Consider the following 71,378-nt stretch of genomic DNA (forward strand, 5'->3'; position numbering starts at 1 on the left):
TAATTTGGGATGTTTATCACGCACACTCACATTTCATTTTGATTTGCTGAATGATCTCAATCAGTTCCATTTCTGTCGGCATGTATCCCATAGTTCTCATGCAGTCCGCAACATCTTTATAGTGCAGGTATCCGTCCTGATCATAATCAAACTCTTTAAACGCTACATGCAGCTCTGAAAAGAAAAATATAGCAAATATCACACCTCCAATTATAGAGTGAGACTAAACAGCTGGGTGAATTCTGCTTACGTCTCTATCCATCCTATGTTGCTGACAGACTATTTTTTGAGTGTAACCTAAAATACACATATGTGTACAGTACATACCATCTAATTCCTCTGGGAGTAAATCTCTGTCCTGGGAAAGGAGAGAACAGAGAGTGAGAAAGACAGAGGGATGGAGGGAGGAGAAAGAGAGCAAAATGACAATGAGAAAAAGGTTGTGACATAAAAACAGCTAAATATGGAAATGATTAGCATGAGAGCTTACAGTCCTCAGAGACATCCATTTTTAATCACTATTAACTAAGGTTTATGATAGCACGCTTATCAGAGCTGCTCAGTAGCACAATGACGCATTGGGTGTATGGGGAGGGGGCTTGTATAATTGGATTACACCATAACATGCCCTACCATGCCTCACGTCAACACTAACACAAACAACTCCAGAGAGATGCACAGAAAAAATAAAACCATTTTCTCAACATAAACTGTGAACATGGTTAAGGGTCAAAATGCATTGGAGAGGAAATGATTACAAAGGTTAGAGAAAAATAGTTGGAAGAAATCTGCAGTGTTGCTATATTTATAAATGGTTATCCAAACACGCCAATGCATGCATGATTTAACATAAATACCAACAAATACAAATATATCCCCTGGCACATTTAAAATGCACACACATGCATTACCTGTTATTACGCCACACGCCATTCATTCTGTTTTTCATATTACATATTATTAAATTATATGTCATTCTGTCTATTGCATGTCAGTGTTGACTGCTTGTTTCAGCAAAGAGTCTTCAGTGGGTTTCTGCCTAAAGCTAATATAACAATTGCGAAATGTTTACAAAATCTTGAAACACAGTTCAACCTGACAAGTTTTTTTTTTGTTTTGACTGCCATTTCTTCAGCTTTGTGACCAACAAATTCCCCCAAAACAATTCTGACCTCCAAAAGTCCCCTAACAGCAATAATACTGCATTACTCCTAGTTGACCAGCAGAGGTGTGCTTCAGCCGTTATGTAACTTCGTAAATTGCTTCAGGCTATTTATCCTTATAAATATGCTAACACAGGGTCCGCTGTCTATCTGGTTATTTCATTCACCCCTCCATCCCACTGATCCACAAAGCCAAAGCTGTCAAATGCGGCTTTAGGCTACATCTATACATTCGTACATTTTCTATTTTGTATTAGATTAGGCCTATACCTTTAGTCATGTTTTTCTCACAGACTCTAACCATTCTCTCTCTCTCTCTCTCTCTCTCTCTCTCTCTCTCTCTCTCTCTCTCTCTCTCTCTCTCTATTTAGCTCTTCTTGGCTTACTTTACTTGCTGGCTCTCTCTGTTCTCAGTTTCTAGACATTCCTGTGAAAATACAATCCAGTGTCTCAGAGTTCAAATAGCTGTGATTCAATACACGGAGACAGAGCCATCATCATTTTGAACAGCAGAAGCTGTTAGTTTGGGACTGGGCCGTAGTGTACCTAAATAATTTGACTTGGCACTTGTTATGGAGATAATTGAAAAGAATGCTACTGTGAAACATGGCAATACTTTTTTTGACTCACTAATTTGTCAGGACAGCATGAAATCTGTATGTGTGAAAATGTCTTGCCCACCTGTCCAAATAGAGCATTGAGGTATTGTGTGTATGCAGCTGCGATGGCTGAATTCTGGTTGAAGGATCTCTGCCCTGGGTTACCAGGCGAGTCCTTGTTACCTGAGTTTTTGGAATCTTTGGAGGAGTTGCGAAGAGCAGAGCGTAGAGTTGATGCATCTGATGAGGACTGAGGACCAGAGGAGGGGCTAAAAGAAAAAACTGTAAGTGTCAGTGCCACATGTCATTAAAGGAAACAAAAGTAATGATTAAACTCCTTCCTTACCTTTCCTTAGTAGATGCTTTACTCCTCTGAGACATACTAATAGATAAAAAGAAGAACGAAGGGAAAGCTACACTGTGACATCATGTAGCAATTTGAACTCTTTCTAAAGCATGACAGGGAGATTGTTGATAAACCCTATCCTTTTATTTTTTTATCCTTTTTGTAATAAGTAATCAGACTCTGGCTTATTTGATTTTGCATTTATATATTTTTTTGATATAATGTGAATGTTTCTCACTATATGGCATTAATAAAAAAAAAGGCATGACAGGGAGTAAAGAATCTCATTCAGTTTTTACATAAATTGTAGCGCTGTACTGTATATCCGTGTTTTTTTTATTTTTGTTTGATAATGTTCAGTGACAGAAACACAAAAAATGCTCATAATACTTAATTTGCGGGTGATGGTCAAGTTTAACAGTTTTCTGACCATTTGTTAAAGGTCCAGTGTGTGATTTTTTTGGAGGATCTAGACAGAAATGCAATATAATATACATAACTATGTCTTCAGATGTGTATAAATACCTTACATAATGAAGCGTTATGTTTTTATTACCTTAGAATGAGCTATTTCTATCTACATACACCGTGGGTCCCCTTGTATGGAATTCGCCATGTTGTTTCTACAGTAGCCCTAAACGGACAAACTGCTCTCGAGCGCTTTTCCTACAATGTGGCAACATGTTTGTCCGAAAGGGAGCGGTGGAGTGTGCCATTGGTTGCAATTCACAACCTCACCACTAGATGCCGCTAAAATCTCAACATTGCTCCTTGAAATTTTTTTGTTTTGTTTTGTATTTTTAGAAGATTTACAGTCTCTTTGTGTCCTCTGAGTGGAAAGAACTGTCGCACCTTTTTTACCAAGATAAGTTTGGGCAGATGCCAGTTTCGAGTTGGGAGAATGCCCATTGAGTTGTTTCTTGGCAATACAATAGTCAGAAAGGTCATAGGCTGGAATTGCAATGACCGTTGAAATGCCAACAGTTTGATGCTGTTGTTCTCTCTTTGTTGAAAGGAGTGCATTTCAATAGGACACACACCATAATCACACGCTTGTGCCAGAATCAAGAGGCCAGGCCGTTCCTTCATGCAATGAATTAGATTACAATGGAGGCCGACAGGCACGCCAGACTGCTTATAAATTACAATCAACACTTTAATATGCCCAAGCAAGCCACCAAATCTCTGTCTCTACTCTGCCTATCAAACAAGTCATTACAACCAAAATTGTCAATGGCTTCTTACAAGAAGCAAGCATGGATTTCAAATAAGCCAATCGCTGACATGAAAACATTTACTCCTTGGTCCTGAGCATTTTGATTCTATATAAATTTGTTGTCTTTTATACAAGCATTTGAAAAAATTGCTTTCACAGGAACACTACATTACAGTATATGTCTCGGTTGTGTCTCCCATACAGCAATGAGATGAAAGTCCTCTGTTTTAGTCCTCTGTTTCTTAGATAGCAGCATATACCATATAATGTAGATTATTACAAGTATCTCTTCAGAAAATTAACAATGGTTTTATTATAGTAAAAGTATGGTAGAATTATGTTTTTTTGCAGATTGGTTACCATTTGTATTGCCATACCATTTACTGTAGGCCTACCAAAAATACCACTGCGTCATTGGTAATTGTATCGAGATCTAAATTTGTGGTTATACTACAAAAAAACACTGGTTAATAAAAATAGTCATAAAATGGATAATTATCATAAAGGATATTAAAAGCATGCAACACACACGCGAAAGTCTGCGCGATTTAACCTGTGGGTGAGCGAGTGTTTCTACGCAAGCTGAGCGTCACGATCGCGATGTAAACAGTGGAATCGACCGTGACGTGGAAAGCAGTAAAGCACACTCTCGAGTTGGCCGATTGTTTTCACTGACAACTTTTCAGATGTATTGAAAACACACGGTGAGTCTTCACTTCAGAAATCGCAGGTACGGTGTGCGGTGCGATGCGGCAGAGAATGTATACCGAAATCATCATTTGCAAATGCCGAACGTGTGATTCACACGTAATTTTACAGGTATGAGTTAAACATTGTTTAACTATAGTAGGCCTACCTTAACCATGGTTTTTAGTTTTATTTACTTACTGCAAGTTTACTATGGTCTCAATAGAATAACTATTTAACCATGGTAGTTTTAGTGAAACTACGGTATCACAAATTGTGATCTAGCTGTGATTACTACAATTTTAGTGCACTAAAAACATGTTATGAAACAAGCAAAAAGGGTACTGTACACTAGAGGGCGCACACATCCTTTTGCACACATCTCACACGTCATTTGAATACCTCCTAAAAAGTGCAAAACTTCCCAGGAACATTTGGTTTAATAACCATAGTTCTGCTTTAATTTATAATTTATTTACAATGGTCTTACACCACAATAACCATAGTTTAGCCATAATGGTGACACTTACACTTACTATTGTTAAAACCATTTTTCTAGGAGAGAAGTACATCAGCCATTTCAGTATTTTCCAAACATCTTTTCTGGGACTAAAGACAAAGTTTACTTCAATGTCTTCAGAGTTTTAAAAGAGCAAACCCTTTTACCAAAGCACTTTTCCTCTGGGCTATTTCTAATAATATTTGGTAAATTGGTAAATGTAGGCAGATTAAATATGATGAAGCTGAACATTCTAGTTTAAAAAGGAGTGGGTCACGATTATTCATATTGGAAGAAATTCTCTCAAAGACGCAGTGCATATGTTCCACCGGCTCTGGGTAATTTGGTGAATCTATTTTCAGAGCTCTAGTGACACTCAGAACCTGCATGCTAATCTACCAGAGTTATTAAACTAAGTGACCAATCGCTGTCAATCAGCACGTTAACACAAGCAATTTCAGCTTCTAATTGAAATAATTGAAATAAGTGTGGGGATAATTACAGAATAAACTAATAGAATAGTGTAAGAGCCAAAGCTGTGCAAGGTCAGAATTGAGTATGCCTCTATATTTTCTCTTATTACGATAAAAAAAATTTTTTATTTTGATGAGAGTCATGATGCACTGAACAGTAATTATTTTAAAATGACTTGTGCAATGAAATTTGATTGGTTAGCTGACAAAGCCTGAACAGTGACATAGCCGAACATTCCAGCACACAGTACATTTTTATGACTACCTTTCAGAAATGGCCTTCCAAAAACGAATGCATCTGATAGATGCAGATAAGATCAAATATGGACCTTGAAAGACCATGAAAGACTGAATCAGGTTGAGATGTTTATCCTAGCCAAGGGCATCACATTTTCAAATGGCTTTGTCTTGCTGTCTGAGATGAGTGTTGAATTGAAATCATTAAAGCACAGAGTTTTGTTGATGGCATGATGTTGGTGGCATTTAAACTTTGAAAGTGTTTGTTAACTTTTACATTTCTAAAAATATCTTGTAAGAGACAAGAGCTGTCGCTCTGGAAAGTTGTCACAAAGTAACACACAAACAAATTGTAAGGGTTTAAGTCATACTGTAGTGCAGTTACACAGATGTGTGTTTTTGATTTAGAATTATAGAATTATTTTAGTATGTCAGTGTCATTTCTGTATCACTAGCCTATATTTTTGTCATAGCTCATGGGTAAATAAAGTTAAACCCCACACTGCATAAATTAAGACATACAGTAGGTTTTAACCAAAAGGTTAAAATGCGCTCTAGGATGACAGTTTGTTTTTATAAATGTCAGGTCAAAGTATGTTGTCTTGTTTCTTTAAAGGGGTCATATGACACGGCTAAAACGAATATTATCATTTGTTTTAGATGTAATGCAATGTGTATACACAATTTAAGATTAAAAAACGCAGTATTTTCCACATACCGTGCATGTTTGTATCTCCTCTTTGCCCCGCCTCTCTGAAACGTGCAGATTTTATACAAAGCTCATCGCTCTGAAAAGCGAGGTGTGCTATGATTGGCCAGTTAACCAGTGCGTAGTGATTGGTCGAATACTGCAAGCGTGTGACAGAAATGTAACGCCTCTTACCATATGTGGAACATCAGGTTCCAAAGCAATTGTACTGACTTGCGTATACATTTGGGCGGTCTTAGTCAAATCATACCACGAGCTGACGTAGATTTGTGGTGGTGTGGTTACACGAGGTGTTTCAAGCAGGTCTGGGTGAGCATTCGCTTTTAGATAGAATGCATCTTTTGTTCCGACACTTTAATATTTGCAATTTCAGTGTCTAATTATACATGCATGGGCAACTTATAACACACCAAATACACAGAAAAACACGTATTCGTGCCATATGACCCCTTTAATATTCATGTGTATAGTTATAATATACACATTTAATTATTACCATCTTTGCTGGTGTTTTGTACATTTTTGTTACATTTTGTAAAAGTTGTATTGTTTAAATTTAGCTTTTACTGCCATTTATTGGCAAGTTCCATTGTGACAACTTACCCCATATATTATGACAACAACATGTCCTGCTATTAGGCCAAAGAGTGGAAATGTTCAAAAGCTTTTCTGCAGCCCTTTATTTTCTTTAAACATTATCCTTATACTGTAGTTTCATCCTTGTACTCTTTATACCAAAGGGACAGTTCACCGCCAAAATAAAAATTAAGTCATCATTTACTCACCTTCAGGTTGTTCCAAATCTGAGAGAGATTGGAAGAAAGCTTGTAACCAAACAGTTCTTGGCCACCATTGACTACCATAGTAAGAAAATTTGCTTTATACATTTCTTTGTTCTGTTGAACACATAAGAAGATATTTTGAAGAACGTAGGAATGCAAACAATTCTGGGGCACTGTAATATTTCCTACTATGGTAGTCAATGGTGGACAAGAACTGTTTGATTACAAGCATTCTTCACAATATCTTTCTCTGTGTTCATTGGAAAAAAGAAATATATACAGATTGGAACAACTTGAGGGTGAGTAAATAAAGACAGAATTTTCATTTTTGGGTGAACTCTACCTCATTTTTGAATCCCTTATGCAGAGTAAGCGTAATGTTTTTAATTGTTGAGACACACAGGTTATATAATAATGTAATTTTCAACGAACACAATTCTTTAGCTTGCAGTGCCTAGTCTTTCTTCCTTCCACTTGGTGGTTGAGTGGGGTGTAATGGAAGGTGTAAGGAGATCTGTGTTTGTGTGTGCAAGCGCACCAGAGATGTAAACAACAGTTAGTTAAAGTCCCTCGTTCAGCCTTGTCTAGTGATTTTCTCCTCATGAGATGCATCTCCAGGCCTTTGGCACTAGATCGATCACAGATTGCAAGAACTTTCCTGGGTTACTTCTGAAAACAGGCTACAGAACAATACCCATGGAGCGCTCAGACCGCCGCTATCGATCCCCGTTACCGATTTTGTGTCATGGCGCTGCGACAAGGCCGCCCCCCTCCTTTGCCATTACGGCCGCGGAACGATGGGATTTATCTCGCTCTCCTGGCAACCCCTGACAATTCACTGTATTTAGGGTCACTTTTGTTCATGCGAGCATTACATCTATAGCCGTTTGCATTCTTAGGTTCAATTTCTCTGTAGCTGTCATTCATGTCTTTCAACATCGCTGTAATTAGTTCCTGCGTATGTTTCGGTAATTACGGCCCCAACGCTTTCTGTCTGTCTCTGTGGTCTACACAGCAAAGCTTTTGAGAAAGATTAGAGCTGATTGCCAGTGTGGCTGTCACTGTGTGACTGATATGTTATCGTTGAACATGGTTTGTTGTGGTTGACATTTGATGTGAATTAGGCCCTGTAGTATCCACAAAGTAATCCACAAGTTATGCAAAAAACCTCTAAAGTTGTAACGCAATTCCATGCAAATGTCAACCTTAAGATAAAAAATTCAAGTCTTTACCATACTAATAGGTCAGATAGGTTGGTGGTCCGTTTTTAAAGCATAGTTTTCCACAGTCAGGTAAGTGAATTGTCACATTCACAACGGTCCATATCCCTCATAAATTGACACATGATAATTCAAATAAAATAATTGCGCTGGTATTATTGCTCTGGTTTATACATTTGAATCCACAGAAATCCTACAAAGTATGTTGTCTCTCAAAAACATGCTTCTTTGTCACATCACAACACGTGAATTTTTATCTTTTATAATAGAACTCATACATAGACTGATATGTCTGGACTCTATCAACAGTGGTTTAGTAAATATAAACAGATGATTCATACATTCGATAAATACATTCTTTAGAATGTATAATTCCAGTTTTGACTGAAAATGTCACATCCATAACACTGGAGTTGCCCATTTGTATCATCCCCTTACCTTCAATAAAAGGAGAGCAGAATGTGTAGCGTCCAAAACCGCAAATCAAATAAAATCAATTCAATTCCTCGTCCTCAGAGAATTTGTCTCTTGAGCGTACACGATGACCCTTCCGTCTCTTTTGATAATCCAGGTGATAATCTGTCTAAATAGGATTAGCATGCGAAATGTACACGTTGGTTATGTTTTGGATTGAGCGTGTAAGTGTTTCTGTGAATGTGACCGTCTGATTGCTGTATATACGTTTCACAAATATCAACATGACTCATTCAAACTTGAGTGTATTTTGAACGGGTCAATAGATTAAATAGTTTATGAATGTAACTGCAGCTCTAAATTGTGACATAATTAATATCTGATGATAAGGTTCTAATAAAGGGTTGTCATGAAGAACAAGATTTGAAGAAAGAAGGACCACTTTATTGCACAGACTTTTAATTAAATAATGAAAAGTTTCATAATTCAATCATAAAGTTGTTACAGTGTTAAAAATATAGCTAAATATACAGATGGTGTGAGAACAAACGTCTCCGTCACACTGTTTTTTGGCTTCAAGGCTTGGATAACACTTAAAAACTTGGTTCTAGTTCCTAAAACTCAGCCTGATTATATATAGAGTCAGTGTTAATGTAACCTGCGTAATTGTGCCAGATGGTTTTTAATACATTCACAACATTTCGAGAGGTCATAAATTCACATTATTATTCATGCTTACACAATGCCAACAATCGGCAGCAAGTTTATTCGCTTCTGTTAGCAGTACTGTTTTATATTGAAAGTTGTTGACCCCTCGCTAGGATCCGCCCCCTTGGTTACTGTTGCTCAGACAGACAAGCTTTACTAAACGCCCTTTAGGAATGAATTTTGTGACATTGTGAAACATTTTTATTTAATTCTTCTTTACAGAAATTGTATAAGTATGCAATAACTGGGTTGAACACTGCAGAAACCCAAACAAAACAAAGGCAAATGCTTTTAACAGTCATCTACCAGTTATTACTGATAGCTGTTAAAATTATGTTATCAACAGAATGTTTCCATTATATATGAATTAATTCATAAATGATTTGTTTGTGTAAACGGCACTGAACAAAATCTGTCAACCATGGCATCTGCTTCTTAGGCCAATAGTTGAAGTGTTTCAAGCGTGTTTATCCTCTCTGGATACTTTGTGTCAATGTATAAAACCATTTTTTGCAGTAAACTTCCCACTTCCTGAAAGTTACACAACCACTCACCACTTCTATAGACTAGCATTAAGGTTTTAAGAGTCAATTATCATGAGAAAACAATTTATTGTGTGTAAAATAGCCTTCACTAAAAATCTCTCTGTGGGAACACAAACGTGTCGCTTGCGGACAAAATATTGTCCGTGAACTGTCAGAGAGACAACTGAGACAAAAGAGCAAGAGTCATTATTGATATTTGCTTGGCTACTGTCCTTCTTTTTGTTGTCCTGCGTGGCATTTGTCAAAGAAAAGTGAGGTGACCGCCTATTGCCTGTTTTTCATCCTTTCTCCTAATCGCTGCCTGCCAGGGACTAATGTTGAGGTGAGCGGGCCCGGAGAGATGCTGTCATAGTCTGTTACCCACATTTATGCTTACTGAGCTCTCAAAAGGCCTGATTTTGCATGGCACATTTCTCTTACGAAAATTTTTGCTCCTAGAACAAAGCGCAAGTCGAGCAATAACATTATTCTAGTGTGAACTCCCAATAGACGTGGGCCATTTAAACCCGAGCAACAAAACTAGAGTCAGCGTATTGATTTACAGTATATAAACTGCAATATATACTTTATTTTTGCAAGTGCCTGAAATTCTCTGAATGTGCATATTATGAAGTTTTCAGAAAGTGCTTTTGTGTGGATTCATTCTTTAAAAATACACAAAGGCAAGAAAAAGCAACTGCGACCCTACACAGGAGCATCACAGCGTGTGATACTGTTTAAATTTCAGCGTTCAGTGGGTAACCATGTGTTCATCCATGTGGCAGAGAGTAACACGAGGCGTGTTTTTGAACAGGCTCTGTTATAGATTAGATTTCAGGGGTGATGATGCGGAACGCTTGAGGTGACTAATGATGCTGCATGAGCAGGTAATGGCAGCATTCAGCTTCATTTAACAGGGCTTTAATATCGCTAGGAACACCAAAGAAATAAGACGCCTCATGCTGGCATGTACGCCAGGTACAGCTCACACACACTCAGGGAGATGGGCAAATAGATCCAACATACACTGACACACACACAGACTCGTACCTTACTTTAACTTTTTTCCAGTTGTCTGTACCATAAGAGTTCTGATACCGTGGAACAGGGATGGTATCATGATATATTATATACAGCCACGGAAAAAACAAAATAACAGAAAAGATGCTCTGTATTTCATATTCACTTTTAAGCAATACAACAGTAATATTTGTACATGTCTTTAGGAAAAGTTAAAAAAATATTATTTTTTGCGATAGCTTCATTTATATGTGTCTTGTCATGCTGTCAGTCTTATACATTGCTGTTGGAGGACTTTGTCTCTCCTGAGGTTTGATTTTGTTGAAATTCAACAGACACTGGACTGGAATGACCACAAGAAATGGTGATTAATTTAAAAACTGTAATTATAATTTAAAAATAATATAATTTATATATACCATAACTGAGTTTCATATGCACCATTTTTTACATGATGCTTCATGGTATCTGGAAATGCATCACGTCCAAAATAGATGCAAAATAGTGCAGTATAAAAAACTGTGTCTAAAATGCCATGGCAGAAACCACGCTTTCTTTCAAAAGTTTTTTGTTAGTGGTCTCCTATGTGACCAACCAAATTTAAATTCAGGATGTTGTTTTCTTTCACACGCCTTCAGACTTCCTCTCATTCTCTGCACCCACACTTACGTGTAACTGTCCTTTCAGTTGTTCAGGTCATTTTTCAGAGTGCATTTTCATAGCATTGATGTATTTCTCCATTTTTCATATCTTTATATGTGCAATTTTACACACGCATTTGCAACTTTTATCCTCGTAATACAGTCATCTTCAGTTCTGGAAAGCTGTTTTGTCATCCTACCCTGAGGGCCATTTTTGGCATACTCCATTTCTCTGTTTATTCCTACCGGTACACTGAATTGGGCTAGCACCTATATAAATGAAGCTTCAGCGCTAGTTCTGACTCAAGAAGACTCAATCTTACGTCACTTACTACATATAGACCTAACCAATCATCACCTAACACTTGGAGTATAAAAGATCGCCACTTACCCTTTGTTTGCGTTCGCAGTTGAAGTAGCCGATATTCACCCCCATCCTCCCCACCACCACCAGGATGGTCCCTGTCCATTAACCCCAGGGGAGTTGGCTGCGCCCTTGCCTTCATCATCAGGCAGGAAGTGCAGGAATTCTTGACCCTCTGGATGCGAGCTATGGACGGGGCCTACGCCAAAGAACTATATATTTTACCATATTCGCACCTTGTTGCTTATCAGTTGTCAATAAATGTTCATTATCAAGTTTTCTTGCCTCCCGAGTCTTTCTGGTAGAACTAGATTGTATATCTATGCACAATACACACATCTTGCCCTCACTCCCTGTCTCTCTTGCATATATATATATATATATATATATATATATATATAATGGCATGCTATCAATCACAAATGTCGCGTGCACCTGCAAAACTAACCTATTATCAGTCATGTCAACATCACACGCTCACAAAAGAACAAACAAAGCCGCATTATGGAGAAGTAGGAGAGAAATAAGAATAATAATCCGAGAAAGCAAGAGAAGGACAAAAGGTGGAAGAGTCTGTGATGTATTGAGAGAGAAAAGGCAGAAAAGGGGTGAGGCTAAAGATGGAGCGAGATGGAGAATTGGGTCATTTGGAAATGGAGAATCGGCTGAGTTAGCACCAAACTGTGAGGGTTGTGGTTGGCTGGTCCCCAGCTCAGGATTATCCCTGGAGAGGGACTAATTTAAACCCCCTGAGAGAAGAGCTCACGTAGAGACCGTAGGAAAGAGTACGCCTTGTGATAAATACTGCATAACAGCACTATGCTACGTGAACGAACAGCGAAGAAAGAAACTTGCCACTCAGTGATTTATTTTCTCATTCCTAAAAAGGCACAGAGTGGGAGCAAAATGTCGTCCGCCTTCTGAATCCATGAATCAACACTGAGATGGAAAGCCTCCGAGCAGTCTCCCATTACCGGATTTGAGCTGCGTTCATTATAGATTAATCCGTATTTTACGATTTATTCTGGGTACTCTGTTTTAGGTTTCTTGGTTTTGGGAGAGTGGGCGTGACCTACAGGCAAGGTCACAGTTCATTTACAACAGTGGATTTTAGGTGCTCTTGCATCATTTCTTCAAAAACTTCAAGGTTTGAAACGGAAGTTGCGTTTGACTTCTTTTCTGTATAGTGACGTATATCCGAGTGAAACGGCTTCTGAAATTTGAAAAAATGTAGGGCGGGGCTTTATTTAGCCTTTCCCTTTTTCATTGGTTTGTTGTAAGTTGGGCCTGGCGGGGAGGGCCTAAAAATACCTGGCCATTGGACAGTAAGTATAGTCCTACCTCTTTTTTGTTGCTTACGTCATGTGGTGACGTAATTATTTTTGTTATTGCTGAGAGGGGAGAGGAGCTTAATGTTTTTGATTAAAGATTACGAGTGCAAATGAATTTTGAAAAAATAATGGTGTGCACGGATATATCATTTATAATAATCACTGCAACACTGTGTAAAACACTTAGAATTTTTGTATTTGATTTCGTGGTGACTTTAATTTTAACCATGTTGCGGAGATGAAGGTCATAAAAACTACAAGGCAAATGATAAAAGAATACTTTTAGATGAAGTATACTGTAACATCACACAGCTGTACAAAAAACTGGTACTGTGCCTTTAAAACAACTCTTTATTGACTTGACCATTTCATGTCATCCTCCCTTTAGAGATTTTCAAGATGTGGCTAAAGCATCATCAACAAACCCCTTATGATTCAGTTTGGTATGCTGTCGATGAGTTCTGGCCAACCCACACAGTGCGTTCTGCTTTTCAGAGAGTTGCGCGTTAGGTGACTTTAAACTAGCCTGTCTCCCCCACAGCTGAACAGAAAAGTCATGTGTCTGTTGGACTGAGGTGAGACGAGAGAATTTGGCACAGCAGAGCTCACACCGGCTGTCAGAACTACAGATGAGACTGGCAGAGAGCTAATAGGACCTGTCTCTCTGTTATAAAAGAAAGAAAGAGCAAAATGGAGATGAGAACATACAGAGTCTTAAATGGGCAGCAAATGTCTGCAGAATGCCTGTTATCAGTTTGTGAAGGTGAACGATGACACGTGGAATCCTCTGAGACGAGAAATGGAAATTAAATGGGGCCGTGGGCGTAAACTAAGCAATGCACCATTTCGCACATCTATGCAAAATTGTGCTGTCAAGAAAAAACTATTTCCCATATTCTGCTTTTTATTATAAACCCTTGTCCAAATATTTTATCTTTAAAACAACGGGGTCATGTCTTAGCTGCTCAAAAATAGAATCGTTCATTCCAGAATTCTTGGAAACATCTCCAATTCTGATTCAATTTCAGATCAATTTTCACTATCCTTAAGGGAAAAAAATCAGAGGAGTGAGATTGCAATAAAAGTGCAATATAAAGTCATTTTAATTTGAGATGACGAGTTGATCGATTTCATCCTTTAAAATGTCAGTCCTGTTATGGCGTTTAGCAATGACTCTGTTGAGTACATGATAATGCAAATATGTTGTGTTTGTGTACTGGTGTAATGATGCAACATACAGAAAGAATTGTGATTCTGATGAATCTAAGCGAGTCAACTCAATGAGTCAACTCTGTCTGTTCCCAATGCCTCAGTATTGAATATTCAATCATTTTTTTAGAATCGACTCCAGCTTCACTAAGAATGATGCCGAAAGCAAGTGTTTAACAGAGTCATGCAAAGTTAATTGTACAACATCCGTCAATTTCCATCTGTGTGAGATCACAATCTATGTATGTAAATCCAGGTGAATTTTTCGGTTTCTCATGCTCTCTCATGTCCTTGCCTTTGTGATGGAAGATGACATCTTATTTGTACCGGTGTATCAGATAATGAATATTATTTTTCTATTGGGTAAGAAGAAAGAGCAGTTTTACCATCACTGTTTGTGCATTTGTGACTAGCATCCTTATTTACCTGCATTCTCTAAATGTAGAATATGCAAAATAAACAACCGGATATGTTTAATTGATAGACGTTCTTTTTATTTTCAATAATCCTTCATCGTGTGGTTTTCTTATGTCAGAAAGCAAAAATAGACATTCATACGTAACCTTAATTCCGCGGTCTATGATTTTGTACATTTGTATGTGCATTTCTCAATGCAGTGTGGGGATTTGTGTTATGAGTCATTCTTCAGCATTAATTATAAGCTTGGGATTTTACAGGCAAGATTTCATTCTTTTTTGCTTTCAGAAAGATGAATGTTCTCATGTCTGTGTTACAGTTCCCCTGCCATGAGTCTGGACACAAGCCACCGCACAATTACGCTAAGGTTGACCTTCATGTGACAGGGTGACCTTCAGCTCATGTCTTATATCTTAAAAGGAACACGGAGCCTTTTGCTAATTGCTAATTCTTTTTTCAGACACTTTGCTAATTCTGCATTAGCGGTTCACAAATGAGCACTTATGGCAAAAGTCAAAACTGAAGGGTTTGGAAAATACTCCGTTCACTAGCTGTCAACTCTTTGTAGAATAACTAGAGGGTTTTTTTTTTTGCACAGCTGCTAAGCGTCGTGCTTTTTTGTCTGCCTTTCCCTTCAGTGAATTTATCATGATTTCTTAAGGGGTTTATGAAACCTGCCCGAGTTTGTTTTTTGCACTTCATCAAGACTCCAAACCAAGCCAAGATATATCACATCTGAGCCAAAATTCACACTCTCTATCTTCACTTGGGGAACATCCAAGCCGATTGTGAAGATGTTGAATTATGGTTGTTTTTCATATACTCGGGTAATTTTAGATTTCAAATCATGTACGTTATACTTGAAATATATTGAAGGATATATTTTAAAACTCATCTGGAAGCAAAGGAAAGCAGTTTAAGTGCAACTGTCAGAACTGTTCAGTGAAAAATATTTTTAACAAACTCCCCAAGCAACCCTCCAGGGTCCTTTTTGTCCTTTTGGATGCTCATGAATCAATGTAAATCACATCTCACTTTCTTTGTATAAAAACATATTCTGCAAAATATCTAACAAAGTACAGTTTGAAACAACATACAGTAAGTTCATTTGAACTATTCTTTTAAATTGTATTGTGTGGTTTATTGCCGTAAAAATGATAAACTAAAACGCTTTGCTTCATGTGAAGACTAGCTCTACATTTTGACAACACGAACGTTTTAGAAAAGCTGGAATGTTTTTCATGACGCAAAGCTTTTTGACAGAACTCCTGAGGAGGCAAAACTATAAAATATGAGTATGTCTCCAGCACATCTCAGCACCAACTGCTCGCGTACAAACTCCCATGATGCTTGTTTTTGGAGCAATTATTTCCATAGGCAGTTGAAGCAAAGCTTTGATGACTGAGGTCTTTGTAGAGTTTTTCTTTTAGAATGGAGCAGAAATGTTTTTTTTCCGCCTGACTAAAGATTTCTCTTGCTCTTTTTTCACTGGCAAACGCAACCATGAGAGGCACAATTTCCAACAGAAACGAATCAAAATGTTAAATGAATGTCTTTAAGATAATATTATTTACGTACGATTTCAAAATAAAATAAATAAAGATGAAACTGGATGTGCTTCTGGGCCAGCGTTTACATCTTGCAAAGTGGTCTATATTAGAGAGTTCTTAACTTTAAACCCACTATAGCGTTTTGCTATCATTTTTTGTTAAAGGCACATTGAAAGTGCATGCATTTAGAGCAGTGGTTCTCAAACCTTTTTGTTGTAAGGACCCCTTTGTATAGAATGCATTGCTTTGCGGCCCCCCAAATAAAGACTTATAATCTTAAACTTAGAACAAAAACATATTCAGTTATACAATGCTGGAACATCAATTACTTTGGTTGGTGATCTTATTTGTTATGTTTGATTGCATAAAATCTATGATAAATTTCTATATTTCATGAAATGCCACAAAATCTGTGGCCCCCCCGGATCCATCGTCGGGCCACGACCCCCAGTTTGAGAACCACTGATTTAGAGTATAGTGGGCAATATTGGTCTTTTCAACACTTTTAGTTTCTTTTTAGTCCAGTCTTAAAGGTATGTGCCTCTACTCAAATAGACTTTCATTAATAAACCCAGCTGAAGAAATCTTCACTGGCGAAAGACCATTAACTAGCCCCCCTTTTATCATTCTGACTCTCCTCGGTACGTTTATTCTGTTTCTCGCGTGCGTCTCTTCTGTGCCTCTCTACACCAGCACTCATTGTTAAACCGCGGCAGTATACCGCATGAGTGACGGATCTGTGAGTGCGGACCGCCAAGCGCTCGGAGAATTTAAAGACCACGTCACAGCAGAGAGTGTAGTGAGAGAGAGAGAAAGAGAGAGAGAGAGAGAGAGAGAGAGAGAGAGAGAGAGAGAGAGAGAGGGAGAGAGGGAGACAGAACGCACGAGGATATATTGATACAAAGCGACGGTGGTTCTCCTTAGTGTGTGTGAGAGAAACCATGTGTAAAGGAGATGGAGCACTGGAACAGATGAAGATTGTCATTGGGTGAGTCTACGTGTGCGTCTGTGTGTTGGAATGCTCTTATCTTTACGTCCGCTTGATAGGTTTGCGTATTACCTTGACCACCTGTTAGTGCGTGTACGCGTGCATGTGTATACGTACGTTTGTCAGTCATTCACAACATGTATCTTTTTCTGTTTGTACCAGTGAACGTATGTTGTGTGTCAGGTGTGTATCCTCCTGAGTGTTACCTTGAATTAAACACATCATTGAATTAAACACATCATGTGTGTTCATGCGTGTGTGTGATGGTTTTATTTCTTGTACTGGCTCTGTGTAGTTGGACTTCTGTTGAACTCTGCATATGTGCATGAGCAATGATGTGTCTGTGTTCACTGATGTGCATGTGTGTGTGTTTGCGATTCAGCTTGACAGGATTTGTGTGCATGTGGTGTTGTATCGTATCAGAATCACTGTGTATAATGTGTGTTTGAAAGCATTTGAGGATTGACTGCGTCTGACTCTTGCCCCATAAAATATCGATGTGTTCTGTGCGTGCGTGCGTGTGTTACGTTGTGTGTGAACATAACTGAGGATTGTGACGTGTTGTTGTGATGTAAGATGTAAGATTTTTTAGTGTAATGCTTCTTTTTGTCACATTTTATGAGAGGCAAAGTAAAATAGTTTGATTAGTAAAATAGTTAGTGTTTGTTTGGGTCAAAATATTTTGAACTCCTGAAAGTCGTAATCTCACTTTTCTGTTTTTTGGCTTGTTAGAGCGTCTAGCTCATGAAACAAGCCTCTAAAAACGAACTACAGAAAAAGATGTGAAAAGCAGATGTTGAAAGAGAATGTGTGAGACAGTGCGCACAGTGTATGGAACCCACTATATCTAGGTCCTGAGGGAGGTGGTGTAATCAAAACAGCGTCGCATTACTGGTAATGAAAGATATTATCGGCAAAAAGTCTGTCGCATGTCTTAATCTGTCTGGATCGGGGCTTTGGGGCATTCTTGTGTTTCACTTGTGTCACATCAAACGTTTTATTTTACTTTTGCTGAGAACAAATATCGGCGCCACAGATATGTCTGGAGGAATTTCTTTGTAACGTTAGCAGACTGAGCAGCAGTGTGGTAAAACTCTCATGAGATTCACAAACTTGGGTCACAAAAATCTATATTATTGTGTGAAATAAAGACAGTGTGTGTAATGCTTGCCGCCGGTTTCAAACTTACAGACCCAGTGCTATTGTTATTGGGTGGTTGCCAAGGTGTTGCTAAGATGGTAGTTGTTTTTAGTTCATTGCTAAGGGTGCTGGGTGTTTTCTAGATGTTTGCTTAGTGGCTCACATCAAAATAACCAACCACTCTAGGAGCCTCTAGGTATCCCGAGATGGGGGTCTTTACGGTAATAACGTTGTCCTCCAATGTAAGTCTATGGGATTTTTTTGTTGTTGTTTTATTATTATGATTTGTATTATTAATACGTTTTGATTGGCTAGAAATAAAGTGGCATATTTACAGTTGGTTTGAGTTTTGTGCTGAAGTTTATTACTTAGGTTTATGAGGTTTTGAAGAAACCCAGACTGGACTTTTGAGCAATACTAGTATTGATGTTAGCGACCTAAAGGTTGAGGATCTTTAGACAGAAATGCAATATAATATAAATAACTATGTGTTCAGAGGTGTATAAAGTCAAAGTCTGCTTTATTGTCAATTCTGCCACATGTACAGTACATACATATAGAGGATTGAAATTGCGTTACTCTCAGACCCATGGTGCATACAAATAACACTACACAGAATAAAAAAATATATATAAAAATACAGATTATTATATATATATGTAAAATACAACTACAAAGACCTTACATAATGAAGCGTTATGTTTTTATTACCCTTAGAATGAGCTATTTCTGTCTACATACCGCTGGACATGGAATTCACCAGGTTGTTTCTACAGTAGCCCTAAACGGACAAACTGCTCTACAGAGCGCGTTTCGTAAATACTTTATTTCCTTCGGCAAAGAAGCAAAACGTGATAACATGCTAGTTTTGTGTCAGCCACCGTAGTGCTTCGAAAGACAGGGGTGAGCGGTGGAGTGAGCCGTTGGTTGCCTTTTCCAACCTCGCCAGTAGATGCTGCTAAATTTCATACACTGGACCTTTAAAACAGAGCAATCACTGAATCAGTTGTTTCTATTTATGGTAATACAAACTTACCAAAACACTAAACGAACAAATAAAAATACAAAAAGTGAAACAAAACTTTTAAATTCAAATGTTTTTAGTATCCTTCTTTAGGTTGAAACAATCTCTTTCTCTTCCTCCACAGTCTTTTCCAGCGATCCCGATGAGTGTCTCCAAACCACCTCCTCCCCACTCCCACTTCCCCCCTAGCAACCCGTCCTCTCACCTCCCCTTGCCTCCCACCTCCACCTCTTCCCCCTCTCCCTCCCCCCCTCCCTCCGCTGCTGGGCCCCCCACCCCCGCCATGCCTCTTCCCTCCCCGGTAAAGATCTCCATGCAGGAGCACTTTGCCATCAACGTGTGTCCCGGTCCCATACTCCCCATTCCTCAGATCTCCGACTTCTTCCCTCGCTTCCATGACTTTCCCATCACCCCCCCTCCACCACGGGAAAAAAAGATTCTAAAGGACAAAGACAAGGACGTCGATGCAGACGGAGAGAAAGACCGCAAGAGGGAGAGAGAGCAAGAGGAGAACGGACAGTTTGCAGACTCGGATGACGATGACAGTGAGTTTGCCTTGGCACTAGTAGTCATGCGTAACCAAAGGTCTGGTGCGTTTGAGCTGTTTGAATGACGTATAAATCAATCGATCACAGTTTGTTTGGTTTTTAAATGACATTTTAGGGCACAGGGTGTATCAGAGATCATTTATGTTGGAATAATAATGGATGATGTGGCACTCTGTTTGTGATTGACTTGCCAGTCAGCCAATCAGATTAACACTTTTCAAATTGGATGCGATATGCATCAGATTGATGAAGGGTTTGTGGGTGGTGTATGAACTTTTTTTGGCAAAAAAAAAAGAAAAAGAAGAAAAACGTGTGTTAGATCCAATATAAATTTTTGAGAGGACAAATTAGAAATTGGACCTGTTTTGTTGCTGTAGTAAAAAAAATCAGTGGTGCAAGACTTTCTTCGGAGTAAAAATATGATTTTTTGGTTGCTTGTGATGTTTGAGAATCACTTGCCTAAGTAATCATTTTTCAACGCTTTTATCCAACGCATATGACAGTCTGTTTATTACATTGTCAATTCAACTGGAACGACCCGGGGTTAAGTGCTTTGCTCAAGGACACATCAATAATAGAATGTGGATTAGGCCTCGTGAGATTCGAACCCGCAACCTTTTTCATTACCAGCCCACATCTTTAACTGGTAGACCACACAACCCGTTTTTCTGCTCGGTCACTTTCATCCTCTACTTAAGAATGTGCATCTCTATTACACAACATCCCACATATATGAATTCTTCCTTATTTGCGATGTCTTTGATTTGACTGATTTTATTCACCAGTAGGCAGCCAATGAGCCGTGAGCACTTCCCTTTGGCCTGGACTTGCGCCTCATAGTGTTCAGTATCGATTTCTTCGTGTGGTGTTTGCTGGATTGATGCGTGTAATGACTGGGGTACGCGATCAGAGTGTTAAATACTTCATTAGTCTCTGTAATGGTGCATAAACACTACAAGCCCTCTGTATGTGCTGAGCCCTGATTAGGTCTTAACAGGCAAGATTCCCATCTAAGTCATTTGCATTGTTATCGGCTGCTAATTTTGCTAATGTGTGTGTAAGTTATTCTTTTGTTTTTTGTCTTTTTTTATGCAGCCTACCTGGGAACTCTGGAGTTTAACCTGCTGTTTGACCAAGAAAATAACTGCTTACACTGCACAATCCACAAGGCCAAAGTAGGTTCACACAGACACGCACAGATACGAAAACATGAGTGAATATTACGTAAATAATTAAGTCAGAAACCGCCACAATTAGTCCATAGCCTTGTGTTCTCTTTAAAATGTTCTTTTCAGTCTTTCTTCTCAAAAATAACCCCAAAATATTGTTGACTTGTGTCCTTGGGTTTATTATCGATTTTTTGTCTAATGAAATGTGTTGTAGAATGAGAATGTCCCCTCCGTCTAATTCCATCTATCTATTGCAAATAATGGTTTAGCTAAGCTGAGATGGAAACGAAAGGCTTTTAGATATAAAACAAAAGACATGCGAGATGTCGATGTCCCATTTCCTGTTTCAATAGGAAATGTGTCAACACAGGAAATTAAACTGTGTTTGTTGAAACGCATTAAAACTGCCTTGCAGTAGCTTGCAAATCTTGGTTAGTTGGGCTGTGAAGTAAACTAAAGTCGATTATCTAATTTCAAGTAATACTGAACACAAGAAAGGAAGCATTGCTCATTTAATCATTTAGTGGGGTCTCTAAATACACCAGACATGTATAATTTGCAAAATGAGAAATTGTAACACTCTATAATAGTTTGATTCCGTTGTTATAAAACCCGTTTTGTTAAAGTTGAGTGAACATTTGAAGAACATATGAATATGTTTGCCTTTAAACCAGCTGTTGGGACCTTAAAGGGATAGTTCACCCAAAAATGAAAATTCTGTCACCATTTACGCACCCTCAAGTTGTTCCAAACCTGCATAAATTACTTTGTTTTGTTGAACACAACACAAAGAAAGATATTTTGAAGAATTTAGGAAAGTGAACAGTTCTGGAGCACCTTTGACTACCATTTTTATACAATGGTAGTCAATGATGTCCCAGAAATGTCAGTTGCTGACATTTGTCCAAATATCTTTATTTGTGTTTAACAGAACAAAGACATTTATACAGATTTGGAACATCTTGAGGGTGAGTAAGTGATGAATTTTTATTTTTGGGTGAACTATCCCTTTAAACCCAAAAGTGTGTCTCCCTAAGGATATGATCTATCATCCTTCCACTCCATCCCGACATATATGTGCATCACATGTGACATGAACTTGTGTTGTTGTGTGTTTGTTTATGACCACAGGGACTAAAGGCCATGGACTCTAATGGTCTGGCTGATCCATATGTGAAACTCCACCTCCTGCCTGGAGCAAGCAAGGTCGTTGCATCCTTCTCACACGCACGCACACACACACATGCAACAACGCACACAGCATGGTTGAACTCTCTGCACCATCAGCACAAGTTGCTTATAATCTCCTGACACACACAAACGTCAACACGCAGGAGTGATATGCGCATACATGGCGTGCAGGGCTGCCCATGAGCGCTGAAGCTATGGAAAGCATGTGACTGAACTGGTAGATTTAGTGATTGGTGCTAAATTATTCTCTCTTTAAATTTCCTCAATTTTACTGCATGTAATAAATTCAGCGCTGTAATACGTTCAAAGGAGGGCAGGCGGAGACAGGAGCAGCCGAGATGAAGCATCCTGTTCTCCTCCTCCAGTGGTTTCACATCATTTTTTATTTTTCCCATCCCCGCTCTCGCTCCCGTCCAAATCTCTGCCGCTATCTCTCTGTCTATCGGCACATGACCCACTTTGACCTTGGAATACCAACACAGCATCGAGTGCTGGAAGTGAGGGAGGGATGGAAAAGAGAGAGAGATAGATGAGAGGGGACAGCAGCAGGTGGTTGTCATGGAAACAGCACAGATTGTTACACCGCTCACGTCAACCGGAGAGCGTATATACGAGAGAGAATTAGAAATGGTGAGAAACGTCACGTCTTGCGTGTGCTCCCACGCGCCAGCCTGGTAAATATCGACCGGGTGGGTTAAGGACACCTCCGGGCTTTCAAAAGGTGTGCGAGCCAGAAGTGATTCGAGTGTGCGCTGTACGCCCACCCTCACACGCGTACACGTGGGCGTACATGCGGGCGTTGAAGAGCTCCTGTTACCAAACTCTCTTTCCTGTTGTCCTTCCACACGCGTCACGTTTACAGGCGTCTTTTATGCAGGAGGAAGTATGTTGCTAGATTGCGTGCAGTTTTTATTGAAATCCCATAAAAAGTGCAGGAATTCAGAATAAAGAGGCAAGGGGGATCATGCGGATGGTGAGTGGCCCCTTCTTTGTCAAGTGCGCGTGTGTGTGTCATCATCACACAGCATGGAAAATGAGATATCTGAGTCACAGACACTTTTCCAAGCTGCTGCTCTGGGAATCTCACTGCCTTGGGCCAGATGGAGGAGAGAGAGAGGGAAAGGTAGGAGAAAGAGGAGTTAAAGATGAAATATTTAGAAGAATATGCAATAGCGCTGATTTGGCAGCAGACGAAGTGAAACCAAACAGGTGAAACCATATGCTGTTGCAAGCAAAAACGCTACGTGAGAGGAAGCCGAGGAAAGAAGTCACAAAGCTGGCGAGTGTTATTAGCTGTTTTTTGTTGATTTGATGCCATACCAGATACACAAATTAGTACAGGGTTTAACACATTCTTTTTTCAGGCATTAAATAATGCGGCACCTTCCAGTACAATGACGAGCACAAACCTTAGTAAATCACGTTGCCTGATTCATTTAAATACTCTCCTCCCATAAAGTTTGTGTCTGAAGAGGAAACTCCTACAAATGCATATGCAATAAGTTCAGTCGCTAATTTTCACTGCGTGTTTAATAAATACAGACAGTAGTTTTTTTACACCAAAAGAGGCATTTGCACTGACGCAAGCGGTTTATTAATCTGGCCCTAAGAATGAAGCTTTTACAAGTTGTACAAAATCTTTGTAGTTTGTAGTATTCCTGTAGCTCAACTGGTAGAGTAACAGCAAGGTAATGGGTTCAATCCCCAGGGTGCTGTTCAAGAAAATGCATACAGTAATGGCCAAAAGTGATGTCCTCTTACAAATAAAGGTGCTTATTAACAATGCCCTAGAAGGAATTATTTTTTGGCTGTTTAGAACCTTTCTATTGCGCAAAAGGGTCCTTTTAGTGAAAATGCTTTTTTTTAAGAGCCTTCAACTAAAAAGTTATTTGTAGCAATGCCATAGAAGAACAATTTCTGGTTCCTCAAAGAACTCTTACAATCTTTATTGTTAAATTTGACTTTCCGTGACCCCAGTGGTTTGATTATTCCATTAAAGCGGATGTAACATGCTATTTCATGCATCTGACTTCTTTACACTGTTAAACGTGCTGGATTCTCAAGCTTAACATGGTCAACTTGTCAAAAAACGAGTTGAATGTATTACGTAGTATTTCTGTGCTCGATTCACTCCTCCAGGGTAAGTACAGGTTTCGTTCACTTTTTTTCAAACATGGATTCCCGTTTCGTAACAAGGGTTCTTAGTCCCTTCTTGGACAATTCTCCCGGAAAAGCAAGCCCAAGCATCATCCAGCGAGCAAAAGGGCACGCCCATGTGCGAGCGTGAGAGAAAGAGCATGCCCACGCGTCAACCAGCCAGCATGAAAAAGAGCACGCCCATCCATGCTGCTTCGCTCGGCTGACGGAAGTTTAGCTCACTGCATTTCGTTGATGAATGTTATATAAACGGTGGATATAACGCTGGATTTGGAGATTGTTTGAAAATGATAGATGGCGCGGCATTCGTGCATAATGTAAACACAAACGTATAGTGAATCAACAGTTATGCAGGGATAATGCGATGATGTATTGTGTGCCCGTGCTGTTGTTCCGACCTCCCCTGCATGTCTCCAGGAGTTCGTCTTTTTCTGGAAATAATGGTACAGCTGTATCTGTCTTTTATAGATTTGATAAAACTAAATACTCCTCGAAGATACAAAGTATGCAATACTACTGTATAGGTATTCAAGATTAATATGAGATTGGCAGAAACTGCGTATGTTACCTCATCTTTAATATATAGCATATTAGTTTCGTGTTGTAAAAATGAATATGAACTTGTTTTCTTTACCATATCAGGGTGTCCGCGGGGTCTTAAAAAGTATTAAAAGTTGATAAATAAATATAGAGAAAATTAAGACCATTAAAAGTATTAAAAAGTCTTAAATGCCATTTTCCAAGGTATTAAATTTTGTATCGTTTTTTCATATTTGTCCAAAGAAGGGATGCACCGAATGTTCGGCAACCGAAAATAGCAACAAAAAAAAGCATGATGTATGATATGATCAACCCGCGCAGAGAGAGAGAGAGAGAGAGAGAGAGAGAGAGAGAGAGGCGCGTGCTTTATTAATGCGGCAAACATGTCGGCAGTGTGTGGAGCCTTTTTAAGTGTCAGAGAAAGACACAGCACGGAACTTGACGCGCCGGAGTAAATTTCTGAATGATAGCGTCTTTACCGGACGGTAACTTGTACTTCAGACTGGAGCGGGCGGTCTGACAGTAGCCCCGCCGCTCGCGACATCCTTTGACATCATACAGTGGTCGCGTCGCGTGCACACAATTGCCTGTACTAAACAACTTGTCAAAGTATATTCTGTGTATCCCGGCACGAGTCCACCTTCTAGAACGATCAGCTTTTGTGGGCGGAGTTTGGAGAAGAGACGTGAACTGAAATGGTTGTCATAATACGCATATACCCGGCGTATTCAAGTTCTGAAAACATTGCATCCTTTTTGTTGTTGAGCAGTTAGTTGGTTTCAATTTTCTGCAAATAAAAAACAATATTTATATTTGGATTTGTGGAGATATATTGTATCAGTTAACAGAATTTATTTTATTTTATAGTACTATAAATAGTATGTTCAGAATAAACGAAATGAATGAAAAATGAGAGTTTTGGAGTGGTAAGAAGGCAAGGTATAAAAAGGAAAAAGAAAATCGCTTAATGTTTTTAATTGTCAGACTACAACATATATGTGTTTGATATGGTACAAAAACCTATATCAATACAACAGAATACCAGGGAATATTGGTTTTTCTTTAATAATGCAAGAAATTAATCAAAATCGCAATAGCTTACAGGAAATGAAGCATGCAAGGACTACAGTAAGTGCTGTATTTTCCTTGTTTTGGATTAAAGTCATTCTCCTAAACATTGACTCAATAAGCTTTGCGCATGTGCAACGTGTAATTTTCTTGCCTCTTCAAATGTTAAACTTCAAACTCAAACTTCAGTTACACCTATGTAAAGCACTCCGACTACACAACATGCATACATCTTTCATAATAAGGACATCGGTTTTTCTGGTTGGCCATCACTTTTAGCCACTAATTTACTGAACTTTTTTAGAGCTCTAAATACCATGGTATGTACAGTAAATAATCATTCAGTTCCATGGCATTACCATCTGCTGTTTTGTCAATTACTGTACAGTAAACCTCTTATGGTTGTTTCAGGTAACGGTATGTAGCTTTTCTCCCAGTGAGACCCACTAGCTGCTTTTACTATTTTAATTCATTGTGATATGTATATTTTCCCAATGTCTGCTGCAATTACTGTGTGCTTTTCATGTGCTGAGCAACCTCAGGGGGAGAGAGAGGATAGCCAAGCTTGGCTGGTTCCAGCTTCGAATGCAGCAGTGCAGAGAGCAAAACCAAGCGAGAGAGAGAGCAGGGAAGATGGAATGAAATATGCAGAGAAGCAACATGCTCTTCAGGCGATGAATGACGTGGACTTGCTCTGTCAGGAGAGCGAGAGCCAGAGAGAGAGCCTGTGGTTTGGGAGATTGTGTTTGGGTCTTCACAGCAAGAGCGTTTTTTGATTTAACACTCATTTGTTAAACAAGCTTGTGGAGGGTAATTGCCCAGTTTGGGGAGAGAGAGATGTGTGAGGGTATTTGATGTGTGTGTGAGTATGTAACCAAGGATAGTAACACAAACATATTAGGGTAATGTATTTTAGCATTTATGTATTTACATTTATGCGTTTGGCAGACGCTTTTATCCAAAGTGATGTACATTGCATTGTATTATACATTTGTTTCTGACTATGTGCAATCCCCTGGGATCAAACCCATGACCTTGGTGTTGCTAGCGTCATGCTCTAACCACTATTTAACAGACGCCTTTAAGTGATATACAGTGCATTCAAACTATACATTTTTATCAATATGTGTGTTCCCCGGAATTCAAACCCACAATATATTTTTCTGAAAAAAGAAAACCTACTATAAAAATATGTTTTGGGGGTTTCAGGATTTAGGAAGGCAAAACAGAAGGGGTGATGCTGAGCTGTGTGTGTGTTAGAGAGAGAGTCGGGGGAAGCCTCTCGTCCTCTTTTCTCCTCTGTAAAGTAGGTGAGCAGATGTCTGCTCTTCACCTGAGGGAGAAGAGATAAATGATGTTTTCACCCCTGTCTGTTCTGACTGACTCTCTCTCTTCATCCCTCTCTTGTCTGCCGCTCTCTGTCTATCTGTTTATGTAGTTATCTAGGTGGCTGAACACATTTCTCATCTTCAGTTTCAGTCTTTTAATATAAGTTTGGCCATTGTTTATTGACGTGACTCGGGATCCATAATTTACTTTTTGCCACACCTGCCAATGTCAGAGTAATTTATCGACTGTAATTGAGCGTTTCTTCAAGTATAAACACTTTAATGTCCCAGGGGTTGGCTTTTGTTAAAGCTGGCAGATTTGAGGCTTTATTGTTTTTGTTGTATGAAGGCCTTGGAATTTTGCCTTTTCTTGTTTTTCTCTCTGTGGTGTTTCTGTAACTCAACTAGTAGTGCGTTGCAAAGATTGTGGGTTTGATTCACAAGAAACACAAATGGGTAGTTGACAGACTAATATGCAAATTTGTCCTATGGGGTGACGGCAAAAAACTAACAATGAAGATAAATCTCTCTTATGATATTTAATATGAAAAATATTAATAATAATAATATAAAATAATGTAATATTAACATTTCCAAATTTTGCTATCACACCATAGGACACATACTGATTAAAAATGTAGCTTGAATTTACTGTAAGTTGCTTTAGATAAGAACAAAAATGTATTTTGGCTTTGTTTATCATTTTTGGGACGATAGTAGCAATTGAAACAATCTGTTTGTGGTATGGTTGTGCTCTGGGCAAACTCCATGCAGAGAGCAGAGATAGCTGCGAATCAAAGCCCCCATGTTAACAAAACAGATCAAACAGAATGAAATTACATTAAACACAGGATACACATTTTCATTTTTCACAGTTTCATTTGCAGAACATTGAACAGACACTTGATATTCAAGTGTTCAAAGTATGTAACCATAGGTACATAGAGCACAAGACAACATATTTTAGATAGACCTACAATTGATTGCTGGACTGAAATTCCTGAGAGCAGAGATTAATAAAACAGATGTTAAGAGGACTAAAGGCAACGGGCTGTCAGACAGACGGTGAAGCTGGTGATGAAGGAGGGTGTTAAGAGCAGCTTGACTTATACTTAAAAAAAGTCCTTTCGCAATGCCAAAGAAGAACCATTTTTGCCTGAATATTTCAATAAAGAACAAAGAACACCTGAAGAATCTTTATGTTTCACAAAAAACTATTTGTAGTGGAAATTTTGAAACTTTAGATTATAAAAAAGAAAGAGAATTGGTTCTTAAAGGAGCCTAAATGGCATGAACCTACACTCACCTAAAGGATTATTAGGAACACCTGTTCAATTTCTCATTAATGCAATTATCTAATCAACCAATCACATGGCAGTTGCTTCAATGCATTTAGGGGTGTGGTCCTGGTCAAGACAATCTCCTGAACTCCAAACTGAATGTCAGAATGGGAAAGAAAGGTGATTTAAGCAATTTTGAGCGTGGCATGGTTGTTGGTGCCAGACGGGCCGGTCTGAGTATTTCACAATCTGCTCAGTTACTGGGATTTTCACGCACAACCATTTCTAGGGTTTACAAAGAATGGTGTGAAAAGGGAAAAACATCCAGTATGCGGCAGTCCTGTGGGCGAAAATGCCTTGTTGATGCTAGAGGTCAGAGGAGAATGGGCCGACTGATTCAAGCTGATAGAAGAGCAACTTTGACTGAAATAACCACTCGTTACAACCGAGGTATGCAGCAAAGCATTTGTGAAGCCACAACACGCACAACCTTGAGGCAGATGGGCTACAACAGCAGAAGACCCCACCGGGTACCACTCATCTCCACTACAAATAGGAAAAAGAGGCTACAATTTGCACGAGCTCACCAAAATTGGACAGTTGAAGACTGGAAAAATGTTGCCTGGTCTGATGAGTCTCGATTTCTGTTGAGACATTCAAATGGTAGAGTCAGAATTTGGCGTAAACAGAATGAGAACATGGATCCATCATGCCTTGTTACCACTGTGCAGGCTGGTGGTGGTGGTGTAATGGTGTGGGGGATGTTTTCTTGGCACACTTTAGGCCCCTTAGTGCCAATTGGGCATCGTTTAAATGCCACGGCCTACCTGAGCATTGTTTCTGACCATGTCCATCCCTTTATGACCACCATGTACCCATCCTCTAATGGCTACTTCCAGCAGGATAATGCACCATGTCACAAAGCTCGAATCATTTCAAATTGGTTTCTTGAACATGACAATGAGTTCACTGTACTAGAATGGCCCCCACAGTCACCAGATCTCAACCCGATAGAACATCTTTGGGATGTGGTGGAACGGGAGCTTCGTGCCCTGGATGTGCATCCCACAAATCTCCATCAACTGCAAGATGCTATCCTATCAATATGGGCCAACATTTCTAAAGAATGCTTTCAGCACCTTGTTGAATCAATGCCACGTAGAATTAAGGCAGTTCTGAAGGCGAAAGGGGGTCAAACACCGTATTAGTATGGTGTTCCTAATAATCCTTTAGGTGAGTGTATGACATCGCTGTGAAGAACCTTTTGTTGGAGTAATGGTTTTTTTAAGAGTGAATGGATTGCACCATGTTGGAATTATACCAGCAACCTTCCAGCCAGTCGGCATGAAACAGAAGTAACAATCATATTTTTTTCCATATAGGGAGCCGCAGAGATGATGTGTTTTTGTAGACCAAGTTAGCGCTGAATTGGTTCCCTCGACTGAAAGCCTATTTTCCCATAGACTTTTGGAAGATCGCAAAAAATTATCTCTGTGATTAACAAAGGTTTATGATGTTTACACGTTTTGTCTATCGAGATCATCTTTACAAATTAACACAACATTTGTTACTTTTCAAGCCGAAATACAATTGGCAGAAGTAAAAAGCTGACATGATGCTATAAACAGACTACACTATGGTTGTTCGATATCAACGTCACCACCAACCAAGCCTCCGACAACTCCTTCAAACTTTATTAAAAATGTGTTCCCTGGTAAGTAACTACTCCGTGAATGAATCTGCATCTACGCTTTTAGAGATTTGTGTCCATTTTGCATTATTTGTGAGCTTTATATGCGCAATGACGTCTAACGTCCCCGCCAAAGGAAGTAGTCGCTTTTAGCAACTTGTTAGCAACTGCCGTTTTTAAGACACAATAACGCTTTAATAAAATCACGAATTGGGTATATCAATCATATAATAATACGTAAAAATATTTAGAGGTTTTGTTAACCACAGACCTTATTTCAGGCCCTAAGTCCTAAAAGGATAACTTGCTTCCGGGTTGTGCATACAAAAATACGTCATCTCTGCGGCTCTCTATTGTGACGTAGAGTGAAGCGGCTTATGAAATTAGAGAAAATGTAGGGCGGGACTTGATTACCCACGTCGAGAACTGATTGGATCGTTGGAAGATGGGCATTGCTAACACAATATAGGAAAATTTGAATGCGAGTTTGCAGTCAATCGTGACAGGAAGTGACGAGAAGTTGTTTTGAGGGCACAGGAATAAAAAATAATAAAGAGGTGCACAGATAAGTCACTTATAAAAAAATAGTACAATATTCCATAAAAAATATGATTTTTCAATTGTCATGTTATGCCGTCTTTAAGCGTTAACCACTTCAACACCAATCACTGCATAAATTTGCAGGAAACTAATACCTTTGAGCGACATTTGATTATTCCTTGAACTGCATAGAGCTGTGGTTATTTCTGTACAGATGAAGTTTGGAGGTGTTGGTAACTGTATCCCATGCTCTGAGGTGGTGACATAAATGTGTAAGAGCGTTATTTTAGGGCTCGTCTGAGTTTAGACTTGAGTTTTGTGATTTAAGATGCACTGGGGGTGCTGTGGTTTATTGGTTAATTCTCAGATTGGTAAATGCAAGGTTGCTTGACCATCAGTATTGCGTTCTTGAGCAAAGCTCTATAATGCCGTTTATTTCATTTCTATATCAACCAACCTTTTATTTTCTTTCTCTCACAGGCAAACAAACTCCGCACGAAGACTTTAAAGAACACGCTGAATCCAGTGTGGAACGAAACGCTTGTCTATCACGGCATCACTGCTGCTGATATGACCACCAAAACCCTCAGGTACCGCCTTTATTTCCCTTGATCTAGTGCACTTCATATCACACACGGTTATTTTGGGCTTACACTGTGAAACTTGTATCCAAATTCACCTTTAGAACATATGGCTCTCTGTAGCTCCGCTAACATGCCTTTGGTGCGGACCACAAATCCCATGAGACTCTTTGCTGGCTAATTAATCACAGTGAGACAATGAAAACACGTGCTTGCAATAATGATCAGCACATTTGCCCTATTTGTGTGTGTTCATTTGTGGTGCTTCAAGCATTAAGGTGCCTCCTCCAGAGGCACATTATTACGGTGAGCATGAGATCACCATGAGTCAATGGGGGCCAATGTTGTTTGGTTACCAGCATTCTTCAAAATATCTTCTTTTGCGTTTCCCAAGACCCTTTTCTTTATAAGAAGATAAAAAGGAGGAGCAGGGATACTCTGATGTACAGTATATATTTTATTTTGCAAATACGTCTTTTTGAACATTGGAGGGTTTTTTTGTTTTGTATATAAATGTCTTACGAAAACCAGTCTGACCTTAAGACGATGACTCATGTTAGCAGCGTTATTTTGTTAGAATGAAGTGACAAATGTGTGCCACATACGTAATCCCCCTCAAGTAATTCATCCAGGCGGCAACAATGCGGAGCACGCACTTGTACTCCGAGCGTGGGCTCTTCACATATACACATGTGTATATGTGAAGAGAGAAAAGGGTGTGTGGACCTCTCTGTGGTGCAATAACATAATAGCCTTTGGGTAACAAACACTCCCGGGTCTAACCTTCAGTTGTGAGGTAAGCTACGATATGAGCCTGAAAAGAGAGAGAGCAATCGAGACTATTTCTCCTCAGCTCCAATAGAAAAACCTTCTGATGCACGGCCAGAGATATAAACCTAGCAGGAGTTCTCGGATGAGAATACGAGAGAGATAAAGAAAGCCGCTCGTTCTCCTTGTTCCACTTTTTGCCTGACACCGTGAAAAATTCGAGTTTCATGCTGAAAGGGTTTTTAGCTCAAGCCCGATTATCCTCAGCGCCTGAGATGGACCTTCAGTCAGAACGTGCTTCTGCGGCGCTCTGAGAAAAGTGTGGGGTTCGTGAAATGGTTTCACACAGAAGCGTTTCAAAGATTAATAAAACAATTAGACGCATAAATTCTGACACAAGTAACGGCAGAAATGTTTCTCGTGGGGTACAAACTTCGTAATCCCTGAGGATGAGTTTGATTTGATGATTTTTTTCCACTCCGTTGCGCTCTGTGACCATCATCCCGAAGAGCAGGTTGTTGGAGCCCAGAGAGTTGATGGGGTATGTCACCACGGGCAGCGTCAGCACCTTGTCACACTTGCTCTATCTGGGGTGTGACAGCTGGCCAGTCTCAAACCGACTGCAGTCGCTTGCTGAAAGAAGGAGAGGGATGGATATATTAGGTACACAAAAGTGCAAAGTACAACAGTCGTGCAGTTGAAAGAGTAGCCGACCCAAAATTAGAACGAACTTACAAATTATCCAGAACGTTTGCAGAGCAAGCGATTCTTTACTTCTCTCCATTTACCATATTGGCCCGTGTCAACAAAGACCTTTCTTTGTTTTTACGCGAATATCATTTTACACATGAAATCAATGACTGCCAGTGGCAGGCGTTTGCCAGGGAACATTTTCGGAAGAATACCCTTGTTATTAATAGTGCCGGTGAAAAGCATTCGATGTCATTATGAGAGACGTCAGCATAACAGATGCCACAGAAACGTACAGTATGTGTGTGAAGCATATGACGTGTGTTTTTAGTAATAATGGGTTCTTCAGTCGTAGCCAGGAGCTAAATTGACACACTTTTTGTTAAAAATTACAGTTGGTTTTGTATTACATCCGGGGTGGCCAGTACAAAGCTAGTGACTGCTTAAAATGTACCGTTGCATTTTGCTGATCAAAAACATAGTTTGGGCACATGGGGAGTTAGCCCCTACTGGTACAGAAGATGTCTAAATTATTATATAATTTCTCAATTAATGGGGTAATTCGCCCCAAAATTAAATCTCTGTCATCATTTACTCACCCAGAAGTTGTTCCAAATCTGTATACATTTCATTGTTCTGTTGAACACGAAGATATTTGGAAAAGTGTTTGTAATCAAACAGTTCTGGAGCGCTATTGACAAACATAGTAGAAGACTACTATGGTAGTCAGTGATACCCCAAAACTGTTTGGTTTCTGACGTTCTTCAAAATATCTTCTTATGTTCAACAGAACAAAGAAATTTACACAGGTGTGGAACAAATTCAGGGTGAGTAAATCTTGGCAAAATTTTCATTTTTGCATGAGCTTTCCCTTTAAGAACCATTTAGAAGTTGCCACATTACCTGTTTAAAAATGTTTTGCAAGCCACACATAAATTGCATGTATAATCAGACATAGTTTTAAGGTCCCAAAAACAGTTTTCTGTCTGGAATGGACTAGTTGCAGCGAGTTGTTGGTTTTGAAAAATGATGGCTCAGGGGATTGGCTCATAAAAATATTTCCACAACTGAATGCCCAAGAAGCAAGTTGTCTGTTTGTTCATGGAGAGCATTCTCCAGGGGCCTTATTGCTAAAACTTAAAGGAATAGTTCACTCTTTCATTTTTTATTCATCCTCATGTCATTCCCAGCCTTTATTGCTTGTATCTTCTACAGAACACACACAAAAGAACATATTTATTAGGAAACATCATCGGTTCTAATTTACATCCGTTGTATGGGCACAAAAGCACTGAGACATTTCTCAAAACATATTTTGTGTTCCACAGAAGAAACAGCCATGTACGGGTTTTAATTGACACGAGAGTGTATAAATTCTGACAGAATGTTTATTTTTGGGTGACATATTCTTTAATCCACAACAAGGGCATTTTATCTCTCAGAAGCCTGCAAATAGAGTGTACTAAAGGTGTAGAGTATGTTTGGTGTGTTAATTGTGTTTGTGTGGGATTTCTGGCTTGTGTACCATCTCACAGCATGTGTGATCTGTGGTGAAAGTGTTTTTTCACAAGTTACAGACCCATGACTCATTTTGTCACAATATGATATTGACTAAAACAGCGGCTGCCCATCTTTCTGATGTGTTATATGTACAGATGACTTTTGTGCAAGAACTCAAAGACTGAAAATAACCAATTAAAAAAAATAGTGGTTTAAAAATGATCACCGAAACAGTGTGTGTGTGTGTACACACTTGGCTGAAAGCGGATGAGTAATCGAGCCCTATAAGGAAGCAAGAAGCCTACAAGATCATGATGTCAATGTCATATGTTTGTGTGCTCTCTTTCTCTTCCTATCTCTCTTTCTCTTCCTATCTCTCTCGCTCTTTGACACCCACAATAACACTTCAATTTTTTCTCTCCCACATTCGCGTATTTGTCTCCTATTCCTTATTGGTTTGTCTCCCTCATCTATTCTTTCTTCACTCTTTTTTCACTTTGTCACTGTTGCTGACGTAAAACCCATCTGTCTGATCTTGCGTTGTTCACTTAAGTCTTTTTATTAATGGCTTTTAGTTTGTGTTAATGTGTTGGCTGTCAAGTCATGTACTGTATGTGATAGTATACTGTAATAGAAAATGTAAAAAATCTATTTTTACTTGATATACTATATATTTTTTGACGAATGTTGTAAACATTCTTATTTTTGTTGGTCTACTATCCCTCTCTCTCTGTAGCCCTGCCATACACTATACACGTGCTGTCTGCCGAGAAGAGAAAGGCTTAGAGTTAAAGAGTTTTGAGTGTCATATCTCTGTCTCTTGCAGGCTGTGTGTGTGTGATATGGATCGTTTAGGACGGAATGAGTTCATAGGTGAAGTCCGGGTGGCTCTTAAGAAACTGAAGGAGGGAGAAAGCAAGAAATACAACATGGGCCTGGAGAGAATCGCACAGGTCTGTGTGTCATAGTGACTGTTGTGAGGTTACATCTACTGGAATTTGTACTATGTATAATTTATTGTTTGGGTATTTGGTGTATTATTAATAACCCTTCTATGGCCCTGCAGACCCGGGAGGGTAACAGCCAGGCAGTGGATTCTGGAGCTCCTGTTGCAGAAGAAGAGGTAAAAATCCAATACTTTCCATTTCAGATTTGAGTTCTTTGCAGACTCTCTAATTATACTGAAACTATACCGAAATATAGATTAACCACATACTTTAGGCCAAACCGACATATACAGTTGTGCTCATGGGTTTACATGGCACATTCAAAATGTTTAGCATGTTAAAAGAGATTTTGTTTTTATGTCGGTACATTCCATGAGACAAAACCATACAGTATCTTATTTGACATTATCCTGTTCAGACTTTTGCTATAAACACTCTTGTTTGTAACTCTAGCTTTAAGTCTTTCAGTCGTCTTCAGGGGCTAAACTACAGCAAAGTGATGTTTTTATAATCCCTATTGATGGTATGATCATTATCCATTTCAATTTAAGTGTGCTTTATTGGCATGACAAAAATTTGACATTTGTATTGACAAATAACAAGTAGTGCAAATGTGTATACAAAGAAAAATTAAAAAGTATGATGTACGTAGAGCAAACTTCAAGTGAAATCGTAAAACATATAGAAAATAGAAAAATATAGAAATATTAACCGAATGTTAACCGAGGTTTACAGAGGCAAGATATGTAACAGAATTAAGTCAAGTTTATTTTTATAGCGCTTTTTATCATTTGAATTGTATCACAGCTATACAAGTAAAAAAAACGTGTAAAAAAAACCACATGTTAAATACAAATAGATGATGTAATCTAAGAAGTAATATAAAATAGAGGACAAAATCAAATGTATGTATACATATACAGACAAATGCAAGTATAGGGTTGCATTGGACGCATTTGCCTGGTCCAAAGTTAACTTCCGGCCTGTGTTTGGTTATCAGTCTGGCTAGTAATACAACAATTTATTTTATAAAATGTATATTAATATAAATTTATATTCATATTTTATTGTATAATAATTCAATTAAAACTACTCCATTTAAACTACTACAGTTATTGATTCTTCTCCCGGAAATTAAGTTTGGGCAACATAACTTTTGTTTATATTGTTGCCGCTGAAACCGTCTTTAATAATAATTTTAAAATAATAATAATTACTATAATTTAGTAATATAATGTACTGTAATGTCAAGTAATATCAAACTCTTCTTTTTCTAGCGCGGTCGTATCCTGGTCTCTTTGATGTACATTACAGAGAAGAGTTCTCTGGTTGTGGGAATTATTCGCTGTGCCCACCTGGCTGCCATGGACTCAAATGGATACTCGGACCCATTCGTCAAGATGTGAGTACACCGTGGTTATTTTTACTTCACTATTTTGTCATGAAAAATTGATGAACTCGAAGAGTCCAACATTTGTGTTTACTGTGCTTAATATTTTTATTGCTTGGGTCCTGTGAAGTTTCTGAACTGTCCTTGGAGAAAAATTATTGGGAATATTTTAGACTGTCTGTCTGTTGATTAATGACATAAATTCTGGTCCACAGCTTTTGTTATGAAACCCTTGAGCTGTTAGTTGTGATTTAGGCCTATAGCCTCACACATGTGGATGTAATGTAATAAAAAGTACCTCAAAGTGTCAATGTTGTTCAAATAGAGACAAATTAGCAGACAAATTCAATCCCCAGAGCTCCTGTAGTGACTCAACATTACACACGATTACTGCTTTCCAGGCTTTTATTTCATTTTCTCATTTACTTCCTCTCACCCAAAACAGATGGTAGGAATTTCAAAGTCCCGAGAAGCAAGTTTTTAATACTCTTTGGAATCGTGGCGGTTATCAGCTTCAAACAAATGAAAGTAAACGTAACTGTGTTATGACTCAATTCATTGGCATCGCCGTCCTCCTTGTTAGCATCATAGATTTCATTTCGGGGTGATTTATTGCTCGCTGTACCTGCGCTTGATCATAATTTGTCCCCCTGTGGATTCTTGCGAAAGTTCAAAGCCCACCCACACGATAAGACAGAAGGAGCTTCTATTTAGAGGCAGAGAATTAATGGGGCAAAGATACGGAGGCAGAGAGTCAGGACGCAAGCAGAAAAGTCATTTGAAAACTCTGAAGTTGTTTTTTATCTTCCTTCCTCAGCCCCGGGTCCTCACATTTGGCTTCCGGCCACAGCAATTGCTCTTTTCTCGATCTTCCTCTCGTGTTTGATAATGCTTATGTAAACCCTGGACCACTCGGCTGGTTCTCGGTCATTCGAATCATGGTTGTATTTAGATGTGTTATGTGATGGAGAGTTTTTCCTCCACTATCTGCTCCTAGAAGATACCATTTTCTTGTTTATCATGCCAGTTACAGGAACTGATGGGCTCACTAGAGCGGGAGAAATCTATTGTTGGAGAGTGGACTGCTTTTATTCAGCAGGATAGACTGCTGAGAGAGAGAGAGAGAGAGAGAGAGAGAGAGAGAGAGAGAGAGAGTGTGTGTGTGTGTGTGTGTGTGTGTGTGGCAGTTAGCAGATGTTTAGGACTACCCTTGTCAATATAGTTCAGGATGAGGTGGATTTTTGACTCACCCTCTCTCATTTTCTCACGTATGACAGCATGTCAGGGTTTTGTTTGGGATTGTGGGATTATCTGTGCATTGTGACCGCTGGACCGGATGTTATTTACAGTATCTGAGGTTGATTCCAGTTATGGCTGGATTTCTCCGGAATTTATTGAAGCAGCAAATGGTCTTTTTATTAGACAGGATTTTCTGCATCAGTAACTCTTAATCTTTATAAAAGCAATAAAGGCTTTCATTGTAATTATTAAACTAACATAACATGACATAATTAGAATACTTCAGCAATAACAGATGCTCAGATAACATTTATGTAAAGTAAAATAGGGGGTGTGGAAAAAATAGCGAAGTTCGGTCTTGTAATAGGGTTGAGCAATTTACAGCCACAGAAAAAATTAAGAGACCATTCCGAATGTTCATTTATTTAGCGATTCTAGATGCACTGTGACCATTCCAGTCCAGCGTCTGTTGAATTTCAACAAAATCAAACCTCAGGGGTGACAAAGTCATCCAACAATGTGTGAAAACAATGTGAAATACTGACAACATGACAAGACACATGAAAACTGATCAAAATCAAGGTTATCACATTTGTGATACATTTATCATTTGTGAACCTTTCCTAAATACATGTACAAGTATTACAGTTGCTTAAAAAAAACATGAACTTGTTTTCTGCAGTATTTGAGGTCTGAAAAAATACAGAGCATCTTTTCTGTTATTTTGACCTGTTTCTCCCATTTAAATTTTCTGCAAATAAATGCAAATAGAATTGTTTGTTTGAAATTTTGGAGAAATAATGTTAATAGTTCACACAATAACACAAAAATTATAATTTTACATAAACACACCTATAAATAGTCAATTCAGAAAAACTGAAAATAATTTTGAAATGGTCTTTTAATTTTTCCTCGGCTATATATTCAAGTTGTTTAAAAAAATATATATATATATATATCTTAGGCCCAGTTGCATAAACTTAGCCGCTAAGTTAAGACTGCATCTTAACAACTAGTCTCACTGACTAGCAATTAGTTAGGACTAAACATCAGTCTTACTTTTCATATTTCAATGGGCCTTTTTCACAAGCCTGTGATGACGTGTTGAATTGCCATAAGCATCGTAAATCCTAAATTGTATTCAAGCAAACATCCTGTAAGTGTCAGAACTGAAAACGCCCTTGTTACTGAAATTACAACTGTTATTGACACCAGGCTCAGCGAACGCCAGGTCCTGGAATGCACCTATCTATGACGTCATTGATAGGTTGAACACCGCCTCCACAGAAAAATATCAACGACTACTTCTCTAGCCCCGCCCACTGGTTCGCGCATGACAGTACTGAAGACAAGTTGCGCGGAACCAGATAGAGCGAGCAAACAATAAACGTGCCGTTAAAGATCGCAAAATATTGTGGAGTCAGTGCCTGGTTGTGGAAGAACACAGTCGCTGCATAACCTTCCTTCGGATTCCGACATTAGTAATGAGCAGTTGAAGTTTATTTTTAAAGAGGTTCCAGCTCACGTGGGTAAAACATTACCACGGATTCCTTTGTGAACAAGGCAGAGGTTGGCGATGGATTTGCGGAGAGACTAAAATTAAAAAGCAGTGCTGTGCCGTCAATATTGGATCCGACAGGAATGGCGCAGCAATCTTATATGAGTACAACATGTACTATGCATCACTATTGCTTTGTTAGAGATCGCTTGATATGTGTAACCTAACATTTCGTCTCTAACCAAATTCACAGAAGGCTCCAACTAAGTTTACTACGCAAACGGCTATCCAATCATAGCAGTGGCCGTTTACTTCCAAGTCTTCATGGCGGAACGCCCATTCAAACCGATCGTTTGTCAAGTCGGCCTCAAAACCCGGGTAGAAAATAGCCTATTATTTATTGATTTTCATGTTTTTGAATGTAAAAACCATGCGAATGTCATAAGTAGACCTCATACAACAGTATAAAATAATAAACAAACCCAGTTCATCACACCTTTAAAGAAAAAAATAGATGACTAACGTCTAAGACTAGTCTAAGCAGTTTATACAACCGGCACTTAGTCTATGTATTTTTAGCCAACCTATACATAATAGAGGGAATATGAGACAGAACTCAAGTAGTGTTTATCTGTCGAGAGGGACTAGCGGTCGATCAATAAGTAGCTATTTCATTGTAGAGGAATGAGAAACCAGCATCCACATCTCTATGTGAGGGGGAAGATAGTTGTTCGCTATTGACGGCAGCTTGTTTATCTCCACTGCGATGTATTGCTTAGGTAACGGGGTGGTTGGTTTTAACAGAAGAGGTTTTATGCAATAGAAGCTTTATACAGTTTGCCTACTTATACTATGCTCTAAAAGTATGTACTTATTTTGGGATGGAAAAGTACAAACATTTAAGTGAGTGGCAAAAAAGTATTGAGAAGCATTACAAGTTAAAGAAAGACTATAGATCAATTTACAAATGGGCTATTTGATGAATATGCGTTTATGTGTTCGTGGGGTGAGGCAAACACTTTTACAAATGACTAAATACAGGGATTCTAGTTTAAAGAAGCTATTTCGAAATAACCATTAAACAACATTTTCATCCCATTTGATTTTCATAATGGGACTTATCTCAGTATAATCTGGCGCGAGATTGGTTTTGCACACGATTGCAATCATTCCCCCGACTATACGCTCATAATGTAGGAACCATTTATTCACTGTAGCATGTAGGTATAATTGCTAAATTAATCCATAACGGTAACAGATCTTATAAATACTTCTTTCTTTCAGATTGTAATTTTATAATCAGTGCAAGTGCATCAGGGGAGGGTGCATTACAGTAATTAAAGAATACAAATACACACTTTTATGCTTTGGCATTAGAGTATTTAAGCCAGTTTATTATTAACACAAAAAGCACATAATGCTCACCTTCCAACATATCTGCGGATATCATAATCTATTTAATAGTCATGAACCAAACCGTGCCTGCCACGTTTGTGCACAGCGAGCCCCTGACAAAAAGTACCGCGAGCTTCCTGAAGAGAAAAATGTGTCAGCAAGAGAACAGAAGAAATGTCTTTGACAAATATATGCGCTTTTATATTCATGGCTGTCACAACCTTTCATGCCTAATTATTAAATCTTTGTGACAAAAATCCTCAAGTGCACGTTTCTGGAGAGACGTTTCAAAGATTTTGTTTTTAGTATATTTAAGTTTTCAAAGGTTTTTCACTGAGGCTGATGATATTTATAATGTGTAATCATTCCTGTGCTCCTGTGTGTGAAATTATTATGAGTGAAACTGAGACCCCATAGAGTTCAGCTCTATTTTCATCTGGCCCCCGGCATCAGCTAGTAATTAGAACAGACGAGGGAATACAGATATTACTGCACATGCTCTAATTAATGTCATTACTCGGGACACAATTTCGATAGTTCCGCTTTTGCCTGAACTTGTTGCGGTGCCGAGACGTTTAGACTCGCGTTCCCATGTTTTTTCAAACATCATGCACAGACTGTGCGTTTTCAGCTAATTGCCGAAGCCATTAAGTCAAAATGTAATTAGTGACTTATTCACAAATGCATGGATGCAGGTGCACGTTAGAGCTGAGTGTCGTTTTTTTCTGTGTTAAACTGCTTTCCCCATCACAGTGTAGTGTGTGGAGGCAATTCTAAGTCCTTTTTTTACTTTGACATTCCTGTAAACATGGCTGCTTTCAAAGTAGCTCTCACTGTAAAAAATTCAACCTGAAATTTAGCTCTCAATCTAAAGCTTTTAAAGTGACATTTCACCCAAAAATGAAAATTCTGTCATCATTTACTCACCCTCTTGTCATTTTAGAATGTTGAAGAAAGTTGGTAACCGAACAACAGCGGTACTCATTGACTCAATACTCAATGACGCATTGGTTTTGTGTCTATACAATAGTGAATGGATGTTGATCGGTTACCAACATTCTTCAAAATATCTTCTTTTGTGTTCTGCAGTAGAAAGAAAGTCATACAGGTTTGAAATGATAAGAGGGTGAGTAAATAATGACAGAATTTCAATTTAATTTTCAAACTGGCTTTACAAGTAATTTGAATTAAATTTTTTAAACTCACTTAAAATCTAGTTGAATTTCGTATAACGTATTAAAATAACTTATCGGAAAAGGTGATTTTTTTAGCACAAATAAGCAAACCAAAGTTACAGTTCATGTCATGTTTAATTATTGATCGGAAATGTGCTGTTTAAACATGATTTTTGCCAGTGATTTTAGAAATATCTGCCTTCCCCCATTCAAGTAGATAGGACTGTGGACTTGCTATGACATAAATAGCTGGCCAGAGGCGTTGCAAACATGGCCACCGAGTGGCACGACTTCCGTAGACGCTATTATTGACATAACTAAATGCATTAGCTAACATTAGCTAACAATGAACAATTTAGTTTTCAGCATTTATAAATCCTTGTTAATGTCAGTTTATGTCATGTTAGTTCATGGTGCATTAACTAATGTAAACAGTGACCACATTTGAGTTTAATAATGTATTAGTAAATGCTGAAATTAACATGAATTAATATTAATAAATGCTGTATAAGTATTCTTCATTGTTAGTTCATGTTAGCTAATGCATTTTAAAGTAATCGAAATACATGGTTAACATGACTTATTGAGTAAATATTTTTTACAGTGTTTTTTAGTGTTTATGTATTCAGAAAACCAATGTGAAACCTGTCTGGTGGCACACAAAAATCCAGGTTTAATAAATAAAATAAAATAAAATTTTATAAAAAATGGATTCCAGGGTGATAAAGATACTGGCACATATTATTATTCGTAAATAATAATGTTGTCTTGGCTTGTTTTACAATGTCTGTTATGAACCAAACATGCTGGAAAATGATTTAAATAAAATAAAATAAAATTTTATAAAAAATGGATTCCAGGGTGATAAAGATACTGGCACATATTATTATTCGTAAATAATAATGTTGTCTTGGCTTGTTTTACAATGTCTGTTATGAACCAAACATGCTGGAAAATGATTTGAATTTGCCTCAAATGCACAATGCTTTCAAGTATTTAAAGACATTGTAAACAGTCCATCCATGCTTAATTTCCATCTTTCGTTCTCAAGTAGAGGTTGTCATCTACCAGTTATTCTTTTAATTACCGAGATGACATCAGTGATATCCTTGGGGTTACATCTTGTTACAAAGCAACTTTATTTATTTTGAATTAAATTTCCTGGTAGCTGTTTTTAGGAGGACAATATTAAATGCCCTTTACATGAACTTTAAAAGTCAATTTACCCAGTCAAATGAAATGTATATTTTTTAATAAATACCGAATGAACAGTGGTGTCTTTCACACAACTTTCCTTATAGACCCAAAGTTAAAAGGCGGTCCATTTAACATGAAGGGCAATACTAAGGTGTTGTGTGCTCATTGCTCCCTATCCCCTTTCTAGTGTTTTTTAAACCAATTAATTTTTTAACCCAGAATTACAGAACATGTCAATAAAAAATTAATACGATCACATTAAAAAGTCATTAGAAATGCAAATGTTCTTGTCAGTGACATAAAGCTTGTCACACAGAAATAAAACACCATTAATATCCATGCTAGAAGTCATTAAGTGTAAGTTATTGATTTATTTCAAACTAGTTATTATCCAGGCATGTATCAACACGTCAGACAATTAATGTATAAAGATTAGCTTTAGCAGTTTGATATTGAATCATCATTCAAGCATGTATTTTTAAATTGAAGTCTCTTTGTATTAACCACACACAGTCCGGTTGGATTAAGGCTGAAGTATAGTTCCCTTTTTATGCATACACGAGGAACAGTCGAAAGCAGTATACTTTGCAAGGCTGTGCGTTCGGCTGTACACGTACGCTCGCGTACACGTAAAAAAAAGAAGTATGCCACATGCTTTAGGCGCCATATGCGCTAGGTAAAAAGCGAATTTACACACTGAGTGTAATTTAAATCAAGTGTTGTTTAGATTTTCATGCAGGTATATTTAATTCATCGCTATATAACTGCTGCTCTTCTATAGGCACGAAAGCAATTTCCCATACTTGAAATGCAGATCTCACAACTCATCATCGATGCAATACGTTTCACATGTCGTACTCCCATGCGATTTTCACTTCACATGTCTCTCTCTCTATCCCGGTCCTCTGTAACATGTTGTGTAGGTTGATATCTCCCATGAATAATAATTGATGAATCCTAATTGGTAATTCTCTGAAGCCTCCATGTGCCACAGACCTTATGGATGCATCTGTCCTTCAGGACCCTCTCCATCCGTTCTTTCATCCAATGCCTCTGTTTTGTTCCATCCATCCTCAATTAGAGATTAGCATCTCTTACTCTGTAATAGATTGAATGAATTACCCAGAACAGCACCCCCACACCCCAACCTCATCCCACAGGGTTTCGCTCTCTGGTGCGTTCGCTCTAATTCGTCACAGTCTAAAATGAGCTCTTACACCCCGTCTGTACTTTTTCAGTTCTGATTGTGTCATGGATGTGTTGAGAGCTTGAGACAAACCAGGCTAATTATTTGCTTTTATGTTTTGAAAGTTACACATTTTTGACGCAGAGCAAAGATTCGTTTCTCTTTACGATTCTTTCTTTCTGTATCAGTGTTTTGCAGCCTGACATGGGGAAAAAATCCAAGTACAAAACATCAGTGAAGAAGAAAACTTTAAATCCGGAGTTTAATGAGGTTAGCAAACCCCATTCACTAAATGTAATGAATTGTTTTATTAATTTATTATTCTAATTGATTTTTAAATGTATCATCAATTAGAGCATGACATCATATCATGTTGTCCATATCATTCAACATGATCTCACATGCCAACAACCTTGTGTGACGGCACCGAACCAACAAATGCAAATACAAATTGAAGTACCAATGCTCTTTTTAACTCAGGAATTTGCCTATGAGGTCCCACATGATCAGCTTGCCAAGAAAAAGCTGGAGATCTCAGTCTGGGACTACGACCTGGGCATGAGCAATGATTTTATAGGTGAGTTTTACCTTCACGCATGAATTTGAACCGATGTTTAGTCAAAGCAACCTTATTAGAGCCATACATGCAGTAAGTTGTGTTCCCCAAGCTGAAGAAAACAAACGAACAAACAAACAGAGGAAGAACCCATAAGAGGCGATATAATGAGATTTATTCATTTGGTTGAGTGACATACAAACAATACGCACATCGAGTTACTGATGTTGCTGATTCAGTGTGTGAGTGTAAAGAGGGAGAGCTAAAACACGACAGGAGAAATCAAGAGATAAGTGTGAAGAAATGAAGTGCACGTGATTGAACAATGCTTGCGAGAGACATCCAGGCGTGAAGGCAAAGAGAGAAGTGAGGATTGTGGGATTGACAAGTTTAATGAAGCTTAAAGTCTATTTAACGTTGTCTTGGATCTCTTCAACCTCATCTCTGTCTTTCTTTAACTCTCGCTCTCTATTTCCTCTGGTATTCTTTCATTGCCTTTGGTGGGGATGTCATGCGCAGGGTTCGTTTGTCACGGCTTGCCTGTGGCCGTGAGCGTATGGTATCGACGCGAGGTGTGTGTTTGTGTAGGAGTGATCGAAACGGAGAAAATCTCAGTACGTGAGGAGCCTAACGAAATGAAACACAGCTTGTGCCCGCAGCGACACCTTCACAGTCACTTTCATTATTCACAAGTTCAGGTGTTCAGTGGTAGACTAACAGCAGATAGATTGAAATGCCCAGGACTTAAGAAGCAAAGAAACTTTGTGTGTACTGTGCAGAACTGTAAACAGAAGTTTATATGCAGTGCTTCACAAATTTATTAGACCACCACTACATGTAAGGTTTGTGACACAGATGCCCTAAACCAGTGGTTCACAAACTGGGCCGTGGCCCACTGGGGGTCCCTAAGATGGGTCCAGGGGGGCCATAGTTTTTATCATATATTTTGTGCAATCAAACATCAGAAAAATAAGACCACCAACCAAATGAATTTATGTTCCAGCATTGTATAATTGAACACGTCTTTGGTTTAAAATTCAATAAAAAATATAAGTCTTTATATGGGGGGCCACAAAGCAATGCTGGTTAACAGTACTGGTGGTTAACAAAATCATTTTTTATTTTTCTAAACTGGTTAATCCACCAGTATGTGTGAGCTTTTTAGTCACAGTAGTATTCTGTAATGCTAAAATATAATTGTTGTTATCCATAAAAGTTTGATTTTTTTGTTTTACAAGAAAGGCAGAAATAATAGTGAAGTGCTTTGTTATGTTTAATTCAGATGCCCAATTACAGTATTCACTTGCAGTCCTAAAGAGTAAATATTACGTTTGATTAATTGCTGACTTCTGACAGAAGGTCAATGTGTGGGCTCAAATTTGGGTAGAAAAAAGTGAATAAAGACTATTTAGTTCTTTCAGTTGGCTACTTGCCTCATAAATGACAATAAACTAGTTTTAAACAGATTCATAAAATATTTGTTTTCTCTTTATTATGAGAGGAGATCTAATTAGTGCTTTTTATATTTTTTCTTAAAATAATGAACGTCAGGACTAGTTTTTGATTGACGTGTCTGTGTTATTCAGTATTTGCATGCTTGTAATTCATTTGACGTGTCACATCCGTCAGAAAAGCTCCATTCAGCGTGAATGTGTCATCTTTAAGAATGGCAGTAAATTACATTGAAAAATGCACACAGGGGTTTTCAAAGTGATCAAGGGCCTGTTTTAAGCTTGACTCATTCGTATATGCGTAATTCTGCAAACACGTAACATTCGCCTGCGCCTTTCTTTTTCACCTTCATTAAGATACAAGTACTATGTGGGTTTGACTAATGAGCTTTTGTGCTACTGTACATGTTCACTCAGTCAGTTAAAATCATGCATTAAATTGTAAGCGCCTAATATAAGCATACATAATTATATTATCATAATTTTAAAATGAATGCTAAAAAAATAAAATGTAAAAATATGTTAAAAAAAAAATAATAATAGAGTAAATGCTAAAATCCCCATCTGGGGATTTTTCATACTTTCATATAGCAAGATTACAGTCAAGGCTGTAAAACTGTTGTTTTTACAATAGTATTTCATTTCCTGTGGGTTCTTGCTTTATTTATCTTGACAAATTCTTTGTGCAGCCGTAACCAATCACAGACTGTTATGTACATGAAAGTGTTGTCGAATCAGAAGCCTTCAAGGCTCAGGCTTGTGATCTTTTTTCACCTGCATGTCGTTCCAAACTCATATGATCTTTTTCTTCTATGTAACAGAAAAGGTGTTAAGGCCTGTTCACACCGAGGATGATAACTATAACTGTGAAGATTTTTTGCAAAATAATGCAGCAATAATGATAACAAAACAGAGGGACAATATCGTTTTCGGATCACTTTCGGAGCTATTTTTGCTAGATGATGAATGATAAACATTGAGATTCATTAAATGCTGTATGCGAGCTTACAATAAACGTAATGTTATTGTCCATTGGTGTGGACGCTAACATACAGTAGATATTGTTATAGTTATCTTTAGAGTTATTGTGTTTTATATACAACAGAAGTGGATGGTGATTTTTTTCCCTGCAATTAAGCACCATAGATATCGTAAAGTAGACCATGCAACTTGAAAACTTGAAGTCTTCTACAGACAAGAAAATGTTTGTAAAATCTTTGCAAACAGGCAACATCTAATAGCATTATTGGTTACCATGGCAACATTCCAGTTTTGTCATATTGGTATTAGGTTGACGACCTTTCTGATCTCTAAAACTTAATTGATTATTGATTGAGTATTGATTTAGTCACAGTCATGATTGACATTTTTCTTCTGCTTTCCTGTTGATAGCTGATCTCTCTCCCTCTTTCTCTTTCAGGTGGAGTCGAATTGGGGATTAACGCAAAAGGAGAGAGATTGAAACACTGGTTCGAGTGTCTAAAATACAAAGGAAAGAAAGTAGAATACTGGCACACACTGACGCAGCAAGGAGCCCCTAGCAGTGACTAACACACATGCACACACTCAGACAAGCACACACATGCACACATGTATTGTCTTTTGATAAGTAATACGTCAAATAATGGAGTAATAATGATAAAGAAATGCAATAATGCTTAATCTGAGAAAGATGAGTGATGCGTAATAACCTGTTAACCTGTACAGATATCTCAGTCTTGTGTAATGAGAAAGAAAAGCAATTGTGATCACAAGCCCGGATTGTGACATACGACCATGTGCCGTCGCACGCATCGACCCCTTTTTCTGGTCTACACGTCACTTATGTGAAATCGTACTGTGTTGTGACTATGCCACAGGAGATCATGCCATAATGTGTCATTTATTACAAATGCGTAAAGCATCCTGGTGTTTGTTAAAGGCGGTGATGCTGTCATTTTGCACACTGTCCAAGCACAACCCATCCAACTGACTGTCAATGTCTATGTGTACCTGTGTACTACCTTTTTGTGATTTGTGAAGTATGAAAGTTTACAGTCTCTTCCAGCCCGACAAAACCATGGAGCACGAGAAGCCAAATGGAAATCGGGGAAAAAATTACAATCTCTGGATTTCTGAAGACATTAGATGACTGTCGTGTAACAATCTGCTCAATGATTTGTGTGTATGTGCGCGTGTGAAATGTCCCAGTCTGTATTTTTGTCTACTTGTGTGTTTGTATTGAATGTTTGTATATTCTCCAACAAAAAAAGAAGCGCTGATACACGTCGACGGACGTCGCACCTTCTCTCTGGCGCCCTCTACTGGTGTAGAGGTACTACTCGCAAGGACAATGCGTACCAATACGGGGGTTCAATCGTCACCGACTGACTCCGGCAGGCCTCATGCACAACTGCACACGCCCCAACGGGTTAAATTAGCAATCAAACGAAGCATTTGAAGGGCAGACTATTGCAGGACGTCTGTTGGTCACATATGCGCAGAAGAGGCCGGCACACTTTATAGTCTTAAGTATTTGTTGACATTCTCTCCGGTGAGACCTTGTAAAATTATGCACATTTCTTTATTTTAAACATTTTAACAGTTGCTTACTGTTGATGGACAGAAACGATGGAGAAGCACCCGTGGGGTATTTGGCTATAATTGAACCTATGGGATTGCATTGATTGGAGCAGATTCAAGTTGTCTACCTGTACATGAATCTACTTTTTATTTGATATGATCGAGTGCAGATGAGCGCTCTCGTTGTTGAAGATGGAGTGCTGACCTCAGTTTTATAAAATGTTGAGTGCATTTACATGTATGTTATGCATAATGACCCAACAAAACCACACAAACGCCTTAAACTCATGGTCTTGTATGGGGTTAGGATCAGAAACCCTGGTACACAGATTTTAGCGTATTATTCTGATTCCTCTTCGCTTGTATAAAAACACCTTTAACGTTATGCTTTAATGTCAAAACTGGTGGAAAAATCAACTGGTTTCCTTGTTTCTATTTTTTGGCGGTACATGTAAATGCACTCTATTTACAAATATTTCATTATAAAATCCAGTCGACTTTTAACTCTTGTCTTTCCATGGCTGCCTCTTTGGCTCCTGGAGTTATGCTGTCTTTTTACATTTCAGTTTTGAAATGAATGGTCTAAATGGCAAACACTTGTCAAATGTTATGCTAAAAAAGCTGCATGCCAACTGAATGTCACATATGCTTTGATGGACCTCTGATCTGCAGTGCTGATGTTTGTTCTAATCTCTATCATCGGACTCATCAAAGGATATTTGTTTTTGCTCAGTGAACTGGGACAATCCCGAGTACCTCTGATGAACCAGCATGGCATTTAGATAATAGACTGGCACCACCTGCCAGCCGAGATGGGACTCCGGAGGGAGCGTTAATGAAGAAAGGGTCAAATTGAAGGAGGATTATTCAAGTCTCGATCACGTGTCCTTGTTGACTGTCTGTGTGGCTCATGTGACGTGACTGCCATCGAGTGTCGGTCTTTGTACTTGCGTCTTAAAAATAAACTGGTGCAAAAGTGGCTGATGGGAGTTGTTTGATGGAATGGAGTGAGTCATGGAATAGCTTTTATTGTCATGTGAAAAATGTTAAATCATTAACTCGTCCTTATGTCATTTCAAACCAGTATGACTTACTTTCTTCTGCAGAACACAAAAGACAATATTTTGAGGAACATTGGTAAGCAAACAACATTGGCCTCCATTGACTTCCATTGTATGGACACCCACTGAGTAATTTCTCAAAATATCTTCTTTTGTGTTCAACAGAAAGAGTCATATACAGGTTTTGAACAAAATGATGGTAAATAAATGACAGATTTTTTTATGAACTATCCCTTTGAATAATAAATGCATGATGGACACATGTTTAAAGACAAGCATATCTTTACTAAGGATTGAGATTCTGCATGCACTAAGGATTATATATATGTATATTCACGTTTTGTGATGGATGAATTAATGTACAACAGAAACTTTGTCTTTATCCATAAGTGCTTTTTCTTGTGATGCGACTAGGGGTTTGATCAATATTGCAATTTTTTTCTCTCACATTCTCTGGTTTGTTTCGAATGGATCAACTATCCTTCCCATGAAGAGAGGAGCGCCGACCTCATAGCTCCACACTATCAGAACGAAGGGCTGTAGAGCTGTGAATACAGGGAAGGAACGAGAAAGAGAAATGCTGGTGGCCGCTGCCCCCTCCACTCCCTTCTCAGTGAGTGCCAGAAACGCCCGATGCCGAGCATCCGAGATGGCTGAATCTCCAGTAGACAAAGCACACAGGTTAGGATCATGAAAGAGATCTGACAAACCTGAGGAAGAGAAGAGAAAAATAAAAATTAGGGAGAATAGTTCATCCCCAAAATTTGTATTGTTTACTCACCCTTAGGTTGTTTCGAATGTGTATTTTTTAATGCTTTAATTATATTATTATTTAATATAATTTTCCATACTTTTTCACATTTAACATGGTGACCTTGTCTTTCAGGCTTCATAAGGACAAAAGACACCATACTTTTATTCTGTGACTCATGCACTAAATTTAGGTCCTTATTCAATGCAGATCTCTCCCTCTCTTACAGCTCTCAAGCCGAGGTTTATTTTTCAGTATAGCCTAAGTCATCAATTTAAAAAACATTTTTATTGAATATAAAATATTGGGAAAATTAGTTTTGTAATGAAAGAAATGAATGTATTCGCACAGTTATATTTTCTCTTCAAAACTAACTTCAGACATTTAAGCATATAAACCATCAGATAAAAAAAATGAGGTCAAGATTAACAAAACTTCTCACAGCAATATTTTTGGATTGATAAACACTCACCCAGATTTCTCAGTAACTTCTCCAATGGTGTGGTCACTGCCAGTTTTATTTTAGGCAGCGTGACCTCAGCAGTTTGGAGTGTCATTTTGCTCATTTCAAAAACCATTTCTGAAAGATTTGTGTGGTTCATGTTTTTCTCCATCAGTGAGAAGGATTCTTCTGTTGATGTGGGTGGCAGCAGAATGTACAGACTGTTTTTGTCTGTCAGGGGGAGCCTTCCAACCTGGAATGACGGAAAAGCTTTAGAAACGTATGTGTGCTTGTATACATGCGTTTGTGGGACATTCGTTGAAAATGGTGCTATTTGTACCTGAAAATGTAAGTTTTTTTGAAGGGATACTTCACCCAAAATGAAAATTCTGTCACCATTCACTCACCTTCGAGTTGTTTCAAATCTGTATAATTGCTTTGTTCTGATGAACACTGAGAAAGATATTTGGAAGAATGCTTATAACCAAACAGATCTTGCCCCCCATTCACTACCATAGTAGGAAAAATTACTTTATCTTTTTTGTTGTTCTGTTGAGCACAAAAGAAGACATTTTGAAGAATGTTGGACAGCAAACAGTTCTGGGGCACTTTTGACTACCATTGTATTTTTTCCTACTATGGTGGTCAATGGGGGCAAAATCTGTCTGGTTATAAGCATTCTTCCAAATATCTTTCTCTGTGTTCATCAGAACAAAGAAATGTGTACAGATTTGGAACAACTCGGAAGTGAGTAAATGATGACAGAATTTAAATTTTTGGGTGAAGTTTCCCTTTAAAGTTAAAATTGTACCTGAACAATTTTGTTACATGTATTTTTATTTTGTTAAAAAAAATCTGCTTTGCTCTTAAATGTATTAATAATGAATTGGACAAATGACATCATTTCCTCTGAATGAACAATGTGTATTATTTTGACACTACCTGGGCTTTTAACTTTTTGTTGTAGCTCATCGCCAGCTTGTACTTGGAGCTGTATAGAGAGGACACATTTTTCTCCTCACCTGAGAATTTAGTGAACTCTGCCTGTTTACTCATGGAATCAAATACCATTTTCCATTTGCCTGTACGAAACAAACACATATAAGGAGGCATGCCTTAAAGGTGGGGTGCCAGTGTTTCATGCATTCTGACTTCTTTACACTGTTTAACGTGCTGGCTTCTCATGCTTGACATGAGTTGGACGTATGACGTAGTATTTCTGTGCTCGATACACTCCCCCAGCGTTCGTATTGGTTTAGGAGAGTTTTTTTCGAACATAAAATTCCCTTACGTAATAACTTTTCTTAGTCCCTTATTTGACCATTCTCCCGGAAAAGGGCAAGACGAAAGAGCAGGCCCATGCGTCAACCAGGGAGAGTGGGAGAAGGAGCATGCGCACACGTCAACCAGCTGGAGCAAGAGAGAGAGAGCACTGCGTTCGCGAAGTTCAGCTGTTTGTTTGTTCGCTGCATTCTCGCTGAGGCATGTTATATGAACGGTGGATATAACGCTGGATTTGTAGATCGTTTGAAACTGATCGCATGAACCGCACGAGGTAAGTGAAACTGAGTCATATGTCTGTGTTTTGTTGGCAATCGGCGTGTACATGCATAAGTTACACAATACGAACAGTTATGCAGGGATCATGCGATGGTGTATTGCGTGCTCGTGCTGTAGTCCCGCCCCCCTGAACACGTTCGGGGCTCGCCTGTTTTTGGAAATAATCGTACAGCTGTATCTGTCTTTTATAAATGTAATCAAACGAAAGACTCTTCGAAGATACGAAGTATGCAATACTACACTATAGGTACTCGAGAGTAATATGAGATTGGCAGAAACGGCATGTCCGCTTTAAAACTTTATTAATAAGAAGGTGAGATAGGCCTATAATGATACTTACTATTAAAGTAGACAGCGTTTAAAAGAACAAAAAGGCTGGAAGGATCCACTTCGTCAACTAAATGAGTGATTTTCTCATTTGTTTTCTCCGCCACCCATTTATTGATGAGCTTCACATTTTGATTGCTGTCATTGGTCAGCATCTGTGGTACTGCATCGTAGAACTCCAATGATTGGTTGATGAACGCTTCTCCCAATGTTTCTTCTGTATGGAAAGGAAGTTCGGTATGGATATGACAATGATGCAGCTATGTTGGTGGGTGGTGCACTATTTGTGACTTTTGTCAAGTTTACCATTCACTGCCATTTTTAAAATCTTTATAGAGAATTCAAATATACATTTGGTGAGCAATGATGCATATCCATTACTGGTTTTATTTAAGTGGTTACCTGGAGAATAATAGATGGTGGAGGCCATGCTCAGCGAGTTCTTTGTTACTTGTTTCAATCTTTTCATTTCAGAATGCACACAGGAGAATTCGTTGGGGAGCTTGAGGGCATTCTCTAATTGTGTTCTGGTCTCAGCACGAGCACCTTGGAAAGAAGAACGAGGATTTACAACATCAGGTCAACAGATATCAATGTTAAGCCTTTCCTGATAATGTTAATATCAACGCTCTTACCCAAAAGTAGGTTCGAGAGAATGGAAGCGATGCTAATTGGGGAGAAAATCAGGTTTGTTCTGGGCTTTGAACCTTTAAGTTGAGAGTACACGGAAGTGGAGAAATGTAAGAGGGATTCCTGCAGGATTGATCTCCAAGATCTGCTGTCTGGATCAATGCACGGCTCCCAGTGGTCAGTGTGGCCGGAGCAACGGGGCAGAGGAGCGTCTGAAACATAAAATGAAAGGAAAGAGTTAAGTTGTCATTCCAATTTCTTCATTTAATTCATTTGAATAATGTGAATTTAATTAAATTAATTTTCAATTAACAGTAATCCAAAGCCAAATATTTGTAGGAAAATGACAAATTAATTTTTGACAGTAAAGAGGTTAAATTGCTTAAGTCAGTGTCACAAACTATGCTCAGTCTGATGAAGTGTCTCAAAGTGATAAGAAACACCTTTAACTACCAGCTCCACCACCAGCATCTCAGTAGAGTTCTTTACGGTACAGTGGTACATTCCAGCATCCTCATTTGTAACCTGAAGAATTTTGATCCCCCAGTCCTGTTCTTTAGGGCTGGTATCCCAGAATACCCTGTGCTCCATGTTGTCCTTTTGTTGGTGCTCTTCATCCATATCTTTTGGGTCAAGTGGCACCATGCCCCGTTTCCAGACAACAGGGGGAGTTTCACTTGGTCCAGATGAGGAAGATTTAGTCTTACATGGAAGCATTACATCATCGCCAGCTACTATTTTCATGACCTTCCACTCTTGAACAGGAATTGGTTCTGAGAACAGAAAAATGTAGAGAAAGTTTAGACGTTTATTGGTCCTGTTCTGATAATAAAAAGTGTACTCTGTGTAGTAAGGGTGCTAATGTCAATGTACTGGTAGCATACTTGTAAGTGTACTATTTCAATATTACTTGAGACTAAATTAGCCCAGTTTTTCATTATAAGCTTCACAGTGTTAATCGAGTACGCAACTAGTTTAGGATTACGTTTTTATTTGTAATGCGACTATAAGTGAATTTGAAGGTATTTTGGGTTAGTCCAATACTTGTAGCACATTTTTAGTATATGAAAGTACACTTTGAAGCATATTCTCAGTAAAGTACACTCTTAAAATGAATGCGTTCATTTTAACACACATTTTTTGTGTTATTTATAATGCATTTTATGTTGATTTTTAACACAAGTTGTTTTGAAAGTAACACAAAATGTGTTAAAAAATAACAGAGAATAACATTGTTGTCCTTAACTGAACACAAAATGTCTTTTTAACACAACTGTTTTAAATTGTTTTCTATCTAAAGTGTATTAGTTTAGTTGTTGGTTTTTCAGTAAACTGAAAATTATACTTAAAGGTTACTTATAGTCTAGGTTACTTAATCAAAAGAGTAAACACATACAAGTATTCTTAAAATACATAATTATACTTTTAAGAATCTTGGTCAAAAGATTGAGTAAAAGTATAAACTGCACACTGTATACTAATACTAGTTATTTTAGAAAGTCTGTTAGTCTATTAGATTACTAAGTGTAATTTTAAGTATATTTCTTGAGACAAGTAAACTGAAAGTATACATTATTTTTAGTTTATATATATATACACTAATTGCACACTTGAATAAACTTCATTGTAGTCTCACCGTCCACACGTATTGTGAACGTTCTTCTCAACCTAACCCGATCCTCTTGTTTCCATCCTTCGTGCACACACGTGTATACTCCTTCATTACTGCCATTTACATTTGTGATGTGCAAGATGTTGCCCTTCCATTTTATTTCCACTTCACTGTTGAGACCCTGTGTGTGAACAGGCCTAAATCTCCAGGTAAATTCAGAGTCAGACAGTTGGGGGGTATTGTCAGGAAGGCAAGGAATAGAAATGTCGACGTTTAATGGGACGGTCAGATCACAGGATGTCATAGAGAGCTGTGGGAAGGAAAGTGCATCCAGATGAGAACCCACATGATGAATATCATTTCACATAATTATTGGCTTAAAAAGGGGTCATTTCTTTCTAGACAAAATGTAAATTCTGCATGATTCATAAATGCATTTACACACCTCTAAGAAGAGCAGCAGGATGATACGATACATAGTGTTGAACCTAGTGAGAAAAGATGCTTACACAGGGAGAAAATGTTTGCTTTGATTTTGAAATTGTTTTTGCTTTTAATATAGTTTAATTTTATATTACTTTCATATATGTTTGCCTCTTGCAAACAAATTTACAAATATGTCATTCGTTAAATTACTTTATCCAAGCAGTTTCTAACCAGCATGCAGTATGACAAATATGATGAAGCAAAGACCTCTGCAAGGAAAAATAAAAAGTGGACTTACAGATGAAGCGCATGAAATGTTTTCTGTTGTGTCTGTTTGGCAGTTTTGATGTGATTTTCTTGCTGTGTCCTTTTCCTACTGCTGATTGGTAAATCATTACACAACTGTTTGCTAACATGTTGGTGCTTTATTTACATAGATCCTGGATTGAAATGCGACTGATTTACTGAAAATCACATGTGCAAAGTCTCTTAGAGGTCAGCTGATTGCTAATGCAGAATAACAAAAAATGTCATTGAAATGGGTCATAATTTATGTTTGCCTTGTGGGTCGATTCTCAGGGAGCACACGTACTGATAAAAATGTATACTTTGATATACAATGTAAAGTTTTGGATAAAAACGTAAATATAAATATAGTGTCATTCACAGTTTCTGTTGTTTGTTTTTTATTTGCTCTTGCATTTAAAATGTTGTCTATTGCATTCATCACCTTTTTAATATATTTATAACCTACAGTATAGGCTATAAATGTCATACTGTGTATTTTTAACACGAAGAAGCTTTTTTGCTAACACTTACTATGTACTTTCCCACAACTTTTCACAATGTTGATTGGCCTAGAAAATGTGTTGAGATGAGAAGTGAGTTTTCTTCTCTCACAAAGTCTAGATTTTTCAAGTTCAGTCAGTTTCATCTGCAGTATGTCTATGTTTTGACTGTGAGAAGATGAGAAGATTATTAAAATGCTAATTAATGCAAATGTCTCTGACAACTCTGATAAATATCCACCACAGGTTTTTGTGTCCCAGTATTTGCAGGTGAAGTGTTTTCTCAAGAATACTTACAAAATCATTTCTTTTTAGCAGTGAGGGTGTCAAAGTTTATACGTTTCACAAATGCTGTTTAAGATTTAGCTGTATTGATTGTTTAATACAAAGTTACTAATAAAATTATATTTGGCAATGAAGAGCACAAAAACAACAGTAATCCACAAACTGCAGCTTTGTTGAGCAAAATAGACAATGTTGCCTGGCCATTTTTCCCCGAGCTGAAAGGGCATGTTTATCCTGAGTACAGCGGTCTGCAGTTTTGGTCCATCTCCAGAACGGGGGAGTAAGCGGTATCTGACTTTGACGTAGAAGGAAAAATAGCTACAAGTATAGGCTATTATATCAACTGTATTATAAGAAGCTGTTAGTTTGTAACAAAAAAATCCTCACCTGAGAAATGTGATGCCGATATTGCAAAAATGCTAAAGCCCTGAAAATGACATTTATTTAATGTTCATGCGATGGTTAACGCTTTCTATGATGTTTGTTTCTGACATATGAAAGGTGACTTCACTTCAGTAATCAACAATAATGGCAAAGACGCACATGTCAGAACACGCCAATTATTCAGATCTCTTTGTCATTGTCATATTCATAAACTGAGCAATCTGAATTGCATTGCAGGTTAACACTTTGCGGTAATTGAATAGCCTATTACTTGTTTGGCAGATGCTGTTATCCAAGCAACTTACAAATAGAAAAATATGGTAACACATTACAATAAAGATATATTTGTTAGCGTTAGTAAATGCATTATCTAACATCTAACTAATAATGAACGATATAGTTTTCAACATTTGTTACTAAGGTTAACAAATACAAACGTATGGTAAAGTTACAGCAGTAAGGCACAGCTATGACCTCTGTGTGTGTGTTTTGCTGTGTCTTGGAAGGTTGAAGATTGGTAACCTGCAGAGCTTCAGATAATCAGAGCCACTACTTTATCAGAGCTCAAGGGTAGAGAGGCAGAAAAAGAGAAAAACGTTTTTCCCTTGGGCAATACAATGGTTTTAGGATTTCAACTCCATTTCTCAGCACTGGAAAGCGAGAGTGCCGTGTTCTGAATCATGTATATTAGGACTAGTTATTCAGGCACAGACATTGCTAAACTCCACTGGAGATATTACAAGGATACCTAATTGTGATCTATCCACTGTACTTGAGCAATACAAATTTCAGTTGAGTATTACATTATCTTACATTAACAGTCATCTGTCATTTATTATGAAAATACTAAACTCTAATGTGGGCAGGGAATGTTGTGTAAAGTTCTTTGTGATGAACCTCAGCATATGCTCAGTTTTCAATCATTGTCATTTATAAACATATTCTCAAAGTTTAATTTCTTCGCTCTCTAATAATAGCCTATTATTTTGAATGTAAACCTATGTATTCTATGTCGTTTCTGAAGATAAAGATTTCCAGAATGAAAGCCAAAAAAAAGTTGAATAAAAATGGTATATTGGTCATTATATGATTTAGCCTTGTGTGAACAATAACTTATGCTGATAATCTTCCTGTGTGCTGTAACTCAAACACTGCTGTGACTGAATTATTGAATCGATGAGTTGAACTCTGATTTATGAACAAATCATTGGGATTCATTTGAATCAGCCGACAAACAAACTCCAATAAATCATTCACTGACTCAGTTCTAACAAATTACCCCCCAAAATGCTGTAACGCCTACACATTAAATTCAATTTCTTCTTTCTCAATGAAAATATTCTTATGGTACATGTGGGCAGAAAAGTGTTAAAAATGCCCCCAAACAATAATTTAAAAAGTGACCTAGAATGTCTGTGGTATTTAAACGGCAAGAGACTTTCGACCCTGATTACTTCTTTTACCACTGTAGTGTTCTGCCCTTCTGCAACACAAAAAATAATTTGTGTAGAATCCTGAAGAAAATCCAAGTCATAACACCAATCTTTATGCACTGCATACCAAAAAGAAAATGATTAATGTTTAGACAGTGATAACACACCAAGGCTGTGGTGATATTATTTATTCATTGTAAACAGACTCATGTTTTTCTTTTAAGGTCACTGGGACTATATCTGAGATTCTTAAAAGTCTAAGAAACATGCAGCTTCCGATCCCTCACTTTAACAATTTAAATCTCTTCCTAACCTCAAGCATCTTCTAAAATTGAAGCAAATAAAGAGTGGGATTTAAAAAATGCATTGCATTAGAAAACTTCTTTTTGTTTAACTAAAGCTGCTTATAGATATTTCACAAGTATCCGGAATTTCAAATCCTAATCAAACAGAAACTTATGAATATAAATTAAACCCGAAATACAAAAAAAGTAAGAAAATATATTTAGTAACACCGTATCAGTAACTTTTTACAAACACATTTACGCATTCTCACATTACAAAAAAAATTCATAATTCTAACATTCAAAATAACTTACCTCGCTTTCAGTGGTCTGATATTTGAAGTATTTGAAGTTTATAAGTGTAGTATAAAAAATACTTGCATCCTAAACTTTGCTCAAATACTTTTTGTTCATTCATGATCAAAAGTCGTTATAACAATAGAGCATCTTGTATTTGCCATCTTGTCCACTAGTTTCTCATACATACTTCTCAGTTCATAATTCTGCAAGGAAGTAAGTCATGAAATAGGATTGTATTGTGTCCCTGCAAGATCCAGAAAGAGCTTTGGCTATCGATTCCGTGGGATAAATGTTGCTGCTGGTGTAATCTGGTCAGTGGAAAGATGGTGATGAACAGAGGGCGTCCGGTTGGGTGTCTTGGTGTCTGAATTTAATAAAACAGGACCCCTGAAGTTCCACTGGTACAGCGCTCGTTCTCTGAGTCTTTGAGATGTAGTTTCATGATCCCTGTTCATCTCGGCGAGCTTTTGGTACCGCGTTTGAAACAACTGCCTGAATCGCTCTTCCTGCAACAAACAGATTTTAATAGATGGTGTTATTTTGACACCATGTTGTTGGGATTTAAAGGTTGCAAGGTTTTGGCTGCTGCTATTAATTATCTATTAATAAAACTATAGCAGCCTCTCAGTATTTAATATTTAATATGCAAAAGCAACTATAAGAAAGCTTTTTGTACTGCAGGTTGATTCCCTCGAAAAGTGTAAGCATGTTTTTTTAAGATACAAAACTCACTCTGGCCTAACCAATGAAAGATGAAAATGGTAATTAATTTGGCAATTAATCATCTTTTGCAAATTTCAGACTTCAGCAAAGCAAAATCAGTTGAATGAGCTCTAGTTCAGCGCTGAAGTCTCACCACAGTGTGTTGCAGTGTCACAGGGGCATGACGGCGCCCTCTTTTGGGTTTGGCACAGTATGACTCCAAATGCTGGAGGTCACATCCTCGCACGCAGCACTGCTCTACAATCCCATTCCCACGAGAGCGAGGGCCGCTGGTACGGGATCCTCCGGGTTTGCCTAACCACAAAGAGATAGGAAGAAACATTCTTGGTTTAAATGTTGGTCGTGCTGTAGTTTTAACACAACATTCGCATTTGAATGCATTTATCCAAAGCGACTTACAAATGAGAGAGCATTTAACCTTTCATCCATTTGTCTATCAGCTTGAAGCAGAGATTTATTTCGTTTTTTTATAATGTGAAATGTTCATAATAAAACTTAATAAAGACTGGTTATACAGTGGGTCACTATTGGATGTGAAAAAGTTGCCTGTCCACGACAAACAATATTTATACTTTTTTTTACTGTTGTATTGATATGACATTGAGGCCATGTCATAATGTTCCTTTTGAGAGGAAGAATGACAGAGGGAGAGAGAGAGGGAGAGAAATGAGAAAAGAAAGAGTGAAAGTGGCCTTGGATATGGAACAGTGTGAAAGGGCCCAGTTAGCAGCCATAAAAAATGTTGACGTCATCAAGCGCAAATCTGTTCGAGTACATGTTGCAACAGTCTCTTATTCTGTTATACGTTAGCTTTTATTATCCAAAAATATATATCAGACTGCCCACAACATCAACCCATCACTGTTTGCTTATTGGTTGATTCGCCAGATTGAAATCAAGATGATAACAGTGTGACATGATAATACCGTGTCTGACTGTATCTTAGCAGGGCAAGGCCACTTTTATTACACTGATACGCTGAGTGTTATGAATATGATATAATGCTGAGAATAAGCATGACTACAGATTTAAAGACATGGACGTAATAATATGTTACAAAAAAGCTCTTCTCCTGGTTTGACCCAAACAACTGAAGCAAGTTTGATGACTCTCACCTCTGTAAAATCCACGGTCTCCACACACAAACTCCAGGTCAGCTACCAGCTCTCTCCCGCAGCGTGCTTTGGTGCCCTCGCTGCCCTCCTGCAGTGCCAGCACGCAGATGAGGGAGTACAGAACCCACACACTCCTCCAGCTGGACACCTGCTTCACAGGATACAAACTCTGAGCCACCTGCATCTTATCTCAAACGCAACAAATAGAAATCTCCCCGAATGACCCCTGAATATACATTTCGTATCTATCTGTTTTGCCCACAGATTTGAAAGCGTGCGTGAAGAATCCAGATGGCAGAAGACTTGTGCAACAAACCCAAGCGGATGACGTTAGTTTGAGATTAAAGACATTGCAGCCTTCAAAATGTGAGAAGCCATGTTGCCTTATACAAAAGCTGCTCAGCAGAAATGACTCTTGTTCCGCATGTGAAAAATTTTGAAACGTTTTTAACCTTTTTGTTAAAGAGCTGTATTCAGTAAACAACGGCCCACATAATGTCATAATAGTATCCAAACATACAAACCTGCATTGGAGGCGGTAATTGTTAGTCACAAAAGGGTCACTGACTCATCCTTAAAAGCCAGTAATTTAGTTAAAAAATAGAAAGTTGTTTATATGGGGACTTCAGAAGATATTGTTTTAGTTTATAAGTGTGCACAGCAGAAATTTGCATTAAACTGAGATACCTCAATAGATATCATAAATGGATATAAATGGCTTGTGCAAGGTGAACCCATTATGATGAAGGCCCGGTCACGGTGCATCCCATTTTACGTCACTTCCCTCACAGATTGCAATAAATATTTTGACAGAAAAGCTGGTGTACTTACCTTCCACATGAATCCTCTGGTTGTATGAAGGTGTCTGGTGCAAGAAGGCATTGCGTTGGATGGCATGTCTATTTTTTCTGCCCCCTCAGGTTTGGTCCCTCTGCCGCAGTTTTTAAACCAGTGTGTTCTTATAGGAGCACCCAGGGGGAGGGCCATTGGCACACACCCAGCCACATCCTACCTATCCTAGACAGAAAGCACCTACTGTAATCACAAGCTTGTCTTTTGCTCAAAGCGCAAAGAAATGGCATAAAAATCAGTGATTAAGATAAAACAAACAAAACCTGACGTAGCGAGGCGAGGCTGGGTGTTACACAGAGATAATGCAGCAAAAAAATCAACTTAATAGAAATTTATTCTTGAAGTTTTATCCAGCTGGGGCATCTACTGTAATTATTGTGTCATCACAAGATTGAGAAGTCGAGAGTTCACTGGCATGGGGCTTGTTATGTATAAATAAACACAGATCAAATCACTTACTTTGAATGTTCATCATTAAGGGTGGTTTCAAGATTTCCTGCAGCATGACATTGAAATCCTGCTAAAGAGTGACGACAGCAGAGCAAGATTTTATCACAAGCGTATCTCAGCAAAAAGTCAGCTATAGTGATTCTAGAGTGTGTAGGCTTCAAATGAAATGATAAGCGAGTTAAGGGGCGAAGAAGAGAAAACAAACAAAGATGAGAAGAACACGCACACAGCCAATAAGATTCTTTCTCCCGCAAAAGAACCAAGAAAGGCACACGCCGGGTGATAAAATAAAGACAAAATGTTTCGTTAACAGTCAGAATCATGTACATCAACTCAGGAGTCACTTACACAATGTACGGTAATCAGCAAACGGCTTTCAGAAAGTGGGATTAAGACATGATGTACTACATTGAGTTGCTCATGAGCGCTAAATAAACGGAGAGACGGGAAGAAGGGGTCTTGAAATATTGGTTTTAGTTTCAATTGTTGTGTTTACATTAGAGAACGTTGAGACACAGAATACAAGAACAGCTCAATATACTACAAATAGTAAAGAAAGTCCTAAAAATGATAATTGAACTAAGTATCAATGTTTATCATATTATTTATTGTCTCGGAACAATTTGTGCAATATTCTTACATAAGTGTTTATAGTGTGTATTTTCTTGTACTTTCTTACTGTTGTATGCATTTGCCTTGTGTAGCTCTATTATTTTTTATTTTGTGATTAATCTTTTTTTACTGCTGACTCTAGAAGCTTTGGTTTTGCGCTCGTTTTGCCTGTGCATCTACAACTTACAAATAAAACTTCCAACTCTGATGGACTGTTTTCATTTTATTTGGGATGCTCACTGAAAAATCCAGCTAGTTTTGGCCTAGTGGAACTAACATTGCTATTTGCATGTAATGTATTATATTCAACTGCATATGAGGTTTGTAAATGTGTTTGCAAATGTTTCTGTACACTTAAGCCGATGGCAGGTGGTGGACAGCTCATTAAAATCATTACCATAGGCATGACATCATTCCTCAGGCTTTATTATTCAAATTACATGAGGATGTTGTTTTTGTCATGTATCTTTGCGAATTAACCTTAGCAATTAAACAAAACGTTTTGGGAAGAAATGATAAAAATCCTTCTGCTGCAAACACGAGGAACCATCATATAACTATCACAGTCTTCTTAACGAACATTTTAGCCTAGTCCACAATGACATCATCTAAACTTGATCTGTAGGCTTTGATTTTAAGACGCTGAGTGCAGCCTCCTTCTTTTTAAGTCGAGCTCGTAGGTGGCCGATTTTCTCCTCTTTGGCCAGCAGCTGGAAATCAAACGCAAGACAGCTTCCGACCGTGGGAAGAAACCCTGCAGTCTCTAAATGTCCATGGGTCTCTCCTTCTCCACCTGCAGTTTCGGGCTCTTCTGACATTTCAGACGACGTCTGGGTTGGGCTTTGAGACTGGTGTAAAATATTGGGCTCGGAATTTGACATTTGCAAACTGGAAGCCGTCTGATTGTGCTCTAGGTCCTCCGGGGGTTTGGGTGGACTGTTGGCTGAATCTGAAGTTGTCTCAGCATCCTGTTATTCACATGCAAAATGTATGGTCAGTATCTGTTGCTGACGTGCTGAGGTGTAATTTTGACTTTATTTTATTCAATTGATTTCTATTTATTAAATATACGTTATTCAGTTGTATTTAATGAATAAAATATTAATTACCCAAAATAAGTTTGGTTCAAACGTCAAAGCTATTAACAGTCAGGAAACGTTTCTGACCTTTTGTACCTCTTTGCTTGTATCGTGCTGCACAGGAGTTACTTCTGAGACTTTCTGCAACAGCGTCAAAGATTGCTCATCTCTGATTACAGTCTGATCCTGAGTCTGTGGATATGAAGGTGTATGTGAAGTTACAACAATCAGAAATCCAGTAAACCCCAGCAAACAATCTGATAGTTTATCAATAAATGCAAAGAACCGATGAGGTCAAAGGCATTTCAACCCAACGTAAAGAAATCTCTTACCATGCTTTGTTGTGGTCTGGAAGTGTCTTGTGTCTGGCAACTAGGTGGAGCATCTTCCTGGTGCCACTGGCTTTGAGAAACCGGAAATGCACTTGGAGATGTTAAGCTTTGAGAGCTCACTCTCTTGCCCCTTGGCCTTTTTACTGACAGGAAGATCTGATTGTTAAAAATTATTAAGGAATTATTTAGCAAAACAGACGCCTTGCTAATAGGAAAAGATGCATCTTCATGTGCTGGTACTGACAGCTGTACCGGAGGCCTATGTGCTGGTAAAATGCTTTTTAAAATCTTATATGCCTTGACACTGGAACTCACAACAGGCAGCCAAAACTGTCCTGGAGTGATTTTGGTCATGCATGACCTCACTTCACTGCTGTCAGCCACTGCTTTTACACTCAGCTCCACCGGAGAGATGCATGTCACAATCTGTTTCTCTGGAGTTTCAGAGCTGTTATGACACAGATGTACACTGATCTTCCTGATCATAGAGGAGGACAGGGATTGAAAGGGGATGTTCTTGACACACGCCTCTTTGGGGATGTAAACCTCAATGTTCTCCATGGACGTCATTCTGCATCAAGCATATTTTGGTCACCACTCGAGAATTAAAATCTGTGGGATTAAAAATAACGCGCATTCTTACGTTGGTAAAGCGTCTGTAAATATTTATATCCGCACTTTAGAGTAAGTTTTTTTTTAACACCAACACTTACCTAACCGACAAACACCTCAAAAATAAAACGAAACCAAAATAGAAATGTTGGCGTGTGGCGCCCTAGAACGAGGAAATCTCTTTAAAATGATTTTACGCAAGAGCTGGTACTTCCGGATAGAGAACTCGATGTCAAAATAAAAGTCTCTGAAGTCTAAAATTCTAAATGAAAGTAGAACGCAGCACTGACCATACTAAATTCGTGAAAGCAAAAAATGCAGTAGAAAACAATAAACTGAACAATAATGAACAATTCCCTTTACAATGTTTTCTCACCCTCATTTCGTCATTGGAACAGGAACACATGAAATGAGGCAATAAAATAATGGATGCGGGCACTTGCAGTAGGTTAGTCTGGATAAGGTCTTCGTAAGAAAGTTGTGCACATGAATGGAATAATTTGCATAATTTAGGCTTTTTCTGCCTGATACAGAATTTTGCATTGTTTTGTGACACTGGGAATAAACTGGAATAATGGGTGAAAAGTGAGCTGTAGTCAAACTGATTGAAAATCATGCAGATGTTTAGTTATTTATACATAAAAAAATCAATTTGATTAAAATGTAATTATATAATAATATAGAAATGTTTCCATTTCTTGCCTATACCTGTAATAAAATATATGTATTACGTTGGAGGCCAGGATACTGTGGTTTATCAGGTTTTCCACAAACAACTGAAGTCATTGTTAGCAATAAAAACAAGCATTTTCACTAGTTTCCCCATTAGCTTGCAAAAGCCATTTTCGAATTTTCTTCACTTTCTTTAATCTGACATCTACTTCAGACACAGGATGATAACGGCAAGGGCAGCCCAAACAAGAAATTTACTGAAATATGGAACTATTCCACTACTGTAATTTAGCTGAATACATACGTTTATTGCACATTATTTTATCCACTAAATGTATTCTGCAAAATAGTTTTGTCTGTTTGCTTTGATCTTGTAACTACCATACTGCATCAATAACTCAAGAAAAAGGCATTTGCCAAATTGCCTTGATCTTTTTCAGAAAGATGTTCTCCAATGGTTCGAGTTTATTTTATTTATATGTTGCCGATATATGATCTTTAATTTCAATTCCTTTTTTTTAATTGGACATACAGATCACACTCTAACACAGAAAACAGAGAAAGGGGCACGTGGAACCAATGAGAACATAGACACGGATTTTAACAACAACAAACAAACAAACAAATACACATACATACAGACTTACGTCATACATACAAACATACATAGTTATATAAAGCTAAACGATGAAGTATCATAACTGGTGTATATTATTCATTGTAATTTGAGCAGAAATATAACCACTATAATAATTGGAACAATAGTTATTAATTAAAAGGCGAAAGGACTTATCCCCCAAAAAACATTTGTTTCTTTTTCGTTTTTACACTTTCATTAGGATCAGGAAGTCAAGAGTCCACACCTATATCCAACGTTTCTTCGAGTGCAACATATGAGAACATAATGTCTCTTTCATGCGTTGTAGGATTGTCTTTGGGTCACACAAGATACTGCAAAATAATCACCGAAACATTTTGAAGCTGCGAATCTGATTCATAGTAATATAGAAACAAAGATTAGGTACAGAACCATCCTAACCATTTCTCTGCCAGTCCCCACTTAAGAGTCATCCACACTTGTCCGTCATGTGCTGGCAGTCTCAACTTCATGAACTTTGACCTCTACAGGCATGTCTCCAAGCTGTGCAGAGGACTGGCAGGGCAGGGAGAAACGTGCGGCACCCCGTTGTCATTTAGGCCTAGATAGACACGGCTCTCTGCAGCGTTGTTGTTGCAGTTGAGGGTCACTGGCAGACTCTGCTGTCTAAGCGGGCGTGACGGGTAACGGGATCGCGGGGGTCTCTGAGGCGCCTGGGGCTGCGGGTGAGGAGCGGGATGCTGGAGGGCCACGCGCACGTGGTTGTGATTGGAATGTTCCGATGCGTCGTCCACGTCAGTCTCGTCGATCAGGGGGATGATGTGGACGGAGTCCGTGATGATGAATTCTGGGTGCGCCTGGAAGTCGTGAATGGAGTTGCGCGAGTCCTGTCGCTCGATGCCGTCATAGAGGGAGCTACGGAAAGCTTTCACCACCCGGATCTATACATCAAGGGTGCAGGGTAGGAAATGTCAAAGGGAAGAAAATGGAGGGATCAAAAAGGACAAAGAGGTGAAGAAATGTTTAGTCCCTCTTTTGTATCACTTAGACTCTTAGAACCTGAAAGAACCGTTCACATCGATTAAGGCCTTAAGTGCAGTGGGCCTTTACAGACAACTTAAAGATCTGAAGAATTCCACAGCCATTCTATAGACCTCTATAGAATGATGCCAAAACATTTTCTTTTAAATCCAAGTTGTAATTACAAGTAAACACTATCAAGAAAACCCAAAGATGATACAGTCAAGCTAGCACACGACAAAACACAAATCATTCCAATATAATGGAACGTCATACATTTTTGGAATATGGTCTGTCAAAGCAGCCTTAGCCCCGTCTGCCTTTCATTTAATACGTGGATATAGCAAATTATATACACTGTAGACACAAATTATAAAAATCTTTTTTTGGTACTTTTTTGATAATGATCGTTTTTTTTTTAGATTTTACATATACATGTCTTTACTATAAAAGACCTATGCAAGTCTAGTATGAATTTTTAAGAGTAGAAAGGCATGTCAAATTAGTGAGCATTCAAATTAAACAAACAAAATAATAAGACCGTCTGATTGAAATTTCAATAACGGAATAACAACTTTCACTGTTGCCAGTTCAATACCAGGTGTTTCAAATATATTATACTCGAAGGAAAACAAATACATGCAAACAAACAACAATAAACACCAAAACAATGACGACAATAAAAACCAAAAACAATTATTTGACGGCACACAACATGTGATACAAACGCACACAAACACACAGAAAACAGTAATAGAGAGGTTTACAATGAACACAAATACACACAAATATAAACATGCATATTCACATACGGTTGGTGTTGACAAACTCTGTAATACAGATTAAACAGTCTTTAAAAACAAATTGAATTAGTGACAGTAAGCATGATTTATTGTTCTGACATCATCAGTGACTGTTACATTTATATTTGTAAGCCTTATAAAGAGGAAAATTCACTTGAACAAAATAAAGACTAAAGTATCTTTGATTAAATCAGCATATTCTAACACGAGGACATGTATAATCTTGATTGTTTTTGGAAAAGGAAAAAAACTTAATGCCCTCAAAAGTATATGAACACATTAAATGGGATAATTCTCCCATGCAACCATGCACAATAATTTAACTTTTCTCTTCCCTTTCATGCATGGAATGCATGCAACTACATTCAATTAAAAAAATCTGTAAAAACATTTATCAACTCTGTCCATATTCCATTTCTGATATCCTTGATCTTGTCATGTGATTAAACGGAGACCATGGTGGAAATGCATCTTCTCAAAAAGAAACTGTTGGGGTGTGTGTGACCATGCAGGCCATGGAGTTTTTCTGCCCTCCGCATTGTACATGCATAGCCAAACCACGCCCTGAAATGACCACAAAGCATGTGACTGACAGAGGGAGGAGAGACTTCACAACATGGACACAACAGTTCAAGCACTTTTGTAGCTTTGTTTTTCCAAAGAGCCATTTATTGTGGTCACTGCGGAATTTAAAGCTGATTTCTTTGATACTGACATCGTAAACGTCCGAGTATAAGGCCCAGAATTCTTTCAACGGAGTGTTATATATTAAAGACGAAAGAAAAATACAGCAAAACGGTGCAAATTAATGATGCAATTCTCTCAGAATTGGCTAATATTTTATAATTCAGGCACTGGATGGAAAAACAGAAAAGGGATAGTGTTTGAATGGCTCCGCTCCAAACACATCACATCAGAACTCCTCATGACAGACAGGAGGGAAGAGAAGGGAAAATGAAAGACAGACGTTCGATGAATGGAGCACTAAATCTATAACACCAAGAAATGGTAAAGATGTCTTTTGTTGTGACATAAAGGCGCAACAAAAGCTTTTGAGAAGCAACCCTCTCCTTATCACCTGTAAAATACATTATTTTCCTACATTATTTGGTGAAACTGTCCCAAAATTACAAATGTACTGTACGTAAAGAACATTTAGCTGGAGCTTCCCTGATCTGTTAAAAATTCACAGTTGAAAAACAGTGACACATACAGTAGGACAAAATGCTACGAGACAAATGGAAACGAAGACAAACAAGAAATTATACTGAAAAGATGTACACGGGAAAAGTCTAAAGACCTGTTTAAGGAAAACAAGAAAAAGGAGGAAAAACTACAAGGTTTGTACTGTACTTTCATTTTCCAAATGTAATAAATAAAAAGAACTAAAGGAATAGTTTATCCATGTATGAAGGTTCTGTCATCATTTACTTACCCTCATGTCGTTCCAATCCCTTATCCAGCAACATAAAACAAGAATTTCAAGGAATCTTCAAATAGAATGATGGAAATAAAGGAAATTTTCAAGTGACCACAGCTCCAAAAGGACAAAAGAGCCCCGCAAAACTACCATACAGTATGACTCATGTGTTGTATTGTAAAGTTATTAACTTAACAATGTAACTTTGACTTTACGGAAGACTTTTCGCAGCTGCTGTCACAGAAATATAGGACACAGAAATACAGGTACGGGACGACGTGAGGACGAGTAAACAATGACAGGACATTCATTTTTGGTAAACTATTCCTTTAACAGTGAAGAGGAAGTGATGATAATACGGGGGTTCCAGCTGGGCTAATGCTGCGTAGTCTCTTTGAAGGGATTTGGAAAGACGCAGCTGTTTCTTTAGACCACCGAAAGATCACTTCTGGCACCTGAAGGGCAATATTGATGTTATATTTGGTGCATTATCCTAATCAACAAATCACTGTCTGTGTGAATACATCTCAAGAAAACATGATCCACACTATATCATAGCAACAGAAAGATGAGATTATTAGTTATTCTAATGAGGTTAAAAAGAGGTTAAGACATCGTAAAGAGAAGACACCTGTAAAGAAAGAGAGGACGATCTGAAGAAATCGCACAAAAGACAGTTAGAGCTAAAAACATGGACATGAACAGGGCAGAAAAGTTAAAATCAAAACAGCAATCGAAACCAAAATGGGCTTATACTCGAAAGTTTACAACAGTCTTTCAATTCACTACGCTTTGTTTCGTTGTTCAAATTTTGTCAGTTTTCATTTGAGCAATAGAAGAAACATCGTCTTGCGAAGTTTCTCAATGCATTTCAACTCTCGTATGGCTCCTTCGATAAAATTCTAGTAGCCCTTAATGGCGACATCGATTTGAGAGTGAATTATTGGCAGATAAAGCAAAGGGAGATTCGAAAAAGGCAACGAGGAAGAGAAAGCCAACCTCAGTGCAGGCCAGAAAAACACAGAGAAAGACCGAGAAATATTATGAGGTAGCAATGAGGAAAGAAAAGAAGAAAGCCACAAACAAATAAGCAAAAACTAAAATGCACATGTACAGAGATGAAGCAGATGCTGATAATCTGCTCTCTCTCTCTCTCTCTCTCTCTCTCTCACTCACACATCATTCAGCAGACCAGGCGTGTTTGAAGGCAGGCAACAATGCACGTGTATGCGTTCAGGTATAGGCGAGCCATCCGAGTGCACGGGCTCTACGAGGTGCCGTTAACGGAACGTAAAGACTCACTCCCGGGGGCATTAGATGCATTGGCAGTGGAGAGAACTACGTGAGAAGGAGTAGAATTATTGGTTACGTCATGGAGTTGGCTGAGCACCGAAGAGCGACGTCTCGCTGCGCCCTGAAACGAACCACTTCTCTTGAAGGTACTCACTACCTCCATCTGCAGGAGAGAGAGAAAAGGACATCATACAGACAGGAGAATGAGATTTGGGAATGAGCTGAGGTTTGGCACTGGTAGGGGTGGGATCGGGGTCATCTTTAGGGGTAATGTGCCTGCCAACATACTGATGTTCTGGAGCGTTTCTTCAACTACAGACATTAACAAAGTTTTCTATAAAATGGAGAAATTACACTTTTTTTAAAGTCTTTCATAGACTGTTTTTTTGTTTCAGCCTTTTATGTTTTCATAAGGAAAATCTGTTACAATAAATGATTAAATTCTTAAAACCAAGATAAGCCAAACAAAGAATGACGTAAACACTAGCCATTTATAGTGTTTAAATGATCTCTCAATTTCCCCACAAATATTAAAATAAAAAACTAAAGATCACAGTAAATATCACTTATGAATTAATTTTTAAATGAAATAATTTTATTAACCTAA

At 38.2% G+C, this 71,378-nt stretch overlaps 5 protein-coding genes across 17 annotated transcripts in view; 1 reads left to right on the plus strand and 4 right to left on the minus strand.

Moving 5' to 3' along the window:
• Positions 1-12,141, minus strand: part of cabp4 (calcium binding protein 4) — a 14,256-nt gene extending 2,115 nt beyond the window's left edge. The window contains exons 1-6 of one of the 4 annotated variants that reach the window (XM_057356792.1): positions 12,051-12,141; positions 11,630-11,801; positions 2,109-2,144; positions 1,946-2,031; positions 328-358; positions 31-174 (exon numbers count right to left, since the gene is read on the minus strand). In XM_057356792.1, the coding sequence (XP_057212775.1) occupies positions 31-174; positions 328-358; positions 1,946-2,031; positions 2,109-2,144; positions 11,630-11,747 (415 nt within the window). In that variant the 5' untranslated portion in view covers positions 11,748-11,801; positions 12,051-12,141. Of the gene's footprint in view, positions 1-30; positions 175-327; positions 359-1,844; positions 2,032-2,108; positions 2,145-8,369; positions 8,484-11,629; positions 11,855-12,050 lie in introns of those variants that run through there. The other 3 variants (XM_057356793.1, XM_057356794.1, XM_057356795.1) reach the window with 3 other exon arrangements.
• A 4,706-nt stretch (positions 12,142-16,847) lies between these two features.
• doc2d (double C2-like domains, delta) lies at positions 16,848-49,886 on the plus strand. Its single transcript, XM_057357146.1, has 11 exons — positions 16,848-17,097; positions 19,386-19,806; positions 20,905-20,984; positions 22,110-22,184; positions 31,253-31,362; positions 35,138-35,264; positions 35,378-35,434; positions 36,536-36,660; positions 44,527-44,608; positions 44,819-44,915; positions 47,766-49,886. Exons 2-11 carry the CDS (start codon positions 19,404-19,406, stop codon positions 47,894-47,896), a joined length of 1,287 nt encoding a protein of 428 aa, XP_057213129.1. The 5' UTR covers positions 16,848-17,097; positions 19,386-19,403; the 3' UTR covers positions 47,897-49,886.
• Positions 49,887-50,306: 420 nt separating this feature from the next.
• Positions 50,307-55,957, minus strand: serping1 (serpin peptidase inhibitor, clade G (C1 inhibitor), member 1). Its single transcript, XM_057357232.1, has 9 exons — positions 55,736-55,957; positions 55,315-55,600; positions 54,122-54,451; positions 53,684-53,890; positions 53,451-53,594; positions 53,062-53,265; positions 52,104-52,243; positions 51,192-51,414; positions 50,307-50,678 (listed from the first exon to the last, which is right to left on the minus strand). The coding sequence occupies exons 1-9, from the start codon at positions 55,766-55,768 to the stop codon at positions 50,413-50,415; spliced, it is 1,833 nt and encodes a 610-aa protein (XP_057213215.1). The 5' UTR covers positions 55,769-55,957; the 3' UTR covers positions 50,307-50,412.
• Positions 55,958-59,119: 3,162 nt separating this feature from the next.
• igf3 (insulin-like growth factor 3) lies at positions 59,120-65,206 on the minus strand. Of its 6 annotated transcripts, none has more exons than XM_057356803.1 (7): positions 65,067-65,206; positions 64,354-64,965; positions 64,109-64,213; positions 61,860-63,910; positions 61,029-61,179; positions 60,047-60,207; positions 59,120-59,696 (listed from the first exon to the last, which is right to left on the minus strand). In XM_057356803.1, exons 4-7 carry the CDS (start codon positions 62,013-62,015, stop codon positions 59,460-59,462), a joined length of 705 nt encoding a protein of 234 aa, XP_057212786.1. In that variant the 5' UTR covers positions 62,016-63,910; positions 64,109-64,213; positions 64,354-64,965; positions 65,067-65,206; the 3' UTR covers positions 59,120-59,459. The 6 variants fall into 6 exon arrangements, 2 of the variants coding, with proteins under 2 accessions (XP_057212786.1, XP_057212787.1); XM_057356804.1 differs by having other exon boundaries at positions 61,029-61,176; positions 65,067-65,205; XR_008964674.1 differs by lacking the exons at positions 59,120-59,696; positions 60,047-60,207 and having other exon boundaries at positions 61,062-61,176; positions 64,118-64,213; positions 65,067-65,188.
• Positions 65,207-65,924: 718 nt separating this feature from the next.
• The window catches only part of atp2b3a (ATPase plasma membrane Ca2+ transporting 3a), a 25,851-nt gene continuing 20,397 nt past the window's right edge, over positions 65,925-71,378 (minus strand). For 3 of the 5 annotated variants that reach the window (XM_057356345.1, XM_057356347.1, XM_057356346.1), the window contains exons 21-22: positions 70,848-70,934; positions 65,925-67,176 (exon numbers count right to left, since the gene is read on the minus strand). In XM_057356345.1, coding sequence (XP_057212328.1) covers positions 66,760-67,176; positions 70,848-70,934 — 504 coding nt within the window. In that variant the 3' untranslated portion in view covers positions 65,925-66,759. Of the gene's footprint in view, positions 67,177-70,780; positions 70,935-71,378 lie in introns of all 5 variants that reach the window. The other 2 variants (XM_057356350.1, XM_057356348.1) reach the window with 2 other exon arrangements.

This window comes from Triplophysa rosa, linkage group LG17 (assembly GCF_024868665.1).
Source record: "Triplophysa rosa linkage group LG17, Trosa_1v2, whole genome shotgun sequence".
NCBI lineage: Eukaryota > Metazoa > Chordata > Actinopteri > Cypriniformes > Nemacheilidae > Triplophysa > Triplophysa rosa.

Bases quoted from the DNA above. Each gene is read 5' to 3' on its own strand.
- igf3 (XM_057356803.1), bottom strand. From the start codon at position 62,015: ATGGCCCTCCCCCTGGGTGCTCCTATAAGAACACACTGGTTTAAAAAC. The intron at 61,180-61,859 runs GTAAGTACACCA...TATCCTGTGAAG, and splicing joins CCAGAGGATTCATGTGGAAG to CAGGTGTCCAGCTGGAGGAG. The intron at 60,208-61,028 runs GTGAGAGTCATC...CTTTGTGGTTAG, and splicing joins AGACCGTGGATTTTACAGAG to GCAAACCCGGAGGATCCCGT.
- doc2d (XM_057357146.1), top strand. From the start codon at position 19,404: ATGAGTGTCTCCAAACCACCTCCTCCCCACTCCCACTTCCCCCCTAGC. The intron at 19,807-20,904 runs GTGAGTTTGCCT...TTTTTTATGCAG, and splicing joins AGACTCGGATGACGATGACA to CCTACCTGGGAACTCTGGAG. The intron at 44,916-47,765 runs GTGAGTTTTACC...TTTCTCTTTCAG, and splicing joins CATGAGCAATGATTTTATAG to GTGGAGTCGAATTGGGGATT.
- serping1 (XM_057357232.1), bottom strand. From the start codon at position 55,768: ATGTATCGTATCATCCTGCTGCTCTTCTTAGAG. The intron at 53,891-54,121 runs GTGTTTCTTATC...TTTATGTTTCAG, and splicing joins GGTGGAGCTGGTAGTTAAAG to ACGCTCCTCTGCCCCGTTGC. The intron at 53,266-53,450 runs GTAACCACTTAA...CTTTCCATACAG, and splicing joins CACCATCTATTATTCTCCAG to AAGAAACATTGGGAGAAGCG.